The 66,494-nt window shown below is 41.0% G+C and overlaps 5 protein-coding genes across 13 annotated transcripts; 2 read left to right on the top strand and 3 right to left on the bottom strand.

The window, feature by feature from the left end:
• The first annotated feature begins 19,229 nt into the window (after positions 1–19,229).
• Positions 19,230–29,837, top strand: SGF29 (SAGA complex associated factor 29). 7 transcript variants are annotated; one of them, XM_074306561.1, is made up of 10 exons: positions 19,230–19,359; positions 21,788–21,883; positions 23,097–23,172; positions 23,265–23,337; positions 26,062–26,126; positions 27,467–27,596; positions 27,828–27,974; positions 28,306–28,341; positions 28,520–28,682; positions 29,590–29,837. In XM_074306561.1, the coding sequence occupies exons 2-10, from the start codon at positions 21,809–21,811 to the stop codon at positions 29,704–29,706; spliced, it is 882 nt and encodes a 293-aa protein (XP_074162662.1). In that variant the 5' UTR covers positions 19,230–19,359; positions 21,788–21,808; the 3' UTR covers positions 29,707–29,837. The 7 variants fall into 7 exon arrangements, with proteins under 7 accessions (XP_074162662.1, XP_074162832.1, XP_074162578.1 ...); XM_074306731.1 differs by having other exon boundaries at positions 19,232–19,363; XM_074306477.1 differs by lacking the exon at positions 19,230–19,359 and adding an exon at positions 19,366–19,489.
• Positions 29,838–30,793: 956 nt separating this feature from the next.
• Positions 30,794–39,408, bottom strand: LOC141564433 (sulfotransferase 1A1-like). 3 transcript variants are annotated; one of them, XM_074307037.1, is made up of 9 exons: positions 39,274–39,408; positions 34,448–34,597; positions 33,581–33,729; positions 33,243–33,368; positions 32,910–33,007; positions 32,522–32,648; positions 32,329–32,423; positions 31,293–31,473; positions 30,794–30,995 (listed from the first exon to the last, which is right to left on the bottom strand). In XM_074307037.1, exons 3-9 carry the CDS (start codon positions 33,726–33,728, stop codon positions 30,883–30,885), a joined length of 888 nt encoding a protein of 295 aa, XP_074163138.1. In that variant the 5' UTR covers position 33,729; positions 34,448–34,597; positions 39,274–39,408; the 3' UTR covers positions 30,794–30,882. The 3 variants fall into 3 exon arrangements, with proteins under 3 accessions (XP_074163138.1, XP_074163051.1, XP_074163216.1); XM_074306950.1 differs by lacking the exon at positions 34,448–34,597 and having other exon boundaries at positions 39,274–39,388; XM_074307115.1 differs by lacking the exons at positions 33,581–33,729; positions 34,448–34,597 and having other exon boundaries at positions 39,274–39,373.
• Positions 39,409–46,059: 6,651 nt separating this feature from the next.
• On the bottom strand, positions 46,060–48,660 carry SLX1A (SLX1 homolog A, structure-specific endonuclease subunit). The gene is made up of 6 exons (XM_074306032.1): positions 48,220–48,660; positions 48,023–48,074; positions 47,579–47,893; positions 47,347–47,474; positions 47,155–47,245; positions 46,060–47,073 (listed from the first exon to the last, which is right to left on the bottom strand). The coding sequence occupies exons 1-6, from the start codon at positions 48,414–48,416 to the stop codon at positions 47,044–47,046; spliced, it is 813 nt and encodes a 270-aa protein (XP_074162133.1). The 5' UTR covers positions 48,417–48,660; the 3' UTR covers positions 46,060–47,043.
• Positions 48,661–48,889: 229 nt separating this feature from the next.
• Positions 48,890–50,686, top strand: BOLA2B (bolA family member 2B). Its single transcript, XM_074306167.1, has 3 exons — positions 48,890–49,021; positions 49,155–49,252; positions 49,332–50,686. The coding sequence occupies exons 1-3, from the start codon at positions 48,959–48,961 to the stop codon at positions 49,429–49,431; spliced, it is 261 nt and encodes an 86-aa protein (XP_074162268.1). The 5' UTR covers positions 48,890–48,958; the 3' UTR covers positions 49,432–50,686.
• Positions 50,687–53,272: 2,586 nt separating this feature from the next.
• CORO1A (coronin 1A) lies at positions 53,273–60,702 on the bottom strand. The gene is made up of 11 exons (XM_074305892.1): positions 60,545–60,702; positions 58,379–58,577; positions 56,372–56,494; positions 56,027–56,156; positions 55,748–55,932; positions 55,473–55,592; positions 54,950–55,054; positions 54,696–54,841; positions 54,545–54,602; positions 53,836–54,051; positions 53,273–53,546 (listed from the first exon to the last, which is right to left on the bottom strand). The coding sequence occupies exons 2-11, from the start codon at positions 58,574–58,576 to the stop codon at positions 53,442–53,444; spliced, it is 1,386 nt and encodes a 461-aa protein (XP_074161993.1). The 5' UTR covers position 58,577; positions 60,545–60,702; the 3' UTR covers positions 53,273–53,441.
• Between the last annotated feature and the right edge of the window lie 5,792 nt (positions 60,703–66,494).

Here is a 66,494-nt window from a genome sequence, read left to right as displayed (position 1 = left end):
AGAAATCTTCTATGTGCTTTGATGGCTACCCTACTGCCATCACTTCTCCCCACCTCTGAATCCCCTATAGTCTTTGTACTACACCTACTCTAATATTTTCTTTGCTGTTATTTTATTTATGGGAGTCACATCTTCCCAATTAAATCTGAGATCCTAGAAATCTGGAACTATATCTTATATAAATATTTGGTGGGTGATAGGGCTAGGATTGATGATAAGGTTATAGGGAAATGAAGTTTTGACTCTAGAGGGAGGGAGGGAATAAGCATTTATTAAAGGCCTATAATGGGCCAGGCAGTTTACAAATCTTATCTCTTTACAATCACTCCAGGAGGTTATTATTATCCTCATTTTACAATTCAGGAAACAGAGGAAGAGGAAGACAAGTCCCACAACTAATAAATGTCTGAGGCTTCAGATTTGAACTCTGATGTTTCTAGCTATAACCTCTTCACCACCTGCTTGCTTATCACCTACTGCAGAGGGACTGGGGATGTTGGAGGAGGAGTCCTTTGTCTTTGATGGGAGTGAGCATTCTTCATTGATTTCTAGGCCCTTGCAAAAATCCCCTGAACCTTGATCCTTGATGGGAGCCTTCCCCCCTCCACCTTTGCAGAGACAATATTAGGTAGTGGACAGACCACTTTCTTCGAAGAAGTCACTTAATCTCTTTAGTGCTTTCATTTGTAAAAATGGGGATAATATCTATAAGATCAACTTTCTAGAGTTTTCTGTGACATTCAAAAAAGATAATGAAAGCAAACTTTGTAAACCTTAAAGTTTTCTAAAAACAAACAAACAAAAAAGGCAACTATGACCATTGACTTCAGATTTATTGGGGGAAAAGAGGTGAGTATTGTGATATAAAACAAAGAGCACTGGGCTAATTTGTCACTAATTCACTCTGACTTTGGACAAATCATATTACCTTTCTAAATACAGATTTTAAGTATCTGGAGAATGAAATTAATAATAATAGCTTAGTTGAATGTGTTAAGCAATAATAACATACTTTAAGAGTGCTTTAGGGATCTCAAATATTTTCATTGTCCCCAATAAAACTGTGCTTTGTTTAATGTTTTGCTGGTTTCAGTGCAGGGAGCAGGGCCAAGAAAAAGAGACAAGCCAAACTTGGATGTTCCCAGGAACATAACAAGAGATAAAATTCCTAAAATTGAATCTGGTCCAGGTGGACTCAGAGCTTCGATCTGAAGCCTTGAGTTAAATCAACAAAAATATTCCTAGCAGCACTATTTGTATGGGCAAAAATCTGGAAACAAACTAGTTATACCAAAATAAGGAAGTGAATGAATAAATCTGGGTATGATGAAATTCTTTTGTGTCACAAGAAATATAAGGTGAGTCAGAGTGAAAAAAAAAACTAAGAAAATATGCATGCTGACTATAAACATGTTGCTAAAGACAAAAATAACAGCAACAAATCATATTAAATATGTAGAAAAAATCAGATGATATTATTTCCCTTCACATCTCATATGTTCTGGCCAAATTGGACTCCTAAGTATTCCACTAAACTTGATATTCAGTGTTTTCCTGAGTTGTACTTTATCTCTTGCATATATAATACATAGAAATAATTTCCCATACCTGGAAGGTATTGAGTCCTAACTTTCCCATTTCAGAATCCTTGATTCAACTGAACTGATGGACTTGGCTCTTTTCAACAATGAAGTGATTCAGGCCAATTCCAATAGACTTGAGAGAAAGTCATTAGCACCCAAAGATATGGGGAATGAATGTGGATCACAACATAGTATTTTCACTTTTTTATTGTTTTTGTTTGCTTGGGTTTTTTTCTTTCTATTTTTTCCCTTTTTTACCTGATTTTTCTTATGCAGCATGACAAATGTGGAAATATGTTTAGAAGAACTGCACATGTTTAACCTATGTTGAATTGGATTACTTGCTGTCTAGGGGAAGGGGGCGGGGGGAAAGGAAGGAGAAAAATATGGAACACAAGGTTTTGCAAGAGTGAATGTTGAAAAACTATCTTTCCATGTATTTTGAAGATTATAAGTTATTAATTTTTTGTTAAAGATTCAACTTAGTTGTTATCTCCCTGTGAAGGAATGGAAGAAATGGGGGCTTAAATGAGGAAGATCTGTGTTCAAATCCCCCCTTAGATACCTAGTAGTTGTGTGATCTTGGACAAGTCATTTAAATCTATCTGCCTTAATTTCCTCAAAGGTAAAATAAGAATGATAATATCACCTATCTCTACCTTCCAGAGTTATTCTGAAGATTAAATGAAATAATATTAGTAAAGTAACTATACATAGTAAATACTTCATAAATGTTTATTTCCTTGCCTCCTTCCTCTGGAAATCCTTCCCTAAGTTTCTTAGGTCATAGGCTCACAGGGTCATTGATTTAAAAATAGAAAGAATTTTTACAGATGAGAAAACTGAGGTCTAAAATGTCCAAGTTCACTCAAATTTTCCTAGATTATTTTGTATTTCCATCCCTGTCCTTCCTTTCTATTCAATTATATACAGTACAAAGAAAGCTCTTTGAGGGCAGGTAATTTGATTTTTATCTTTGTTTCTTCAATGCCTTGAACAAAGCCTTGCAAATTGGAGGTGTTTAGTAAGTGTGGGTTGAAGCTAATTGAATTTTATCTGTCCATGGCTCTCTTTTCCCCCTGCCATTAAGCCTTAGAGGTCCTTAGAGGACTACTGCCAAAACCTCCTCAAGGTCCTCACAGCTCTACTCTCTACTTCATTTCCAAAAGGCTCTTCATGCTGTTGTCATACTAACCTTTTTTTATGCATACCTGATCATTTCATTCCTTCATTTTGAAGTCTTCTTTGGCTCCCCACTTTTACTGAACAAAATTAAAACTTCTTTGCTAGACCCTTAAAGTGCTCCATAATCTGGTTCTATTCTATCTTTCCAGCTTTATCTCCTATTATTCTCCCATGTCCCTCTGTGCTCTCTCTCAACTGGATTACAAGGATGTTCTCTGTCCTTCATTTTTCTCCCTGGAAGGTCTTCTTCCTTTTTGAATTTCTTCCTTTTCTTAAAGCACAATTTGAATGTTATCTTTGCCATGAAGCCTTCCCTGATCCCTTGGGTTGCTAACAAATTTCCCTCTGGGCCATATATAGCTTTTTGTTTTGCAACTCTCTATTATGTTTATCACATAATATTGTGTACTATAATTATTTCTGTGGCTGTCTTAACCCCTTCTTGAACTAGATAGGCTCCACAAATGCAGGAATTGTGTCTTATCCAAGTTTTGTATATCCCCTAGTGCTCTGCATCATTTTCAATATCTTGAGAGTCTATGATTTCATTGGTGTGGGGGCTTCCTTCACAAATCTTAGGGTAAAAGACTTTAGAAAGTTTCTGCAGTTGAAAAATTCAACCTGGAGGACAATCTAATGATGAAGTCCTGAACATAGAAAGGGCTCAATAAATATTTGTTGAATTAATAATTCTGCCAGAATTAATATTCCACTGGCATAGCATTTAGGACAGAGAATGATATTGGAATAGAAAATTGACTGTTTTATGGGTTAACCGGCATTTGGGAATTGGTCTGGGAAGATAATCACATTGTTTCTGTGAAAAAAATACAAAATTGCCAGCTGACCCACAAGTGAACTTTTGGAACACAACATTCCTAAACTGGGAACAGGCCGTACAAGTAAAGCCTTGGTAGTCAAGTGGGAGTTAAAGGACGTGACCAGATGAAGATGAAGGAAGCTTCAACATGCTTGGCTGTATGTCTCTGTAGATGAAGGAAATTGGGTAAATTTCTGCTCCTGGGGAATGTGTAGAAAATTTCTGGAGGGAGTGTTTCTGTTTCTTGGCAACAGTGGAGGCAGAAACCAAGTAAGTAAACAAAAATCAATCAGGAAATAAAAGTTGGAAATCCAAGTAAGATGGGCAGGCTATCGGTGTTCAGAGAGTCAACAAACTAGAGGTCTACCCTCAAAGCTTCTTCTAGGCCAGCTAAGGAGGCTGGGCCAGTAATCTTTGTTCAGAAAGTCAATAAACAAGAGGTCTACAATCAAGGTCTCTGATTGCAGGGCTCTCCATCCTTATCTCAACCTTACCTATTTACTTTTGAAAACCAACACCTTTCTAGATTGAGCATCTGTACTTATCAAACATTGACTCTCTGATGAAATGGCTTTCTCCCCATTCACCCATGCCCTACTTAGTTCCCCAAGCTAATGGTTCCATTCCCTTCCAAAAACCTTCTTTGACTATCTCTCTCCCTCCCCTAGAATCTTGTAGTATTTATTCTCCCTTCATTCCTCCTGGAATGGACAGTCTTCTATCTTCTTTTTTTAATATATTCAGTCTAGTCCCCTCACTGTGGTTCTCTGTGCTCTAAGGTAGGCTTTCAATTTTTTATTTCCTCAATGCCCAGAAGACTGTCCTATATACAGCAAGTGTTCAATAAATGTTGCTGGTGATTTTTGGGCTTTATAGGAATAGCACACTAGGTAACCAATAAGTCAGGCAAAATGTCAGTATTTAGGAGAGCTCCATGAACTAAAAAACAGGTAAACAAGAAAGAGAACAGATGTAATATATCAGGACCAAAGAATAGAGAGGTCAGAACAGATGCAGTATCAAGAAGAACAGAGAGGGCAGAGAACAGATTCAGTATGAGAACCAAGGAACAGAGAGGGCAGAGAACAGATGCAGTATCAGAACCAAAGAATAGAGAGGGCAGAGAACAGCTAGGTGGTCTCCAGAACAGATCAGTAGACTTAGATTGAGGAAAAATTGAATCCAGATTCAGACATTTACTAGCTTTGTGACCCTGGACAAGTAATATAAAACCTGTCTAAGTTTCCTCATCTGTAAAATGGGTATAATAATAGCACCTATCTTGATTATTATTAGGATAAAATAAGATAATGTTTGTAAACTGTTTTGAGAACCTTAAAGCACTCTAAAAATGCAGTTATCATTATATAATATAATAATAGTATTATATAATGAATGAACATCCCGGGATTGAAAAACTCTGTGGTCTTTGGAATGTGCTTTTGTCTTTCACATAGTATAATCCAGAAATGGATGGACAAATAGTCCATGGGCCACACTAGACCCACAACTCTCCTAGATTAAAATGTATTTCTTACATGATTTTAGTGTGTTAATGTATTAATAAAAAATGTATAAACACTTGTGGTTTTTTAAGTTACTATGGTACCATGGGGATTCTTATGTACAGTTTAATAACCCCTATATTTGTTGAATCACTGGTATCATCCTGCTTGAAACAGCCTTGCTTCTCGCCCTATAATTTCCTGGCCAGCAAAAGAATTGAACGGTATAGTTAATGTAACAGAAGTTATTATAATACTCCATTCTGAGACAAGTATTTAAAGAGACAATCATTGTGCTTTATGATAAAGCTGTGAGAGACATTAGAAGCCTTCAAAAAGAAATGAGGTGTTAGGGTGGATGGAATGAGAAATCTGAATCCCACCTTGATACTTGTTAGCTTGTGTCTCCTCTAGCCTTTCATCTATAAAATGAAGGGATTAGATTCAATGACCTTTAAAGTCCTTTTAAGCTGTAAATCTAGAGTCTTACAATAAAGGTAGATTTTCATTAATTAATTTATTTACAGACAATCAGGATAAAGTGATATGTCCATGATTACACAGAATTTGTACACAGCTAGTAAAAGATTGGGTAGTATTGAAATTCCAATCTCTGTACTCCAGGGCCCATTCTCTATCCACTGTGGCCACCTAGTTACCCCAAGGTATTATTTGGCTTTAAAGAAGTAGCACAGTAGTTAGTCCATAAGTCAGGCAAAATGAGAGCATGATCTCAGAGATCTAAGAAAATGGACAAAGAAGGCAGCAGAACAGATATCCAGTTTCAGGACCCAGGACAAGTATTGCTCATTATTATAACTAATATACTATGTAGCTCTATGTTAAGTGCCTATGTCCTGTGAAAGTGGGGGTGCTTGAATGAGAAAGGCAATTCTAGGTATGAGATGGGGATTCTAAAGTCATCCTATTTTTTAATATTTTTGAGTGACTTTTATATGGTATCCTAGTTTAAATGCCAAACATTGCCAAGGCCACCATTTTGGGTTGAGGGAAAGAGAAGGAAAGAATTCATATACCTCCTTATTAATTTTATCTCATTTGATCCTCACAACAACCCTGTCCTGATCTTACCCCCATTTTACAGTTGAGGAAACTGAAGTAAAGAGAGGTTGTGAGTTGTCCAAAGTCTCATAGCTAATAAATGTCTGTGGCCAGATCTGAATTCAGGTCTTTCTGACCTGACCCAAAGTCTATACACTGAGATGTTTAGCTTCTATTTTGATAGAAGAGAGATGTAGAAGGAGAGAGAGAGATAGAGAAATAAATACACAGAGACAGACAGAGACAAAGAGACAGAGTGAGAGACAGAGAGATGGAGGGAGGGAAGGAGAGAGGGAAGGAAGGGGAGAGACAGAGAGAGAGATGAAAGAAGGGAGGGAGGGAGGGAAAGGGGCAAGGAAAGACAGAGAGAGAAACAGAGATAGAGGAGGAGGAGGAGGAGGAGGAGGAGGAGGAGGAGGAGGAGGAGGAGGAGGAGGAGAAGAAGAAGAAGAAGAAGAAGGAGAAGAAAAAGAAGAAGAAGAAGAAGAAGAAGAAGAAGAAGAAGAAGAAGAAGAAGAAGAAGAAAAAGAAGAAGAAGAAGAAGAAGAAGAAGAAGAAGAAGAAGAAGAAGAAGAAGAAGAAGAAGAAGAAGAAGAAGAAGAAGAAGAAGAAGAAGAAGAAGAAGAAGAAGAAGAAGAAGAAGAAGAAGAAGAAGAAGAAGAAGAAGAAGAAGAAGAAGAAGAAGAAGAAGAAAGAGGAGGAGGAGGAGGCAGGGAGGGAGGGAGACAGAGTCAGAGAAAGGGGAAGAGAGAGACACACACACACAAAAAGACAGAGAGAAAGAGATAGAGAAAGACAGAGAAACAAAGACACAGAGAGAGACAGAGACATAAAAAGAGAGAGACAGAGAACCAGAGACAAGAGAGAAACAGAGACAGAGAGAGAGCTGAAAACCCAGGGTGTATGTCTATAAAGGGGAAAGTCCCTGAACAAGGCAAGGTGGAAAATTAGTCTGGAGGGTTATGAGCCTCAGCTCATATTTGAAGTGAGTGTGACTGGCATGGGTGATGAGGTCTAGATAAGGTATATCTAAATAAAATTAGGATTAATTGAGGTCTAGTGGCAGGTTTGGGGTACAGGAAGTCAAATAGAGCTCCCCTGCAACCCCTTTGAATTTGGCGCAAGGATACAGAGTTAAATGAAGTCTAGTGGCAGTGCAGAGTCCCTGGTAAAGGAATTTACAGATCAGAAAACCTAGATTGATAAAAAAAAAAAAAAAAAAAAAAAAAAAAAAAAAAAAAAAAAAAAAAAAAAAGGTTTATTATAGGGTTTGGAAGTAAAGTTAAAGTCTGGTTAGTAAAAGGTATTAGATAGAGGAAGAAATACACCATAAGTGGCAGACAGAGAGTCTGTGATGCAAAGCAAGGTGCTTGCATATTTCGACCCTCTGCAAAGAGATGATTCCAGCTTGGCTCTTTTATTTGGTTAAAGGGGCCTATGGGTGAAGTCCCAAGTTGATTGCTCTCTGAACCCAGTGAGGGCCAGAACCTTCCAGGTGGGGGTTGGGAAACCTGAGCAGATACAAAAGAGTGCTTTTGACTAGATCTTGTAAATCAAAGGTCAGTCATGGGGGTTGAGAATCAGAAAGGAATCTTAAAGGGGCTACCTCCAGCATCATGGGAACTTCCTCAAAAGGAGGTTACAAGGAAGGGTTCAGTTGGAGGGAAAGACCATAATGATGGAAGAGTAGTTAGGAAGGCACTCTCTTCTCCAGACTCAGAGGAGACCACATGGCGTGTGTATCATGCTGAGTGGACAAATCAGATCCTGAACTCTCTCACTGGATAATTAATATCGTGATACACTTCCTTTCTGGAAGGCAGCCTGGGAGTTAATGCAGGCTACTGTTACTACTACAGTGCCCCAAGTGTCACATAGTATAGACACAAAGTAGCACATTCTGCTCTCACGAATATGGCAAACAAGCATAGTAAGAGTTAACTGTTGATAGATAAACGAGCTATCTCATTCCAATGGTTCAAGATCATAGTAATTAAAAGGGAGCTCTGGCAATCTTGGGGGTAGGGAGTAAAGCCAGTTAAAGAAAGAATAAAAATTCATTAATCAGAAGGGTACAATTCAGTATGTAGCTGGGAGCAGAAACAATGGAACTGAAGGGAGTGTGGGGGCATCTTGCTTATTCTTGTGCTGGTTGCTGTGATTGTTAGTCCTTCCTCCTGGAAGAGATATTACAAAGGTGATGTCTTGGCTCACTCATGAATTGGCCTGAAGTGAGGCAGAGCTGCATAAAGTCATCAGCCTGTTATCTTCTCCAGAGTCTAGGAGCAAGATGGAAGTCAAGAAAATTAAAGTCTTTCTGAGGCAATGCCCGTATTTATGAGGCAGAAACCTGGGATGTGGGAATAGACTGTATTTGGGTAACCAAAATAAATTGTATAGAATAAGCTAGACCAAGCTGAATTCCAATTGTTTATGTATCACAGGAAGCTAACTTGTGTAGAGCTTATGGCTCACACTATAACAAGGTCATTTTATTGTATTTGAAGCAATTGCCTGAAAATAGTCATCCATGGCTGGGGGTGTGTACAGCTAATTTGGAGGCCAGTCTCTGAGTAGAGGCAACTAAATCTGAGAAATAGAGCCCTGGCTATGAGATGTGACCATCAAAGTGGAGAGGCTTCTGGCCACGTTTGATGGCTTGGAGAGCTAAAGACATGGCATGATTCAGCTATGGTAGCGCCCATCTTTTAAATAGTAGAACCTTCCCCAATTCCTCTTATTTCTAGTGCCTTCTTTCTGTTAATTATTTCCTATTTCTTCTATATATAGCTTACCTCATATATTTGTATATTTCTCCTACATTCGATTATTAATTACTTAAGGGAAAGGACTATCTTTTGCTTCTTTTAGCATCTCTAACATTTACCATAGTGCCTGGAACATAACAGATGCTTAGTAAATGTTGGTTAATTCATTGTTCTCTGGATCATTCTAGAGTATTCTTTCCTATCATTGCTCTAGAATTGATGAAGAGAGTGTTTCTCTTATTTTTATTTTTTTAATTTTAATAGTTTTTATTTACCAGATATATGCATGGGCAACTTCACAACACTGACAATTGCCAAACTTCTTGTTCCAATTTTTCCCCTCCTTCCCCTCCTTCCAGATGGCAGGTTGACCAATACATGTTAAATATGTTAGAGTATAAGTTAAATACAATATCTGTATACATGTCCAAACAGTTGTTTTGCTGTACACAAAGAATCGGACTTTGAAATAGTGTACAATTAACTTGTGAAGGAAATCCAAAATGCAGGTGGACAAAAATAGAGGGATTGGGAATTCTATGTAGTGGTTCATAGTCATCTCCCAGAGTTTTTTCACTGGGTGTAGCTGGTTCAGTTCACTACTGCTCTATTGGAACTGATTTTGTTCATCTCATTGTTGGAGAGGGCCACGTCCATCAGAATTGATCATCATATAGTATTGTTGTTGAAGTATATAATGACCTCCTGGTCCTGCTCATTTTACTCAGCATCAATTCATGCAAGTCTCTCCAGGCCTTTCTGAAATCATCCTGCTGGTCATTTCTTACAGAACAATAATATTCCATAATATTCATATACCGAGAGTGTTTCTTTTAAAACACCCCAAATTAACTCCTCAGATATAAGTTCTTTCTTTAAAAAACAGAACAAAATATTTTATCTTTTGGACTGGACCTAATTTTATTTGTAGAGGGAACTCTCGGTAAGAAAATTCCTTCTACCAATGCAGGTTGGCACTGGCTGGGAAACTTAAAGTCTTAGGGAGTTTCTTGGAGCACTGAGAAATAAAGAGACTTGCCTAGAATCATGTGGCCAGTTAATGTATATGGATGGGGGGCAGGGAAGAGGAGAGAATTTTAACCCAGGTTTTCCTGAGGTTTTCTGAGGGTTGGCTCTTTAACCCAAATATTCCACTACCATTCTCATATTGATGTAGTTTATGATATGGAGTTTGGTGCCAAATGGTATTGTTCGAGAACCAAAATGTTGTGGGTGATGTAGAAACCAGATGATGGCAGGCACCAAAAGTTGGGGTTCAGTCATGTGAAGATTACACAATGGCCATTCTCTTTGGCAAAAGGTAGATTTATTTAGGGGAAGGAGTTAGAAAAATGAAGGGTTACAATAGACACTGGGAATAGTAAATATGAAATAGAGTGGGAGAACATATGCAAGACAAGTTCCTCAGTGGAACTCACAATTACTCAGTAGAAAGAGAGTAACCCATAAGGTTGGGGAATGTCCTTAGCTGGCAGGCTAAGTCCTGAAAAGGTAGGATCTTTTTTTTTTTTTTTTTCCTGAGGCAATTGGGATTAAGTGACCTGCCTAGGGTCACACAGCTAGGAAGTGTTAAGTATCTGAGGTCAGATTTTGACAAGGGGACCCCAAAACTCTAAAGCTTCTTGAAGGAGAGATTCTCCTTGAACTCTGCCTCTGTGGGACCCCGCCCCAGGAAACCAAGATAAAGTGTATTAGTATGCATGGGAGACTTGAAATCTACCCCCCTAAACATACACACACATTTACATCCAGACTCTTCTCTTTGATTCTTTATTGTAACCACTTTCTTTTGATAGATTCAGGTAGATTCTCTCTTTCCCCCTACTCTTTTCAGCTCATCCACTCCTACCATCTGTTCCTCTTCATTTCTTCTGCAAGTGCTAAAGGAACTCACTTGCTGGGCCCCTCCAAACTCCAGCCAGTTGGGGAAGGGGCATTTCTTGAGAGAAGGCGTTCAGAGAAGATTTAAGATCCTATCTCTCTTGCCCTGTCTTCGAAGCCCTAGGTCCATAGCCGTGATCCTGGTATCAATACTCTGGCCCAGCCTGAAAGGAAAAGAGATCTTTAGAAGTTGGGACCAGTGGATCTAAACTTCTCAGCTTTAGGGGATCTCTTTCTTAGGACTCCAGGATTGTTTCCTGGATTTTAAGGGTCGTGCTTCCCAGCTGGTTCTGAGAGTTAGAATTGGATGTCATCCTTTTGCAAGTTTATCAGCAAGTATCATTAAATTGGTAGAGCTCTATATGGGGATTCTGGGTTCCCTTACCTCAAGGTTCTAGGCTCAGGGCCTGGCACCCCGTTTCTTTTGCTCTGTGTTCTGAAGTTTGATCAGCAGCTTCCTCTCATGGCCTCCTGGGCTGGGTCGGTTAGTATGGTTGGCGGCTTCTCTCTTACTCCGACCCTTGCCACTCCCTCTTCCTGAAATAGAAGGCAGTAATTCTAAGAATAAGGTACTCAGAGAGTATGGTGGGTGGAAGGCACTTAGTGGCCATGGTTGTGAGAAAGATAGAGACATGATGGGGCCATGGCAATAACACTAGATGAGAGGCAGAAGACCTGAGTCTTATTTCTAGGTCTCTTCTTAATCTGCTGTGTAAATCTGGGCAAATCTGGGCAAATCATTTAATTCTTCCCAGCCCCTCTGTAAAACTCAGAGGGTAGATTAGATAATTAGATAATTTCTTAACAAATACTTATTAAGCACTTACTATGTGCAAAGCATTGCATTATATACTGCAGAACCAAAGGAAAAAAAGAAAAGTCCTTGCTAAAAGCAAGCTCTCTAAAGCTCTCTAAAAGAGAGCTCATATTCTAATGGGAAACAACACATACACAGATAAATTAATGCAAGGCAGTTTGAAGAGGATAAAAGATTAAAAAAACTGGAGGGTAAAGGAGGTTTCAAAAACAAGGTAGCAACTGAGCTGACTCAGTTATAAGGAAATAAGGATTCTGAGAGGCTGAGATAAGGAGACTAGAGAGATTCCATAGGGTTGTTTGTGGGACTGGCTGGGACCTAGGAATAAAATTAAATGGATTAAGGGTGGGGTAGGTTATCAAGTGTTGGTTAGGTTCCAGAGATTCAAAGCTGAGTCTGGGCAGGGATCTAAAATGAGGAGGTATCTAAAGGAAGGAAGGTGGGGTCATATCTCTCACCCAGATAAGAATCGGTAAAGTTGTAAATGTCATATTCGTCCAAACAAAGTGGCTCCTCGTCTTCCAAGGTCAGGGACTGGAATGGTGGAGAAGCAAATGGAGTTGCTGCCATTAGGACTGGAGAATTCTATTCCTTCAGGGATGAATCTTTCTGAATTCTTGCTCCTGAATTTCTCTCTGTGTATGTCTCTCAGCTTTGCTTCTCCCTGGGACAGCTCCTCCCTAATTTATAGGGTTGGGTTGCCTGTGTACACAATCCACGTTGGCTCTGTCTGATGCAATCTGGCCCCATCCCAGAACCTCTGAATCCAGTATAAACAGAAATGGAATCACAACAGGAAAAACGTTCTGTCTTGTGACTCCTATCCCCACCAGCAGCTGTAACTTTTCCTTCTTTCATACAACTCAGGTTCCCTCCCATATGGATATTTTCCCATGGGCTAACTCTTATTTCAGGATTCTGGGGTCTTTGCGAAGAGAACAGGAAAAGGGAGAAGAGGAGAAGGAGAAAGAAGGGGGAAGGGGGAAAGGAGGAGGACAAATAACCTAAGGCTGGGTAGAGTTCAGTGCCCAGATTTTACTTTATTCAAACAAGCTTGTTATGGATTGGTGATCCAGGAAAGTGCAAAGGAAAAAAAGACAATAAAATCTTGACCCTTAGCTTTGATAAGCCAAATACAGATAAAGATCTGTTAGGTCATGTTAGACATTCATATAGCAAACATCTTTTGAGAACTATCATGTGTAAGTCTTTGTGTCAGGCACTGAAGGAGATCCAAAGATAAGCTAGATATCATCCCAGCATTCAAGGAGAAGAACAGAATATCCCGACTCTACTAACTTATTAGCTGTGATCTTGAGCAAATTCTTTATCTCCAAGTTCCCTCATCTGTTTAAAAAAAGGGGGTGAGAGGGGTAACAATTTACAAAATACTTTATACCAGAAATGTAGATAAAAAAAAAATTAGGTGGATTACCCACTAGTGGGGGAAGTCAGAACAAGTCTTTAGGGGAATAACTATAAGGTAGAATATGACCGGAGTTATAAGAGACTACACACACAGTATTCTGGATATGAATAGGAGGGACAGCAATTAGAGGAAGCCCTGAGAGGGGGTGGAATAGTCTGGTAGATGGAGATCAGAGAAGGACAGAGGATATTCAAACAAAAATAAAAGCATAAGGACAAGTATGGTAGAGATGATTCCAGAGGACCAGTGATGAAGAGTGCTGCCCAATTCCTGAGAGAGATGTGATAGTCTCAGATACAAGTTTGTTTGAACAATGAGTGACAGTGGAAGTGGCAATAAATGGCATATAGCTACATGAGAATCAGCTAGAATGGCGTGTTGGTTCTTGAAGCCAAGCATGGACAAATGCAATTAGGGAAAGATTTGTATCCAGCCTCCTCATTTGTGTCTGCACTCCCTCCATTCATAAAGACCTTAACACATCCAAGTGTCTTTACTGTGTGTGAATAGTATCTATGTCTTCTCATAAATTCTCCACAAAAGACCTTCCCAATGTAACGATGTATACCTCCACCTTTTAGGGATACCTATTGCAAGTTCTTACAGAGAGCGAGGCTCAAGGGAGGAGGTTATGTAACTTATCCAAGTTCACACAGCCTATGGAGTTTTTAAAATGTTATGGATATCAATGGTTTCCAAGTGTTTGTTGCCCTTTCTCAGTACATAACTGAATTACTTACTTTTACAGTTTTACATGTCATATATGACTGCTACTTCTTGAATGCAAATTATAATTAATATTGCAGTCTATTGACCCTCTTGCTTTATCTTTCTATTGAAATTTGGATCATCTATAATTCTAAATTTAAAAAAAAATTAGGCATAGTTTACTTGATTCTTTTGCCCTTATATATTTATGAGGTAGGTAAGCAACTGCTTGGTTTCTTGGGCACTCCATTATCTGTCCTTACAAGATGATCATTGAATTCCTTATAGGGAGACTTAGTAAAAACAATCTTTTATGGGCCAGAAATTAGCTAGATAAGGGTTTAAGAGATAGCATGAAAGGTAACTTTAGTAAAGAGGTCTAGAGTAGCCATATATCGTTTAACAAAAGTATAGCAACCATCAGTTCTGATCCTCAGCAGGGATGTTTAGGCATAGAAACTGAGAATCCCCTCAGAGAAGGGACAAGGTACACCAGAACTGATGTAGCATGGTCAATGACATCAGTGAATATATATGAGGTGGGGGGGATATAGGGAGGTGTCAGTCTTGTTTCTTCTACATCTCATGAGGCCACATCTCACGAAATCAATGGCCAGTGTGCCTAGAATAATGGCACAATACATGTAAGGACCTTCCTTGGGACACTTGACACTGAACCAAGTTGGTGACAAAATTCTTGAACATCCTTCAGAGATGATCTCTAGGATCCAAGACTTCTTCATGGGAAAACAAAAACAAAAACCTAGATAAATCTTCTCTTAGGAAAATCTTTTGGTTTTCCTGTCCCTGACTGAATAGTCTGGTGTGGGGACCTTGTCTTGAGCCCCAAAACCTCAGCTCAGCCCAGCCTTGCTCACAGACCTGACTCTGCTCTTGACCTCAGTTCATTTTCTGAAGCCCCTCTGGAAGCTGCCTTGGATTCTAGCTTCAAGAATAAGGAGATCATTATACACTTCAACAACAATACTGTATGAGGATGTATTCTGATGGAAGTGGATATCTTTGACAGAGAAGATCTAATTCAGGTCCAGCTGATCAATGACAGAATCAGCTACATCCAGAGAAGGAACACTGGGTGAAGTGGATTACTCGTATGCTGTAGACTGCTGTGAGTATAGTAGCAATCAGGGTAGTTTGTAGTGCTCAGGTATTTACTTGTGATGTATTTATAGCTTCAATGATTGAGTCTTTGGAGTAGAAGCCCGCTAAAAAAGGTGTGCCTATTAGGGCAAGGCTACCTAAAAAGTGTGAACTGTTTGCATTTTTGTTTTTCTTCCCAGGTTATTTTTACCTTCTGAATCCAGTTCTTCCTGTGCAACAACAACAAAAAAATTCGGTTCTGCACACATATTGTATCTAGGATATACTATAAGATATTTAACATGTATGAGACTGCTTGCCATCTAGGGGAGGAGGTGGAGGGAAGGAGGGAAAAATTTCAGAACAGAAGTGAGTGTAAGGGATAAAGTTGTAAAAAATTATCCATGCATATGTACTGTTAAAAAAAAGTTATAATTATAAAATTAATAAAAAAAGAAAAAGCTTTATTAAAAAAAAAAAAAAGATTCTGAGTGTTACCCCCCTTCTCCTGTCACACCATCATACTCTTTGGTAGTTCTAGGAGTAGAAAACAACTTTGTTTTTTCATAGGTCATCATGTTTCATGATTTTTGGCCACATAGTATTAACAGGGAGAATATTAGCATTAATTTCAGCATAAATAAATTTGTAACCTTTGAAAATTTTATGTAGTTTCACATATTCAACACAGCTCTACTCTCCTATCCCATTCTGAGCCTAGTATTACTGTCCATAGCAGGGTTGCTGCACAGCAGAGAGAGCACTGGATCTGGACTTCAGACAACCTGAATTCAAATCAGTCTTCAAAGTGTGACCTTATGCAAGTCACTTAATTGTGTACCTCAGTATCTTTGCCTCAATTTCCTCAGCTATACAATTGGAGTCATAATAGTACCTATCTTGCAGGGTTGGTGCAACTTAGCACAGTCTCTGACACAGTAGCACTATATAAATGTGATTCCTTTCCTTTCCTTTTCCCCTTCTGTAGTACCAATGTATGGATCAACTCAATAACTCATGGACTAGTCCATCTGAATGTCACCAATCAACAAGCAATTAGCTTTTAAATACTTACTAGGTGCTGAGTATTGTACCAGGAATACAAATATTAAAAAGTGATATATTATCTGCCCCCACAGAACTTAAATTTTACTCTCATAACCTCAGAAATAAGAGGGAGCATTAACAGTAGTTGGGAAGTTGGCCTTGGAGCTGGGATTGCCCAGACTCAAGTCTTTCTGGCACATAATTGATACGGAGCTCCTGAGGAAGTCATTTAACCTCTCAATATTCTGGACAACTTTATACTCCTATAAGTTGTAGAGAAAATGAAGTCCTAAATTGGTAGAGAAAGTTCCTCAATGAATCCTCAATAAACTATAGGTTTATCCCCAATAAAACCATAGGTCTAGTCTCTATTCCTCATCTGGGTATTGTGCAGTTTTCACTTATTTGGTTTCACATGGGTAAAGATCTGCATCTCTGAGCATAGGGATCTTCTCTCCCTTATTCCCACACCACAACAACAGGAATGAAAAGTTAGTGGCAGGTTGTCTAGCAAAGTGTGAGAAGACTGGAAAGATGGAATACCAAGGGAAACTGGAAAAAGAACGATCTTGAATTCATTCTATCTCTCAAGCAACGTTGTAACTGTGAAGAATGGTCTGCTTATGGATAATCATCTTTGAAATTCTGTTTATTCCATTTTGTTATTTTCATGAAGAATACCCATTATTATGTGTGAAGATTATTCTCAAAAAGACTCAACCTAAGTGAAAAGCCCCTAATATCTTCCCATCATCTTTTCTGACATTAATGATGTTTGTCATTTTTACAAACTTTTCCTCTTAGAGCATTTGACCTGGTGTCAGGATTCAATTCTTGCTTCAGTGTATAATCCTGGGCAAGTCACTTCTCTGTCTGCCTCAAGTTTCCTCATGTATAAAGTGAGAAGTAGGTATTTTTATTACTCCTATTTCATAAATGAGGAAATATTTTTATTACCCCTAAGGCTGTTTTAAAAATAAAATGAAGTACTTGTAAACTGCTTTGCAAACCTTAAAGCACTATATAACTGCTAGTTGTGGTAGGGGTGATGATGATGATGATGATGATGATGATGAGGTTGAATAACAATGCCTTTAAAATTGTCTTGTTTCCAGTAGAGATTGCTCATTTGGTTAAATCTTCAAATATCTGAAGAGTTATATGGAAGAGGAATTAGATATTCTCCTTGGCTTCGGAGAATAAAACTTGCACAAAGAACGTAAGTTACAGGGACAAAGTAACTTGTAACAGCTAGAATTGCCCAACAATAAAATAGGCTTCCTAGGGAGGTAATGAGCTCCTTGCCATTTAAAGTATTCCAGCACAAGTTTGGTCCCAAAGAAGATATGAGAAGACACCTTCCACTTTCCCTTATTTTGCAAAAATGGGGGAATCTGTGGGTTTAGAACATTGAATATATTGTCATATTTTTTAAGATTTATTGACTGGTTTTGTTCCTTTTTCCTCATTTTTAATTTTTTCAACTAAAAAAATTACTTGTTATAAGAGATGGCTATCTGGGAGAGGGAGAAGAATAAGAACATTTTAAGTGATGTAAAAACAAAATTACCAATAAAATTTTGTTTTAAAATGTTTAAGCAGATGCTAAATAACAATTATCATTTTTATAACTAGCTTTATAATAAATGTTATCTAGTTTTTATCTTCACAAGGACCCAGGGAGATAGATACTATTACAGCACCTATTCCCAGATAAGGAAATTGGGGCAGAAAAAGGTAAAGTGACTTACCCACACAATAAATGTTTGAAGTAGGATTTGAAGTCATGTCTTTTCCATTGCAAGTACAATGCTCTAGTTGCATTAGCAATTAGGAACGGGTAGTGGGATTCCATTAGGAAGGTCTGATACGCAAGAGAAGGGTTTGAAAGGTAAGAATTTCCAAGAAACCCAGAGTAGTTTCTCTGAGGAGGGGGCTTAGTTACCATAAAAGCACCCAAGCAGCACCATGGAACCCCCTGGTCTGAGGAGCTTGCCTGACATTTAGAGGACAAGGGTTGTCTCCTCCAAAGACAGGTAACCCTTTAATCACTGGTTGGAACTAACAAGCTTCTGCTAGGGCCTCCGACCTGGAATACACCTGGCGGAGCCGGCCACAGCATCTCTCCACATTCACCGGCCCAGACAGAAACCAAGGCCCGCCGGGACCACTCGATCGGTGGTATTTGAAATTCAGGTTCCGCCCTGTGTCTTGATACTGTTTTACAAGCATTCTCAGAAACATTAACAAACTTTGTTTTCTAGAGGGTTCCTAGTTGGGCCAGGACTCAATGCAGCGTCTTTTGAATCTTCAGCATTCTACTTCTCCCTCCCACTTAGAAAATGTGAACCTCGTGAAGAGCAAGCCGGTTACTATTAAGAGACTAACCGGATACAGTTCTAGCGCCACAAAAGAGCTGGGGGGAGGGGATGGGGGGGAGGGGGTCACCTACTTGCTTATCAAATTAAATAGGACAATTTCTAAATCCCCTTCAGCTCTTAACCATCTGTCACTCCTCTCCTTCTCCATCTCCCTCAGTCACTACCTCGTCACTATTTTCCAAGAAGTGGGACTTCTGACTGAGTCCGGGTGCCTGCCTCTTGGAGAAGAGAACAAATCTGGCCCCGGGCACTCCCGGCTCTGTGACCCCGGCCCGAGTCCCAAGGCGCCCTTTCTTATTTTTGCTGCATTGGCCCAGTTTGGGCTGTTGCCACCCCGCAGAGTGATTCCCCAGATTGGACACCTCCGTCTTTCCTTTCCTTTCCTCGCCAGACTAATTTTTCTAAAACCCCTCCTTTCTCATCATTCCCACCGCTTCCGTCCAGATCCGGGCGGTGAGCCTCGGAAAAGGGTGCTTCAGACCGGACACTCCCACCCTGCCTTTCTCCTCCCTCGGCCGGCCTGCTTCTCCTGAACTACCCCTTTCCGCATGACATTTCCTGCGTGAGTCCCGCGCTTTTTAACTGTTTGCCTCAGTTTCCTCACTGACAGAAAACGAGCAGGAAAAGGAAATGGCAAACCAGTCCTGTATCTTTACAAAAAATCCCCAAACGGGCGACCGAAAAACAGCAACGACAAGGAGAAAAACGTAAGCTCCTAACTCTGTAATACAAATAATTCTTTACTAAAGAACAAAGAATCTAGAAGAATGCAAACTGGGAGGGTATTAACAAAAAAACCCAAAAACTACATTTCCCAACAAAGAGCACGGCAGGGAACGCGTAAAGATTCGAGTCCCGGATCCCTTTTCGCAGTTATTTTGGAGAGAAAGACTACATTTCCCGGCAGGCCGTATAGGTGCGCACACGCAAGCGCACTAACATTCCCTAGCCCGGGAACGAGGATGAGAAAAGTTCAGGGGGGGTGTTGCAGTTGCCGTCGCTGCGGTCTTCATCGCCTCCGTCACAGTTGGCTCGTTTTGGCTCGTCCTCGGTAGGTAGGTTTAGGTAGCAGCTATGGGCCTTAAGCGGACCAGGGGAGCAGGGGAGCGGGGAGCGGCAACATCTTACCCGTTGTGCTCCCCCCATCCCGGGCCAGGCTGTGGTGCCCCAAGATACTAAAAGTACGCATGCGCACACTGCGGAGCTCGGGGAAGAGGGGTACGGAGGTGGAGAGGTCACGCGTCCGCCGCGGAGGGTTCTTTGTTCGCCGAGCGAACCACGTGGGGAGGCGGCCTTTAGAAGCACGTGGGAAGGGGTGGGGGCAAAGTATTTAGAAGCACGTGCGTTGCTGCGAGGAGGAGGAGGAGAGGCGCCTGATGAGGAACACATCATGGCTTCGACGGGTATTTCTTCCGAGAGCAATTGTAGTGATAGTAGCGGATGTTTAGAAAGCCCCTTAGAGCATTCCTTATTTCAGCGTCATGAGGTCTGTAGTGCGGGCTAACACCTCCGTTTCACAGATAACCGTAACTCATAAGCTTTGCGGGCCGCCTCGGAGTTTTGCAAAATTCTTTTTCCACAGCCACGTTGGGAGGGAGGTAGTGCAAGAGTCCTCCCGTTAAGTGGAGGAGGAACCGGCTCCCCCCGGCATCATCACGACTTGCCCAAGCCCGGGCGGATAGTAATAGGCGAGCTGGCCCTGGTTCTCGTCTCCCAACGCGCCCGTTCTCGTTTTTGCTGCAGTTGCCCAGTTTGGGCTGCCGTCACCGCACAGAGTGACTCCCCAGATTGGACACCTCCGCCTTTCCTTTTCCTCACCAGACTGATTTTACTAAAATACCTCCTTGTGTCTGGAAGCCTCTTGCGTGACCTCCTTTTTGGTTGGAATTAAAGACATTAATTACTGGAATTAAAGTAAAGGTACTAGTTAAAGTCTGAGTTCCAATGGAGATGAAGGCACTGTGGAGAGAGAGGTTAAAGGTCATAGGCTTATGTCACCCACCGTCAACCTCTTCGTTTTCTGGATATGAAAACAGGGACAGAAAAGTGAAGGGGGAAGGGTCCAGGATCATTCAGATCGTAAAATAATAAGGAACAGATGTGGGATTAGAAACAATATTCTGATTTCCATGTTGCAAAAAAGGGAGTAAAATGAGAAAAAGTCCCTTGGGGAGTTATGAGGGATAGAATTTAGAAGTGCAGCTGATTTCCCTGCCTTCAGCATTTCCCCCTTCCCTATGCATCTTTTTGTTAGTAGATTCGGGACATTGACGTTGGAGGCAGAGGTCTGAGTATAAATAGAACTCTTTTATCCACTACTTAAATAACTTTGGGTAAAAGTGACTTCCCATTTCTGGGAAGTTTTCTTCCATCTGAAGTGAGGTTGGCTTACGGTTTTCTGAAGTCCTTTCTTGCTGTAAGACTAGGCCCTACAAAAGTGGAGCTCTTCACATTATCCAGGGCCCCTCCTATCAGTTGCTTTGCTGTGTCTTTTCAGACTTATCTGCCATTGCTTCTTAAAAAGCCCTTCTGCTTTACTACACCTATCTTAATTAACAGTTTCTGCACATGCCATGCTATTGCTGGTCTCATGCAGTTTTTTCTTGGAAGTTCCCCTCTTCTTTTAACAGACCAAATCCTATATTCTCTCTCTCTTTTTATTTTTTTTTCCTGAGGCTGGGGTTAAGTGACTTGCCCAGGGTCACACAGCTAGGAAGTGTTAAGTGTCTGAGAACAGATTTGAACTCCGGTCCTCCAGAATTCGCGCTGGTGTTCTATCCACTGCGCCACCTAGCTGCCTCCAAATCTTTTTTAAGGCCTCCACTAATATATATATATATATATATATATATATATATATATATATATATATATATATATATATATATATATATATATATATATATATATATATATATTTTTTTTTTTTTTTTTTTTTTACAAAACTCACTTTCAACTTTGTTTTTCTGTTGTATTTCTGTTATTTTGTAGTTTGAGATATAAACTTTGCTAATTCAGTCATCGACAACTGATAATTATTTTTTGCTCTTAATATTAGTTTCATAGAATTTAGAGTTGTAAGAACTTTTTTGAGATCATTTAGTTTGGTGGATAAAGTGACTGATTCCTGGGAACAAGAAAAGAAATTTGCTTAAGGGCACAAAGCTAGTGAAGGGCATAACTAGACTCCAAGCAATAGTTTTCTGATTCCAAATCCATTTGATTCCAAATCATCTCTCAGACCTAGCTTCCCTTCTTAATAAAATATAAGTGTAGGGAGTGCAAGGACCAAATCATCTTGTTAAAATACCCTTGTTGATGCAGTGCCATGCTTGTAGGGAGAGACTTTTTAAATTGTTGCTGAATTAATTAAATTTAGTGATTGCCACAATGTTGCTGGTCCTTTAGCTTTAGGATGCTCTCCTCCCAGAGGCTTTTTGACCATTCTTTTCTTTTATTTCATTACTTTTGTTTCATAGAAAACAGTATTTACCACAGCCATGGCATTGGTGTCAGCAGACTCCAGAATAGCTGAACTACTGACAGAGCTCCATCAACTGATTAAGCAAACTCAGGTAATACCTTCCTCTCAGAAAAAGGGATGACCTTGGTACAATTCTGAGGGTGACTAAAAAAAGAGAATTGTAAGAGTGGTACCATAGGCTACCCTGACTATAGTTGTGAAAACAATATTGGAATGAAACAGCATTAGAGGTGGCAAGTGCAATAGGAACAATATTGCAAGTGCCGATTCCTTGAAGAGGAGAGAACAGAAAGTTCAGAGATGGGGGAGAAGACCAAGGAGTTAGTTGCATAGGAAGGGTAGGAGAGTGGTAGGTCAGAGGATTAGGAGACTAAAGGACTAGAGGATAGAGGCCATAGGACAATGAATAGCTAAAATTGCAACCAAATTGGCTATAATAACTGTTTTTGTGAGATGTTGATTAATGTAACATTGTATTGGCTATACATGGGGAGAAGTAGATATTCATATCAGAGAAGTGAGATATATTTAGGGATTTTTTTATAGTTTTATTGATTCCCCCCCCCCCCCCCCCGCATTGTACCATTTTAAAGTTAAACAAACACATATGGTGTGTTGTGTGTGTGTGTAGGGGAAACTAGGTATGTATAATACTACTACACTTAATATGCCTATTTATGTATCTTAATATCTGGGGTTATATAAAAATTTCTCTGGCAAAAAGAGGGTTGAGTAGGAAAAGTTTAAGAAGCTCCTATTTAGGACATTATTTATTTATTTTATATTCTTTGCTTTCAAAGAGTTTGTTTAATCAAGCAAGACAACATGTACCTATGTAACTGTTTCCAGAAAACAAAAAAGATGGTTTAGGAAGATGTAAGGTTAGGGGCATATGGGATCAGGAAAGGCTTTGTGTCGAAAGTATTGAGTGAACTGCAGTTTTTGAACATAAAGAGGAATTCGGTGAAGCAATGATGAGGAAAAGAGGATTTCAGGCTCAGGGATAATTGGGGGAGAAGAGGCAGAGCACAGCCAGTGAAGAACAAAGAAAGCCAGTTAGCTTCGTTGAGTAATGAAAGGCTGGGACCAGGCCATGGAGGGACTTAAAAGCCGAATAAGAGGAAAGTTGATCCCAAAGAAAATAGGGAGCCAGTGGACATAATTGTTGGCAGTTTTTGTGCAGGAACTTTTAGAAGAAAATTTTGGGTGGAGACAGTAAAGGGAAGTGCCCAGGGAGGCACTGAGCTGGTTTGGCAGGACAACCTTCTCTTCCTCATCTTCCTTTTCTCTCCATATCTGTGCAGGAAGAACGCTCCCGAAGTGAACATAACCTGATCAATATCCAGAAGACACATGAGAGAATGCAGACAGAAAACAAAAGTGAGGCAGGGAGAGAGATTGGGGGGGTGCTGTGGGAATTAGCCTGACCTGTTGAGGGAGCTTTGTTTGTTAATGTATGTGTTCATCTGCAGTCTCCCCTTATTACCGGACAAAGCTTCGAGGTCTCTATACCACAGCCAAGGCAGATGCAGAAGCGGAGTGCAAGTGAGTGTGTAGGATTCTTTTTCCTCTTCCTAGTCTCACACATGACAACAAAGATGTGGCATCTTCATATAATTTATATAATTATATAATTTATATATACTTACATAAATATGTAAATGTAGAATATATATACATATATATATATATATATATATATATATATATATATATATATATATGACATCATTAAAGATGTCATTCACATCCAAAGCCTTGTGATAGAAGCATTATTTCTGCTCTCACTGTGGCCCAAACTCTCCTATATCCCATTGTCGCCATTTCTCATTCCACTTTTGAAGCTGCTTTGTTATGTTGGTCTTCATCTCTTGTTCATAAGTTCCCTGTCAGGGTGTTTGTTTTTGGTTTTTCTTGTCTTTTTTTAAATTTGCCTCTAGTTCCTCATAGTTGCCACTTGAATGTGTTAGAATTGGTCAGACTTTTCTGAAAGAGCAAAGTCTGTTCCTCTGACAAAATAAAGAGGAAACCTCACATTTTGGTATTGCTGGCCTTATGAGCTCTTATTTCTGAAGCATGTTTCAGGGAGGTTTTTAAGTCTAGACAACAGTTTACTGATTGTGTGTAATTAAATCATTACAAACTTGTTTGAGGAAATAAAAGTAGGGCAACTGTTTTTCTTTTCTCTACTGAAGTGGGGAAAAAATGTCTTACTTTGGGCATATAAGCTAACCCCTCCTCTGCCAAGTAGCAGAAAACTGCCCTCTTAGTTTCTGGATCTGGCTTTTGTTGCTTCTGAGTTCGAAAGGTTAAGGCATACCCAAGAGGCTGGTAAAGGCTGGCCCAGGACCCTCTCTTAGCTGAGAGAATGGAGAAGAGAGGTCTGGAGTCATGACTAGACAGATGTTTTCAAAGCTTTTTCATCTTCAACCCAGTTCTGCCCTCAAAAACTGTGCCCCTTCTGTAAAAGGTATATCTCTAGAAAGGTGCAAGGGGGAGCATCTGGAAATATGAGTTAATTTTTCATCATTCTAGTAAAAAAAGAATTAAAATGTTGAATATGAGATTTGAGAGAGACTTTAGGGGTCACTTAGTGGGTCCAGGGGTTCTTAACTTTCTTTGTGTCATGGACCCCCTTTGCCAATCTGAATCCTGGGGGGATTGCCTTTTCAGAATGACATTTTTAAATAAATAAAATAAAATAGAGATAAGGATTATTAAATAAAGTGTGTAATTACATTGAAATAGAAAACTATTTTTAAAAACTGGTTCATTTATAAGAAACATTGAAGCCCATTAAGGGAACAGACATAGATATCTATAATCCAAAGCAAGTAACTGCAATTTAAAATTAAATAGATTTTAATTAATTAAATCTATTAAAAAGACCTTAAACTCCTATTCCAGTATAGGATTTTTTCCCCCTCACCAAGTTATAAGCTTCCTATTTATCCTTATAACATGTCTGGTAGGGAGAGAAATGGGAAGGATTTTTGTCTAAAGGTACACATTATCATAACCATCAAAATAAAACATTTTTTTGAAAGATTTTAGAACTCTGATCAATGATAAACCTAAAGAATGAAGATGAAGCATACCATTCACTTTCTGAACAGGTGATGAACTTGAAATTAAGAAAAATAAACATATTTTTGGACATGGCTAAAGTGGCAATTTATTTTTTTGCCAGACTATATAGGTATTGAGGGTATATGGTGTTTTTTTGTTTGGTTTTTTTTTTTTTGGTTTTGTTTTTTGTTTTGTTTTGTTTTTAATTGTTCTCCATTTAAGAAGTGGATTGGTTTCTGGAAGGACCAATTAATAAATTACTGGTTACTTGGGAGAAGAAGAGAGTATAAGATTTAAAGTTAGAAGATGTGGGTTTAAATCCTGTCTCTTTCTTAGCTATGTGACTGTGACTGTCATTTATTCTAAGTGTTTTTTAAATTTTCAAGATGATACCTGCATTGGTTGTTATAAGGAAAATGAATTAGAAAGCACTATATAGACATGAGCATTAGCATCTTCATCTGTAAATTGTAGGTAGGATTAGATTAGATAACTTCTCTGGAATCCCTTCCAGGTTTGGATTTATGAATCTTGAGTTATTCTCATTTAAAGTTGAGAAGATTTAGATTGAAAGTAGTTTATAATTTTGAAAAATAAGAGGCTAATACTATTGAATTGATCAATTGAAGCTCATAATTTTAGTAAAGATTCCATCCTCAATAATGCATGAATTATGCATCCAATTTTTACTATACTTATCCCACTGAGTGAATGAGACACATTAGAGAAAATCAAAACTTCATTATCTTAAAGAGAACAGTGAGTTATTTTCAGTTTCAAATTGTCTTAGAATAGAATTGACAGTTTTTATAGACAGAAAACAATGAAATATAGCTTTTCTAGAAAAGCAGTAGTAGGTATATTAAAATCCTCATGGAGATTCCTGGTTTGTAAATTGTGAATTTGTTTATGGCCTCAAGGCCAAGTGGCTAGTAGTATTAATTTCAAATCTAGAAAGGCTAACTCATTTCATGAGTAGCCTATGGCAACCTGAAGAGATGACGTTTTGGCCTCTGTTGAACCAAAAAAGGTATCAGAAAACCCCATCTTTCTTTCCCCTAAAAGCTTCCTTTACTTTTTCTAAGATATTTAATTGCCTAGTGTGGTGGCAGCTCCTTCCATGGGCTCTGGAAGCACTCAGTTCTAGTGGCCTGCCCCTCGTGGGTTAGTTTTTATTTCTCCTCTGGTTTTCTTCTGTAGTATACTGCGCAGAGCTCTGGATAAGATTGCTGAGATCAAGACTTTGCTGGAAGAAAGGCGAATTGGTGAGTTAGAGGAGCCTTGCTCTGTGCAGTGGGGAGGAGAGGCACATTGGAGGATGGGTTTGCTTGAAAGGAGGGTTTCTGCGGTTTTCACTTTTGGAAGGTTGACTATAGTGCTTTTCTCAGATTTTTCTGGTGTTTATTCACTACCTCTTGTAAATTCTTCATATTTTGCTTACCATATTTTTTGGAGACAACTAAAGATTTTCTCCCCATTTTGTGTAGTTAGTGATGTTAGGATAATGCTTATTAAAGCTTTTATTTTGTATAAGGGCTGTCTTTCAGACATTTTTAAAAACAAGAACTGTGAGATTTTAAAAGCAGTGTTGAGCCAGTCCCCCCGTTTGTGTCCCCTCAGTGATGCTTCTTTTAAGGTTGTTTAAAATTTCTTCAAAGTACATAGATTTTGAGCATATTTGGGTAGATACCATCCATATATTTTAAGCATTTTGTATTTAATTTAAATTTTTTTTATTTTCAAAACATATGCATGGATACTTTTTCAACATTGACCCTTGCAAAATCTTGTATTCCAAATTTCCCCCTTTTCCTCCCACTCCCTCCCCTAGATGACAAATAATCTGATAAATATGTACAATTCTTCTATACATATTTTTACAATTATCGTGATACACAAGAAAAATCAGATCAAAAAGGAAAAAAAATGAAAAAACAAAATACAAGCAAACAACAAAAAAGGATGAAAATGCTCTGTTGTGATCCACACTCAGCTCCCACAGTCTTCTCTCTGGGTGCATATGATTCTCTTCATCACAAGATCTTTGGAACTGGCCTTGAATTATTTCATTGTTGAAAAGAAGCCTCAGTGATGCTTCTGATGGAGATTTGAAGAGATGTCTTGGCTGGATTTCCTATTGGTGTTTTTAATCTTATGCAATTACAGGATTATATATTATAACTCATGTTGAGTTTATTTCCAGCTTACTGATAGGTCCCTGAATTTTCTATTTAATGATTTGAATTCAATGGGCCAAGCATTTATTAAATGCCTATTTTGTATGCCAGGCATTGTGCTATAGGATAGACACACAAGGAGCTTTAATTTGATTTCAGGGCATGGAAAGAGAAAAGGACAATGTTTGGGATCCTCAGAGTTAGGGTTAGAATACCAAAGGAATGTCCTCTTCCTATTCCCATGTTTTTCCTTCATTGTGAGTATGAAAGTCTTTGGGATTAGGGGCTAATGGTTAATACTAGAGAAAGAATTAAACAAAAGCATAGTCATGGTTTGGTGGATAACATATGGCAGAGGGGTGAGATGGAAAGACTAAATTTTTTGGCCATGTAGTGTGAGAAGGTTTCACTTCTTTTCTCCTCCACAGCGGCTAAAATTGCAGGATTATACAATGATTCAGAACCTCCACGGAAAACCATGCGCCGAGGGGTATTGATGACGCTATTGCAACAGTCAGCTATGACATTGCCTCTGTGGATTGGAAAACCTGGAGACAAGTAAGTGTGGGAGTCCTGGGGAAAGGAAATTGGGCAGGATTCGACTAGCCAAAGATAGTTTGAGGTCTTGGAGAACGTAGGAAATTGAGGATGAAAGTGGAGGTCAGTGGTGGGTACAGTTGTGTGGCTTTTGCTGGAGGATCCCAAAATAGATCTCCAGGAAGGGTTTTAGGGCTTTGGAGCTGGGTAGAAGTGAGGCAGGAACTGGTAACAAGGTTTTTCATCCCCTAGGCCTCCACCCCTGTGCGGGGCTATTCCAGCTTCAGGGGACTACGTAGCTAAACCAGGTGATAAGGTGGCTGCTCGAGTGAAAGCTGTGGATGGGGATGAGCAGTGGATTCTGGCTGAAGTGGTCAGCTACAGTCATGCTACCAACAAGTGAGTAAGAATGTTTTATCCTGTTTGAGAATTTTTATTTTTTTTTATTTTTTATTTTTTTTTGCTAAGGCAATTGGGGTTAAGTGACTTGCCCCAAGGTGTTACATAGCCAGGAAGTGTTAAAGAGTCTGAGGTCATATTTGAACTCAGGTCCTCCTGACTTCAGGGCTGTAAAATTGTTTTTTCACTTTTCCTTTACTTTCTTGGGTTCTCTTATTATTAGCCTCTTCAACTCAGAAAATGTATCTGCCTTATTACTTTCACGGTCATCCTGAGTTTTCTGGAAAAATCACTAAGTCAGATATTCTTTTTTTTTTCCCCCCCCTTTTAGATATGAGGTGGATGACATTGATGAGGAAGGCAAAGAGTAAGTACTCTTCTAAAGGGATGATTACAGAGGAGTCAGGAGCAAGGTCGGGTGTGGGATCAAGGCAGAAACCAATTTGTGGGTTCTAGAAAAATGAAAGTAAAGAAAATCCTTCCTGAGAAATAGTTCTTATGTATTTTCAGGGCAGAGGGTCATACTTAGTCTTTTTCCCTACTAGGAGACACACCTTGAGCCGAAGACGTATCATCCCACTCCCACAATGGAAGGCCAATCCTGAGACAGACCCTGAAGCTTTATTCCAGAAGGATCAGCTTGTGCTGGCATTGTACCCCCAAACCACCTGCTTCTACCGGGCTTTGATTCACACTCCTCCACAACGGGTAAGGAATGGTAACCTGGGAGAACTTTTCAATATATACTCAATATATTCAATATATACTTTTAGTATAACAGATTAAAGTTTACCCAGTTGGTTCCTAAGATTAGGATTTCTGAAAGGGTAGAAGAATGGGGGAGAACCTTCATGTGGTGGTGGTTTTTATTTTGCCTTGTCCGATTATCAATTATAAAGTTCTTACTTATATTAAGTCCAAATCTGTGTTCTTGAAACTCTTATTAATCATAGTTCTGCTTGCTCGAACTATGTGGAACAGGTGTACTTTCAAGCAAGATATTGGGCTTTTAGGATATTTGAAGACCGTTCTATCTTTGTTTTCCCTTCCTTACCCACCTCTCCTTTGTCTTTTCTTCATTTTAATGTTCCTAACTCCTTAAATCCTTACTCACGTTATGAGATTTTAAGCCCCATCTCCATCATGGTTATTCTCCACTGGCCATTTAGCTGAGTGAAGTTAAAATTCTCAGACCTGAACAGACTGCTCTAGATGTGAGCTGACATACACAATGGAATCCATTTCTCATTCCTGCTCCCATCACATACTTTTCCTTCCATTACTTTCCATTTCACCTTAAGACAAAACAAAATGAAACTAGCAGGAGAGAGACAACCAGGACTTACCACATGTCATATGTTGCTAAAATCTGAGGGATACAAAAAAAGTAAAACCTTCCCTGTTTTTTGGCAAGATAAAGATTAGATATTAGCAGGTTTTTGTTTATAGGGAAGTGTGAAATGACTTAAAAAAAAAAAAAGCAACTCTTGAGTTTTCTATGAAAGTGTTTTTCCAGGATGTGCTAGCTTCACATATACCTAAAGTTTCGGCAACAAGGTTTAGTTACTGTCAGCTTTAGGCTTTCTGAATCTTAACTTAGTTTCTTTCTCTCTAGCCCCAGGAAGACTATTCTGTCCTGTTTGAAGATACCTCCTATGCAGATGGTTATTCTCCTCCCCTCAATGTGGCCCAGAGGTATGTTGTGGCCTGCAAGGAACCTAAGAAGAAGTGAGGTTCGGTTTGACTGAATCACGGACTTTTTAACCTTGCCTCTGTTCACCTGACTCTTCGGCCATGCCCCTTGAAGGGGGGAATTAATGTATCCTTCTCTGCAGACTAATAAATATACAGCCCTGTCCCCTACATCATGTGTTTCCAGGGCCTGATTTTCTTAGACTTTAACCCCCTCCCCAAGTGAACTGGGAGTTTAGGGTGCTATGTGTACTATCCTTTGGTTCTTTTTCTTTTCTTTTCTCAATGCTATTTTATCTTTTCAGATGCACATAAAGATAGTTTTTAACATTTGTTTTTGTAAGACTTGTTTTTGAAATTTCTCTAAAACAGCAATCTGATATAGGTTAAATATGTGCAATCCTTTTAAACAAATTTCCATATTTATCATGTTGTGCAAGAAAAATCAGACCAAAAGGGAAAAAAACCATGAGGAAGAAAAAAAAAACAAAAAAAGTCAAATACTGTGCTTAGATCCATATTCTGCCTCTCCTAGTTCTAGCATGCTCTTGATGCAATTGGCAATTCCAATAGATTTGCGATGGAAAATGCTTTCAACTGCTGCATTGTGGAAAAGAGCCAAGTTCATCACAGTTGATTATCACAATCTTGTTATTGTCTACAATATGTTTTGATTCTGCCTGCTTCACTCAGCATCAGTTCATGTCTTTCTAGGGTTTTCTGAAATCAGTCTGTTCTTACATTCATGCACCATAATTTATGCCCAGTTGGGCAATGGGCATCCTCTCAATTTCCTTGTCACCACAAAGAGCTGCTACAAACGTTTTTGCACATGTGACTTTTTTCCCTTTTTATGATCTCTTGGAGATACAGGCCCAGGCCCCAATAGTGGAACTGCTAAATCAAAGGGTGTCTAGACACAGTTCGATAGCTCTTTGGGTGTAGTTCCAAATTGTTCTTCAGAAGGGTTTATTTTTTGATTCTAAAGGTGAATAAATTGCATTTTTTTGGTCATTATTATTTTAATGGGAAAAATGTTTTTTACTGAGACTTTGTTTATAATAGCTAAGCATATAATAAAGCTTTTATAACATTTTTTTTTCCTACTAGAATTATAGGGGAGCTAGTTTTGCTTGCCAAAACATTTATTAGACCAGAAAAACTGGGGGTTGATAAAAAAAAGTATGGGTTGGTGACCCTCTCTTCCTGTTGCCATTCAGAGCTTATTTTGAAAGTGAAGATCTGAGCCACCCATCTTGTTTTTATAGTCTGCATCAAACCTCTCATTCTGGGCTACAGTGAAGGAATTCTTCCAGTCTCCAACAATACCTAAGGAAGAACAGAATAAGAAATGGCAAACCATGATTGAAGGCTATTTTCTTCACCTTTAGATTTTATACACATTCAGTTTGACTTCAGTGATAGAGGAGCAATGGAAATATATCTGTCCCAAGCTGCTTAGCTATAGAATCTTTCCTCTGGTCCTCCCACCCTATATTTTTAATCACTTTTCTGGCTGTTAGCTATATCCCAAGAATTCAGGCTTCTCCTAGAACCCTCTTTGATTCCATTTTTCTACTCTTAGCAAATTTCACTTCTTCAACCCGTCCTTTTCACAGAGCTTACCCTTCCTCATGAAGGGAGAGATAGAGTGGTCCATGATTTCAGAAGAGATGGTGCTGTAGTTGGTCATGGGGTTCTCCTTCATCTTCTTGAACGATGTATGTTGGACTATACTATCTATGACATCCTCTGGCAGTGGCCGTCCCATAAATTCTGTGATCTTCTGAATTTCCTTCTTGGGATCCTAGTGAATGGTGACAGTTGAAAGAGAACTTGAGTTTGGAGGGTTTGGTAAACCCAGGTAGGGGAAATCATAGGATTTTAACTAGAGTAGGAATGGACTCTACAGGCTGACTCAGACTATTCTTTTTATTTTACAAATGGGGAAACAGAGTAAGGGAAATAACTTCCTACATCACACAAGTAGGTAAGCATCAGAGATAAGGTTTGAACACAATTCTTTCTCAGGAGCTTGTAATTTGGGGTTTATAGATATTCAAGATCTGTGGATACAGTTGGGATCCATGAACTTGGCTAGGGAAAAAATTGCATCTTTATTTCCACTAATCCCTAACAGAACTTGAGCATTTCTCTTTCAGTTGTCCAAAAACATTCTATAAGAAGTTGTCAGGTTTCACTAGGTTGCACAAGTGGAGGGAAGAAAAAAAATTGTAGCTTTTTTATTACCTAATTATTCTGATGAAATACTAGGACATTGGACTGTTCCTCTCAGCAATTCATATTGATTAACATCAGTGTTCAGTGAGCCAGTTTCAACATTAGTTCTAGATTTGAGCCTTAACAAATTCTGACCTTTGGTTAAAAAGGCTTTTAGAGTTGAAAATTATCAGAATGGAATTTCTGGTGAGACTGAAGATGTAAATTTTGGATTGGGCTCCCAGGGCACAGGGGGTATGGCAGTGTGAGAAGTGCATCAAACTTCTCTTGTGCCCAGCCTGAGCTCCTATACCTGCAGTTTGATTGTCTGTAAAGATGTGGGGAAACAAGGATAGGAGATTGTGGGCCCAGGTTTCCTGGTGAGAAATATTTTTCTTACACGTTGAAAGGGAATGGAAGATGTTACTTAGAAAAGTCTTGCCTTCTTCACATCCTCAAAGAAGAGGTAGAGAACTGGATGCCGCTTGCTTAGCTCCCACCATTCCACCACATGCTGGTACCAAGAGCCGTATGATACTGATAAGAGGAAGAAAAAATACTAAATCTGGCCCTGTTCTGCTCCGCTGTACCCCATTCTTTTAAGGACTTTGACTCCCTGCTAAGTCACCCCTTACCTTGACCACTCATAAACTTCTCCAGGAAGTCCTCCCAGGTCCCAGGGTCAGGGTGTATCTTTGCCATCTTGTAGAAGTTATAGTAGGAGACTACTACATCCTTGGCATTTCTTGCCACATAGATGACCTGGAGTAGGGATGAGAAGAAGTAGGAATTTGTTCCTTCTGGCATTTCCTGTTGGTCCCAGTTATTAAACTAAATGGGTTGATAATCATATCCTTTCTTCTTCCCCCCCAACTCTGAAATAGTATAGAAGTGTCTCTAGTTGGTATGTATAATTTTCTTCAATGCCCATTTCATCCTTCTGTCTCTGATGGAAGGAGTCTCATAATAGTTGAACTTTCTGGCCCCCGACTCTCTCTTTGCCTTGCATCTTTACCTACTTACCTTGATTTTCTGATCCAGGAAACTCTGGGGGATCAGGGACAGGGGTAGGTGGGTCTTGATTAGTCGTGGTGCAGGTGTGGTTTTTAGTGTCTCTAAGCCTAAGGCAGAAAATGGGTGGAGTTGGCAGAGGCAGTTAGGAACATCATTTCTCAAAGTCTTTGGTGACAGTCAGTAGTACAAGCAGTAGGCATCTTTCCATTTGTCTTGCCGCTTTTCCACCTCCCTACCTCCTAGTACATCTTCTGTTTTTCCAACTTCTTTAGGTTCCCATCCCTTAATTTTTCTAGCTTCTTTAGCCCTTCTTGCCTTCTGCCCTGCTAGCAGCTCAGTTACCTGAGGGGACTCCTGGGACACTGAATTCAAGAAATGGCACTCGGAGGTAGATTGGAGTCTTTTTGCTTTTTTCCTGGTAACCCCCCTGCTGGATCATGTCTGTGATCTCACTCAACCAGGTTGTTCCTGTGATAAGAATACAAAGTAAAGAGGAATTGAAGTTTTTGGAAGTATCCAGAAGCAAGGGAGTAGACCTGAATTTTAGAGAGGTCACAAAACTGGGGGGCTAACGACCCCTAGATTCCAAATAGTGCCCTGCTATTGAGAGCTAAGAAGGAAGGGAGCAGGAAGCTGTGGAAGAAGGGGTACTAGAGTTAAGCTTGATGGGGTTTGCTCACCGGACTTGGGGTAGGTGCTGATGAGAATATCATCAGGCCTGGCCTGAAAATCATTCAGCAGTTCAAGAGCTTCCGCAAAGTACTTGATTAATGGAATACCCTTCACGGACACTAGGGGTGGCCGGGTGACATCTTGGGTCAGTTCCATCCTATAAGGCAAATAATAGAATTGGGGAGCTGTCTTTTATCTCTGTCCCTGGAGCCTCCTTTCCATGGACTTATTCCTTTTCTGTGCTACTTTTCTTCCCCCTTCTGCCTTTTTCACTGAGCATATTTCTCTGTCATAGTTATGTGGGAGAATGGACTTTAGTAATATCCAGTCCAACCCATTCTTCACAGGAATTCCCTGAGCACCCTACAAATAGTGACTGAATCTCCATTTTTAAAACTTGTAGGAGGATTGGCACACAGCCTCTGCTCCCCATAGAGCTAAGAAGGAAGGGAGCAGGAAGCTGTGGAAGAAGGGGTACTAGAGTTAAGCTTGATGGGGTTTGCTCACCGGACTTGGGGTAGGTGCTGATGAGAATATCATCAGGCCTGGCCTGAAAATCATTCAGCAGTTCAAGAGCTTCCGCAAAGTACTTGATTAATGGAATACCCTTCACGGACACTAGGGGTGGCTTCTATTCTGCTTCTATGAAGGTCATATTGTTTAGGCATTTTCCTGCATTAAGCCTGAACTTGTCTTTGAAACTTCTGCCTTGCAGGATCCTGGATCTGGCAACTGGGACCAAGTAGACCAATTCTGTGAACATCCCTTCAGATGTTTAAAAAATAACCCATTGTGTCCCGAGTCAGTCAGCATTGACTAAGCACCTACTCTGCTCATTATTGGGCATACAAAAAGAAACACAAGGTAGTCCCTACCCTCAGAGAGCTTATAGTTTAACAGGGGGACAATGAAGCTAGATAGCCCAGTGGATAGAGTGCTGGGCCTGGACTCAGTTCAAATCTGGCCTCGGGCACAAGGTGATTCTGGGCAGATCCCAATTCCGTTTGCCACTGTTTTTTTCTCACCTGTAAAATGAGTTGGAGAATCTTTAATTAAATTAATTCTGTTAAAGAATGTTAACAGAAAACACCAAATGGAAAAAAAAAAAAATTAAAGAACATTTCCTCCCACACCCTTCCATGGGGACACAAAGAGTCAAAAGTGACTTGAAAGAACTAAATAGGGAAGTCAATAGGTGGAGTAAAGGAAAGAAGGCATTTCAGGGAGTGGGGGTTACCAAAGAAACTGTGAAAGACTGTGGAACAGCCAGAGGCTGTGGGTCAAAGAGGGTGTCAGTAGGATGGCTGGGAAGGAAGGAGGAGGGGGCTTTGAATGCCAAGCAGAGCATTTGGTTTCTGATCTTGGGGGCAATAGAAAGCCACTGGAGGTTCATGGGTTGACTTGACCAGATGTCTGCTTTAGAACTTTAGTGGATGAGTGGTAGAAGCTGTTGCAGGGCTGGTGCCTGAAGTGATAAGGGTCCATGGAGCTAGTGCTGGGAAGGCAGGAGAGGACATTTTCCAGAGATGTTGGGCAAAGGTGAAATCCACAGGTCTTGGCAATATGTTGGATGTATGGGATGATAAATAGTGAAGATTCCAGGATGATTCCGGGATTATAAGCCCAAAGGGCTGAGAAAAATTATCTTGCCCTCTGTGGTAATAGGGAAGGGGGCAGAGCCATGGAGAAAGAGCTTTGGGGGAAAGGCAATGAGTTGAAATTTGGACATGTTTAAGATATCTACAGGATATCTTGTGTGAGTTGCAGAGAGATTGGAGCTAGAAAGGGAGATTCTTCTACATAGAGAAACTGAGGAGGTCACCAAGTGAAGGTAGTATAGAGAGGGAAGGGAAGAGGGCCCAAGTCAGAGCCTCTGAGTGACACCTATCATTAGAAGGTGTTGGGAGGAGGAGGAAACATTTCCAACCCCTTCTATCCACACATTAAGGCATGGATTTAAAAGTCCCACTAGGACAACCGTCTTGGGTTTTCTCCTCCGGGTGATTTTCAGCTTACCAGTTTCCTTACACTGTGGCAAGAGAAACTGAAATCAGTCTATACCAGGGTGAATAAATATATTAAGATTCTTATTCCTGGAAGCAATGCCTCTCAATAAAGGTTAAAATTGAATTGGCTCTTTTGACTGCATCACAGTAGTGAATCACTTAGTTAAAATCCCTGAACCTTTTCAGAAACTACCATCTAACCATGCTTCCCATATTTTCTGCTTGTAAAGTTGATTTCTCGAATTCAAGTGTAAGACTTTACATTTACCGCTGTTCATTTGATAGATTCTGTTCTCTCACTAATCTTCAATCTGTCTGTTTCTCTGCTGCCTCCAAACATGAACATATTTCCCCTATCCTTTAAAAATCCTCCCTTGATCCACTCCTCCACATCTTTATCAAGTCATGCACACTAATTGTGGGCATTTCCTAAAGCTCTGTTCTCTTTATTCTTTATACTCTCACTTAGTGACCTCACCAGCTCCCATATGTTCAGTTATCGCCAATGTTCAAATGTTTCTCTATAGAGACTTAGTCTTTTTCCTAAACTCCAGTCATGCATTACCAGCTGCCTCTGGGCATCTGTCTTATAGATACCTCAAACTCAACATGTGTAAAACAGAACTCATTCATCCCTCCCCTACAAAATCTTCCCCAACTTTCCTATGGCTTCTGAGGTCACCACCATCAACGCAGCTCCAACCTCTGGATTGCCTGTACTTATACTTACCCCACACAGCCAATCTGTTGCCAAGTGCTTTAGTTCTGACCCTTACATTTCTTTTTATGTTTCTGCACATCTACTAGCCTCTAGCAGTCTTCTTCACTTCATATTAATTCCATTATTTTAATTTTAAATGGCTTTACAACCTGACTCCTTCCTACCTTTCCAGTTTTTGACTTTCTCTTTCCTTCCCTTCCCCCCCCCCCACTTTACACTTTTAACAACTCTGGCCTTTTTGCTATTCTTGGAAGATATGCTTGGCCTCCATACCTTTTCAGCAGCTGTCTTCAGACCGGGAGACCTGGAAAAGTCTCCCCTGTTCATTTCTGGCTCCTGCCTTCAAGACCCACTTGGCTCAAATCCTAATTTCTACAGGAAGAGGAGACCTTTCCAAGGCTCTGCCACTGCTAGTACCTTCCCATTTGAGGGGATCCTACAGCTATACTGTGTAGACCTTGTGGGCATACAATTTTTTTGCACGTGGCCCTTCCTCAAAGGCAAGTATGGATTTTTGCTTTCTTTTATATGTTCAGCATATATTTAGTACAGTACGTGGCACATAGTAAGTGCTTAATAAATACTTGTGGAGTCACTGACTGGGTTCTGATGCTATTATCTAATGTCTTAACTGTCCCTTCCATTTTGGGATCATTTGTAAATTTGATGGGATGCTCTATACTCTTATGTGTGTCATTTATAAAAAAAAAATTGAATGTTAAAAGCCAAGTTGACTTTGATTCATTAGTCTACTCATTCAGCGAATTCTCAACTGAGCCAATTGTATTATGTCATCCCACATTTTGTCTATTGTCAAATGCATTGCTAGAATCTAGGTAAATTAGATCTATGGCAGTCCCATGATCATCTAGTTCAGGAATCTTTTGAAAAAAAGGAAAAAAATACTTTTTTTGACTTGACCTATCTTTAATAGAGTCATTCTAACTTCAGTTTTTACTAGACTTTCTCAGCTCTTTAGTAAAGCTTTCTAAAATGTTCTCAAGAATCGAAATTTCATGCTCTAAAGTTTGCAGGCTGTTTTTTTTTTTTTTTTTTTTTTTTTTTAAGTAGGGACAATGTGCCCCCCCCCTTTTTTTTTTAGCCCTCCATCGATCTATTTCTTCTCCCAGTATAGCTTTAAAAAACAAAGCCTATCAGCTATTTTTTTGTTGTTAACCTTAGCTTCATCCCTTAATGGCCTCAACTTTAGCAGCCTGGTTTTTAGAAGGCACCGTTTTTACAAGATTGTGCCAGATTCTTACATTCATCCTATTAACAGTGCAGTCTTTTCAGATAACTAGAATTCTTTCCATTTGTATTTCTAAATTTTCATTTTTGAGAATTTCTTATGCCTTTTGGACAGAGTATATTTATCCTTCCTCCAGACCCTCTAAAACCTGCTTTCTGAATATTGAGGGCACTTGTCAGACCATGTCTGGCTTTCCTCCCTTTATCACAGATCTTGAAAGAGAGGGCCAACTTTATCTTTAAGGTTTTCATCATTTCCTACCAATAACCAGATCTGGTTTTTGTGAGAATCCTTTAGAGAAAGCAAGATAGTTTTTCGCCCTTCTCTTGGAGGATGAAAGCAAATCAGAAAGTTTCCAACTCCAGCAGATGTCTGGACAGTTAATCGTCTCCCACGACTGCCTAACATGCCTCAGTGCCAGGCTTGCCATCTGTTTTCCATGTTTCCTCTCCATGTCCAATGGGTCTCTAAACTATATATACTCCAATGACAAATTCACCTCTGTTTCTCCATTTGTTGATCTTCATCTGATGTTCTCCATCATCCACTCTCCTTCTGATTCCTGGATTTCTTCATATGATATAACTAACACATAGATGATGCTTTAAAGTTTGCACTAAGCTTATTTCATTAAAATGACTTGTTTTGATCATAACAACTCCTCTATGAAATGGTGCTATTTTTAATCCCCATTTTACAAATGAGGAAATCTAAGCTGGGAGAGAACTTGCTGGGGATTGTGTCAAAGTCAGAATTAAGCTCAGATCTTCCTAACTCTTAACTTCCTAATTCTAGTGATTTAATCACCATGCCAGTGATTTAAAATCCCACCACAGACACACCAATTTTTCTTGCTCTATTTTTACTGAATAAGGTGCACCATCCAGAACCACCTTCCTGTCAGATTCCATCACAAGTCTGCGATACCTGTGAAGTTGAATTTGTCCGAGGATCTCTAGTTCATTTTGATATTTTAGCTTTGTCTTCTGTAAATTTCTGGGTGTCTCAAATGCTGTTCTTGTTTCACTTTCACTCTCGGTGGTATCTGTGATCAATCTCCTCATTTCTAGAGCCTTTCTTCCCATTCTCAGTCCCTCCTAAGATTCCTCCAGCCTTGCCTTTGCTGTAGTTGCTTTTGGATTTGTTCCCAGATATGCTTAATTCCATTAAATCCTACTCTTCATCTCTACCCAGATGTCTACTGGAATCAGCTCAAACTAGAGTTCATTTTCTAGTATGAGCATTTGCAGCTTAGAAATTGGCAAATCAAGGCTTGATTTTATTGTTCAGACTTGGAGAAAATGTTAATCATAATGCATACCAAACTTTACAATGTGACATGCCGCATTTTTCCCCCCTTAAGAGCCAGTTGATAGATGTTTACCAGCTTGCCTCCTCTTACGGTCAACCCATTAAGCAACATCCTTTCAGGTTCAAAGTTTAGTGGTACTGTACTTAATCCAAAATTGAGTCAGCAACACAGCAAAACAAAACAACAAAATGGAGTAAGTAATAAACTTGGGAGTTGGTGGGAAAGTAACAGGAGAAATAACCCCAAGGTTAGCAGACCCAAAGGCAGGAGCACACTGTGGTAAGAGCAGAAGGTGGAGAGAAAGTATAAAGTAGGGAAGAGGAACCTGGAAAGTGTTGAAGGGTGTTGTAGGGAAGGAAGAGAAGGGGGGTAGATCCCTCCCTCCCTGTCGAAGTCCTGCAGTCTCTACTAACCTGAGTTTTCCAGGATCTTGAGATGTGTTTGCTAAGTGATCAGTGTCTAGGAGAGAAGACAGGAGAGGGATTCTGGCAAAGAGACTTGTATGGATTTAGTATGGGCGGGGTAGAAATAACTAAAGGGGCTGGTACTTGGATTTAGTTGAAAGAAAAGAAGGAAGGGAGGGAGGGAGGGGCAAGAGGAAGGTGGAGAATATGGCCCACATGTTTTTTTTAATAACTTAAGTGGATAGAACCTAAAAGGCACTAAACTAGTGCAGTGAGGAGTGAGAAGAGATGGCAGGATGCCATGATTCTGAATTCCTGATGAATCAACAGCTTTAAAATTCATGCTGCTTTTGTTACCCGAACATTTTGAGGTTAACGAAAGCATTTCAAATCCCCTTGTACAAACATTGCCCTTCCTCCCACTGCTTCTCTTCCGAGTATTATCTAGTTTAGAGCTGGGCTTGCAGTTAAGATCTAAGCCCAGATTATTTCTCACTACAATGCTTGCTCTGAGGGACCAGAAGGAAGACTTTGAAACTTTCTGAGCCTTTTTAGCTGGAAAATAAAATGGGGATAGTCATTATACTATCTACCTTACGATGTTTTGAGGACTATGCACAATGAACTGATTTCTATAATCAGAAGTGATTTTTTTTTTTTTCCCTCTCCAGCCTTGCAAAATAGCACTCTATCTCTGATGGATTTTGTTTGGGTATTGTGCCCAATTACAAGCTTTCGGAGAACAATGAACAAGTCTTAACTTCATAATAATAATAGCAAGTCAGTTTTTACAACATTTTTTACATCCATTTTCATCTGATCTGAGATAGGCATGGTAGTCTTTTGGCCTGGACCTATGGGATAGGGTTAGGAACCAGATTTTTTATTTCATTTATTTGTATAGGGAATTTCCTTTACCTAGCATGACATTCTTTTGTTTTTAATTCCATTTTATGTTCTGAATTTTCTCCCTCTTTAAGTTCTCCTCCCTAACACATTGAAAAGTCAAGAAAAATTAAACCTACTACAGATGTCTATCGTCAAACAAAAAACAAATTTCCACATTATTGCCCAAAAGAAAAAAAAAAAAAAACATAGCATGAAATTTTGCTTAGAAATATCAAACTGACTAAACTTAGAAGACACATAGGACTACTGAATATTAGAGCTGGAAGGTAGCACAGAGTCTTGGACTAATCGTTTTTCAGATGAAGAAACTGAAGCCCAAAGACAGAGGAGAAAGTACATTGTCTAAGATTATGGTGGGATCAAGATATTGGACAGTAGAGGAGAAATACATTTAGAAAGCTGGTCTTTGTGAATTGGGAGTCACTGAAGATATTTATATTTTATTTAACATTTTACTTCCCAGTTATATTTAAAATATATGTATTTTTTACATTTCTTATTAACATTTTTGAGTTCTATGTTCTGTACCTTCTCCCTCTCTACAATTAAGAAATCACATTGTGAAGTTATGCAAAACATTTCCATTAAAGTCATGTTATAGAAAAAAAAAACAAAACATAACTTTCCCAAACTAATGAAAATAAAAACCTTCAAGAAAAATAAAGTTTAAAAATAGAGAATGCTACAAGTTGTATTCAGATACAATTAATTTCTTCTCTGGGAATGGATAGAATTTTTCAGAATAAGTCCTTCAAAGTAGTTGTGGATAATTGTACTGCTGAGAATGGCAGAGTCATTCACAGCTGGTTATTCCAGAATATTGCTGTTACTTTACTTGAGTTTGTGGAGGACTTTCCAAGTTTTGTTTTTTTTTTCTCCTAAGAGCATTCTGCTTATCACTTCTCATAGCACAATGATATTCCATCACAAGCATATACCAAAGTTTGAGCCATTCCCCAAGTGATGCACACCCCCTGAATTTTTTTTTTTGTCCATAGAAATACTACGAATATTTTTTATTATAACTTTTTATTGACAGAACATATGCATGGATTTTTTACAACATTATCCCTTGCCCTCACTTCTGACTTTTTCCTCCCTTCCCTCCACCCCCTCTCCTACATGGCAAACAGTCAACTTATACATGTTAAATATGTTATAGTATATCCTAGATACAATATATGTGTGCAGAACTGAACAGTTCTCTTGTTGCACAGGAAGAATTGGATTCAGAAGGTAAAAATAACCTGAGAAGAAAAATAAAAATGCAAGTAGTCCACAGAGAACTACTATGAATATTTTTTATACATACGAATCATTTTCCTTTTTTTTTTTTTATCTTGGTATTCATGCCTAGTAGTGGGCAAAGGTCAAAGGATATGCCTTTGGGCACAGATCATATCTTTTACTCATTTATCACTTGGGGCATGGCTATTATTTTTTTTATAAATTTGACTCAGTTCCCACTGTGTTTGAGAAATGAGGCCTTATCAGAGAAGCTTGCTTCAAAATTCCTTTTACAATTACTATTACTAATTGTATTTTTTTAATTTTATAATTATAAATTTTTTTTGACAGTATATATGCATGAGTAATTTTTTTTTAATTTTTTTTATTATATATATATATATTTTATAATATTATCCCTTGTATTCATTTTTCCAAATTACCCCCCCTCCCTTATTCCCTCCCCCCGACGACAGGCAATACCATACATTTTACATGTGTTACAATATAGTCTAAGTACAAGTAATTTTTTTTTATAACATTATCCCTTGTATTCATTTTTCCAAATTTTCCCCTCCCTCCCTCCCCTAGATAACAGGCAATCCCATACATTTTACATGTGTTACAGTATAATCTAGATACAATATGTGTGTAAATCCACTAATTGTATTTTCTCCCATTTATTCTCTCTCCAAAAATGTTTTGCTACTGACCATTCCCTCCCCCAATATGTCCTTTCTTTTATCACCCCCCCCTTTCCATATCCCATTCCCCTCCTATTTTCCTGCAGGGTAGGATAGATTTCTATACCCATATTAAGTATGTATGATATTTCTTCTCTGAGCCAATTCTGATGAGAGTAAAATTCACTCCTTCCCTCTTTCTTCCCCTCCACTGTAAAAGCTTTTTCTTGCCTCTTTTTTTCCCTTTTTTTATGGCAGATAAATTACACTATAATTCTTTCTTTCCCTTTCTCCCAGTACATTTCTCTCTTATCCCTTAATTTCATAAACACATCTGTGCTCTCTGTCTATATGTACTCCTCCTAACTGGCATCATAATGAGAAAATTAATATGAGTTAAAAGTATCATCCTCCCATATAGAAATGTAAACAGATAAACTTTATTAAGTCCATTATTCTATCACTTTCCTGATTGCCTCTTTATACTTTTCCAGAGTCCTATATTTGAAAATCAAATTTTCCATTCAGCTCTGGTCTTTTACCACAAATGCTTGAAAATCTCCTGTTTTACTGAATGATCACTTTTTCCTCTGACAGATTATACTCACTTTTGCTAGGTAGGTGATTTTTGGTTGTAATCCTAGTTCCATTGCTCTTCAGAATATCACATTCCAAACCCTTTGGTCCTTTAATGTAGAAGTTGCTAAATCTTTTGTTATCTTGTCTGTGGTTCCACCATACAATTATTTCTTTCTGGATGCTTGTAATATTTTCTCCTTGACTTGAGAGCTCTGGAATTTTTCTGTAATATTCCTGGGAATTTTCATTTTGGGATTCGTTCCATTTTTATTTTACATTCTGTTTCTAGAATATGTTTTCCTCAATGATTTCTTTCCCCCCCCCCCTTTTTAAAGCTTTTTACTTTCAAAACATATGCATAGTTTTCAACATTCACCATTGCAAAACCTTCTGGTCCAATTTTTTTTCTCCCTCCTACCCTTTCCCTTAGACAGCAAAAGTAATCCAATGTATGTTAAAGATGAACGATTCTTCTATGCATATTTCCACGATTATCATGTTGCAAAAGAAAAATCAGATCAAAAAGGAAATAACAAAAAACAAGCAAACCGCCCCCCTAAAATGAAAATACTATGTTGTGATCCACACTCAGTCCCCACAGTTCTCTCTGTGGGTATAGGTGGCTCTCTCCATCACAACACCATTGGAACTGGCCTGAACCACCTCACTGTTAAAAAGAGCCACGTCCATCAGAATTGATCATCATATAATCTTGTTGCTGTGTACAATGTTCTTTTGGTTATACTCACTTCACTTAGCATCAATTTCTTCAGGCTTTTCTGAAATCATCCTGCTGATCCTTGATACTTTTTTGAAAGATGATGTTTGGGCTCTTTTTTTTTGGTCACAGATTTCAAGTAGACAAATAATTTTAAAATTATCTCTTCTGCATTCTTCAGGTCAATTGTTTTTCCAATGAGATACTTCACATTTTTTCTTTTCTTTTTGGTTTTGCTTTATTGTATCTTGATGTCTCATAAAGTCATTGGCTTCTATTTGCTTAATTCTAATTTCTAAGAAATTATTTTCCTCAGTGAAATTGGGAAAATTCTTTCCTAAATGCCCAATTTTGTCTTTTAAAACATTCTTCTCATTAGCTTTTTGTATTTCCTTTTGCACCACTCTCAAATTTTCCTTCAATTTGTCCTGTCTTTCTCAGTTGATTTCCAAACTTTTTTGATGATCTGCACCCAATTCTTATTTTTCTTGGAGGCTTTGGATGTAGGAGTTTTGACTTTATCTTCTGAACGTGTTTTGATAATCCTTGTCACCACAGTAATTTTCAGTGATCAGAAACCTTTTCTGTTGTCTGCTCATTTTTCTAGCTTGGCTTTTTTTTTTTTTTTTTTTTTTTTTTAACTGTTAAAGGTCTCTGTTTGGGGGCAGCTAGGTGGCACAGTGGATAGAGCACCAGCCCTGAATTCAGGAGGACCCAAGTTCAAATCTGATCTCAGACACTTAACACTTCCTAGATGTGTGACCCTGGGCAAGTCACAATCCCAGCCTCAGAAAAAGAAAAAAATAAAATAAAATAAAGGACTCTATTTCCAAAGTGGAGAGTGAACTATCCCAAGCTTCAGTAGTTTTGTGCAGCTGCTTTCAGAAATCCTTCTAGGAATCGACCCTAAGCACTTTTTTCTGCCCTGGAGCTGTCAGGAGGGTCTCTGTCTCACTGTAGCTATAAAATCTAGTGTGCTAAAGCAACAGTCCTGCTTTGCTGACCCTAGGGCCAGGATTGGGCTTGCTTTCTGCTGGCCTCCCCACGGGACTCCCACCCTGTTGCCACAGACCCTCTCAGCAGAACTTCTAAGTCTTTCCTAATGTTCCAGCTGAGAGGTCCAGAAGCCCCCAGCACCATTGCTGATTCAGAGGTCCCACCTTGCTGATGTTGAGGCAGGGGCTCTGCTGGCTAGGCCTGTATTGGACTCTCACTCCAATGTCACAGACTTTCTGCTGACCTAAATTGCCTTCAGCGGGATAATATTGTTCTTTTTTTTTTTCTCGCTGTTGTGTTGTTCAGTCATTATTTAAAATAATTTGGAGGTGTTAGGCAAGTTCCTGCTTTTATTTTGCTATCTTCCATTGAAGATATTTGAACAGTGAAATAACTATTTGCTTAAGGAAAAGGGTATTAATCTATTCCCTCTGGCTACCCTTTTCCTGGTAATTTTCCAAACCAGAATATCCCTTTGTGGCCATCACTCCCCTATATATATGTTGTCTATACCTATTAAAATGTAAATTTCTTGAGATCAGAGATTCTTTTTTAATTTGTATTTCCAATGCTTGGCATATAGCCCTAGGTAAATGATTTCATTCATTTATTAGTCCAACTACGGACAGGATGAATAGGGTGGGGAAGAGATGGAGTCAGGAGTGCCTCTAGGAATGTGACATGAGCTAAAGGGATCTACTGTCTTCCAGCTGTGCATCTTTTGTTTTGCTTGGTTTTATCTTGTAAATAAGGTATTAGGCCATGAGAATTTAGACTGGGGTAGTGACAGGTGGAAATTGAGAACTAGAGAAGACTGTGAGAAGGGATTATTGGAGAAGGATGGAAAAGGCTTATTTGGCAAGGCTATCATGTATCTTAGGATTCAGGATAAAGATGTCAAATATGACCCCAAGATTTCGAAGCCTTGGAGTGACTAAAATGGACAGATGGGAATTGGGAAAGTGAGTTAAAGATGTTTTGCCTTGGTGGAAATGTGAAGGCACCTCTCTCATACCTGTATCCCCATTCTCTAGCAATATTGATTGAGCATAATGTTTCTATGTTGAACAACTGGGAAAAAGTATGAATAGTTCTCCTGTGAGAATTAAAGGTTAATAATCCACACAGGGACATTACTGATTGGAAAAGATCCACTGTTGGAAAGAAGTTAGAAGTAAAAGCAGAAAACACCGACATATGGAGACACAATTAAGGTCTTCATTTCTGAAAACCAGAACAGAAGCACATATAAGAGAAGGCTTCAAGATCAAACCAGTCAGTCTTGTTGCCATGTTATGAGTGTTAGTGGCCCTTTCTGCTGCTGGGAACAAATCACTCTTGCAAATGAATATTATAAGTTTGTATGCATAACATACTTTATATAAATCTCATAAAATAGTAGAATTGAGTGCTATTAAATTGGATTTTTTCTTCTATCATTTTGTATGTTTGATTTTGCTAGTAGGGCTCAATGCTACATTATTTGAATGCCAAACAATAATAATGTTCACTGTTGTTTTCAGTGTGCTTATGGGTTAGTTTTTAAAAATAAATTCTGGTAAACAACTTTTCTTATTTATTCAGAAATTTTTAGTATATATAACAATGAATAATTATGAAAAATACTAAAAATATTTTTAAAAAAATTAATCAGTTTGTTGTTTTAAGTGAACAAACAACATGTCAGTTTGTAATAAGCCATGCATTTATTATCTTTTTTTATAAAAAAAACCTGAAACTTTTAGTGTAACAAAGAAAATGATTATTATTATGACTACTCATTATTATTTAAAAACATGTAAATAAAATTCTTAAAATACAGAATAACATGATTTTGTGAATCACAGTTTCTCATTTCCAAATCCTGAAGATTAACATCCATCAGGAATCTGGTAACACTATTAAAAGTACATCAATTAATAAAAAAGCACTTTGTTTAAGTGCTTATTGTGTGCTAAACTCTGCTACTGTGCTGGGACTACAAATAGAAAATTGAGACAATCCCTGCTTCAAGAAACTTATATAACTGGGGAAGACAACATAAGAATTTGGAGTCAGATCTTACTTTAACACACCAGCTCTTTCCTTCCCCTCTCCTCACTTCTCTCCAACTCCTATCTTTTTGATTCTTCTCTCCCCAATTCTCACAAGTAGCTGTGCATTCTCCCTTTGGTCCATAGTACTAAGGGAATTAAGTCGAAGTTGAGGTCAGGAATATAGGATTCTAAGAGCACGGGGACCTATTATCAGGTGTCTGTAGCAGCTCAATTTGTTCTACTAGGATAATTTCCTACCTATAGGCAGGGAAAGCCTTTGTCAGCTTCCTTCCCTTCTACTATTGTTTTCATCTTCTCCAAGCTAAATCCCATGTGTAAAAAAGCCACATTTGTTCTTTCTGTGACCCCATTCTTTTTTCCCCTAAAGTAACCTAGTATTTAACTCAGTTTTCTTATTGTAAGAATTTACATTAACAATCCTATTGCACTGGTATAGTATAGTTGGTAATTTTTGAAGTTAAAGTTTGAATCCAGTCTTTTTAAATTCCAAATCTAGCCTTTCCGCTATGTATTAAAAACGATTAAAAATTCCCCCAAGCCTGCTGGAGGTAGAAAATAAAATTACATATCTGGGAAGCTTAAATCCTTTAAGACAGAAAAAGATGACCCCTTAAGTCTTCAATTCGTCGGTCCAGTGTGTCTGTGGAGATAAATGGGAAGGTCAGAGTTGGGCCAGGAGGAGAAAAGAGAATTAATGTGGACCACAAAACACACTTCTCACCTCTTCAAGATCAGATTCTACCTCCAGCAGGTCACTAGGGTATGCCTGGTGTAGACGGATCAGGTCTCCCCACAGCAAAGTGTTCTTACAGCTACACAAAGAAAGACATGGGCCAAAAGGAGAAATTTAGTGGAAAAGAAACACAAACCGTTTTCTTCCTCAACTCCCAGAGCTTCCTGGCCACCCACTCACCCTGGACAGCGGCCTTTAAGGGGCAGAAGCTGTTGAGGCTCCTCTTGAAGGAATTCTTCAGCAAGGCAAATTACATGAGCATTCAATAGACAGTTGGGGTGAGGACAGCAAAGGGGTCCACCCTTGTCCTGAGGGAGAAAGGTGGAGATAATGTAAGGGAAACATTCCTTTATTGCTCTCCTACCACTAGAGAGCTTCCCCCTGGTCATATCCAGAGAAGACTGCTGATCACCTGAATGGGCTTTTGGCAGAGAAGGCAGAGCACCTCGGCTGCTTCTGCGCCCACTCCTCTCCTTTCCCTCTGGGGGCCGCTTGCTTGCCAAGGCCCGAAAGCAAGAGGCATGTGCTGGGGCGGGGGAGGGCTGAGCTCCTGCTGGAAGTCCTGCCGCAGCCAGCGCAAGGTGAGGGCCAGCCGATTCCAGGGGGCCACCTGCAGCATCTGGGCCAGGACCCGGAGGTGGAACACAAAGGCCCCCTCCTTTCTGCTTTTGCCACTTACGTGAGTCAGCCGTCGGGAGGCCGCGGGGTGCTGCCAAGCCCACTCAAACTGAAGGGGGATAGTGGAGGGCAGGGTGTCACGGGCACAAAGCGAGGGCTTCCATTCCCCTTCCTTCTCCCCGGCCTTCACCCTCCCTTCCCCACCACCTCTTCGCCCCGCTCCGGCTGGAGCCCTTACCCTAAGGGCGGCCACGTCGGAAGGAAAGCCATGGACGATGAGCACCATTTCCCTGCAGAAACCAGGGAAGTCAGGGACACTGTGTGTGGAGCAGCGCTACAAGTGCCCGAAGGTGGCTTTCCCCGACCCAGCTCCCACGTCCCACAGCGGCTGGGAGGCGTGGCGTCCTCCCAGCCCCGCCCCCTGGCCTCGGTTACCATGGTCCCCGGCCGCTGGTCCTCCACGCCCCGCCCTTCTTGCGGCCGGCGTTGTGCTGCTGGACTCGCCGAGAAGGGTTTACAGTGAAGCCCACGTAGACGCGGCCTCGATATTTGGGGTTCAGGCAGTAGAGGAGGTAGACCCCGAAGAATGGCTGCGGCTTCTTCGCCTCCCGAGAAGCTTCCGCGGGCCCCATGGCTCCCTGCAGGAAGGGGGAAGGACCAGCGGCGTTCCGGAGTGGAGAAATAGTATCACCGCGTGGTGCTTGAAGCTTCGGACCCAGACGGGTACTTTGTTTATGGGGGCCGGCACATGCCTAAGGCACGGGGCAGAGGAACCCCCACAGACTATGATCGTGATGTGAAAAAACAGGGCCAGAGAATACAGGCGGGGGGAGGGAGAGGGTGGCTTTTCTCAAAGGTCCACCTCCAGGAAAGGTCAGTACCGGAACTTCCGGTGTGCCAGACGCAGGCTCCGATTGGCTGATGATGATGGCGGGATGGCGGGTCCGAGGTGGGGTGTAATAGGAGGGCGGAAATGACGAACACGAAACTGGGGCGACATGAAAGGCTTTTTAAGGGCGGAAATTACCGGTGCGGGACTGAGCAGACAAAGCGTGAAGGAAAACTTAAGGGCGGAAGTTGTTCGTTGGAAGGCATCTCCCGGAAGTGGCGACAGTGTGGGCGGAAGAGGCCCCGGCTTAGGGTCCTGGGACCGGCCTGGGACTCGACGGCCGAGATGGAGCTGAGTGCTGAGTCTCTCCGGGAGAAGCTTCTGCGGGAGTTGGAAGCGGACCACGTGGTAAGTGCGGGGCGAGGCCGGGGGAGCGGGCCCGCGTAGCTGGAGGCTTGGGGTGGTGGGAGTGGAGCACCGGGGCCCGAGGGAGGAATACCCTTTTAATCCTCCCCCCCCCCCCCCCCCCCCCCCCCCGCAGGAGGTGGAGGACACGACTCCCTCCCGCTGCGCCTCTAGTTTCCGAGTTCTAGTGGTCTCCTCCAAGTTCCAGGGAAAGCCGCTGCTGCAGAGACACAGGTGAGTGTGAGCAGCCTTTCTCTCCCTTCCCCCCATTCCCCGGCGCAAAGACCCCTGACCTCACCTTCTCTTCCCTCAGGCTGGTGAACTCGTGCCTGGCGGAAGAGCTGCCCCACATCCACGCGTTCGAGCAGAAGACCCTGACCCCGGAGCAGTGGGACAAGGAGCGGCAGAAGTGAGGCGCTGAGCAGGGCGGGAGACTTCCACCCCCACTGAAGCCATTAAACCTTTGGTCTGTGGCTCGGCCCTATGTTCCCTGCAAGCGTTCATGCGTCTGCGTCCCTCTGTGGCTTGCTGCGGGTGGAGGCCTGGCTGGTGGCCCTTCCCTCTCCGAGCCTCTCAGGTGTGAGGAGAGTGCCGGGCCTCCACGGAGGGGCCCCGGGGCCTGTGATTCTGTGAGTCTAAGGCCAGGCGCAAGGTTAGCCCCTTCTCGGGGGTCCCAGCCAAGGGCCGCCGGGGGAGCGTGTTTCGGGGCTTTCCACGTTGCTACTGAGGAGTCATCTATGTTCCCCTGCCGAGCACTGGGCAGGGAATTCCCCCCTGCCCAGCTCCTTATTGGTTGATTTCCTCAAGTTTGAGTTCCTAAGAGGTGCATGGAGAAATAACCCCTCACCGGGGTTTCCCAGCTGTCTAGGAGGCAGAAGACTCTCAAGGGAAGTTCCTTTTACTCCTGAAGTCACACGGTTGGTTTCTTATTGTGGTGACATTTCTGAGAACTAAGGGCCTGGAAATTTCTCCTTTTGATCCTGGAGAGATGGAGGGAGGAGGCTTTTTTATGCAGTGACTTTGAATTGTGCATAACATGTGAAAATGGAAAGCTTTATTTAAAGAGGAAGTCAACCTAGCGAGAGGGAATAATTTGGGGGGGGCGGATAAGAAGGGTGCATCATGAATCAGGTTAATAGAACCATGAAGAGCACAGTGGACAGAGCATCAGTCCTGAAGTCAGGAGGACCTGAGTTCAAATTTGACCTCAGACACTTAATGCTACCTAACTGTGACCCTGGGCAAGTCATTTAACCCCATTTGCCTCAGGGGAAAAAATAGAGCCATGAAGAGAACCCAGGTGGTCTGACTCTGCACAGACTTTCCTTTGCCCCCAATACTGCCATCTGAAAAAGAAGTTCCTGCTAAGTTCTACTTATCCAGGTATCATCCTACTATTCCATGGGCACCTTCTTAGGTGCTAAAGCATTCCCAGGCCCACAAGTTTCATTCGCATATGATAGGAAAAAGTGTTCCCCAAAAATACTCCAGTCATGTCAATAACAAGCAGGCTTGTCTTTCCGCGCCCCCCCAAGAGAAAGTAGATTACTTTGCTGTGTTGGTTTAGTTTTGTTATACTGCTTTTTTCTCTTCCTCTCCCCTCCCTAACTTTTTTTAATCTTTGGAAACAAAAGTAATGTAAAAATAAAAGATAATAGTTAAAACTAAGATTGAAAAGAAAAGATTTTCTGAATGATCCGGGGACAAGGAAAGCTCCTGATTGAACCAGCAAGCAGTGTGGTACAGGGCACTGTTGTTCGAGTCAGAAAGACCTGGCTTCCTGGGCAGATCATTTGACCTCCCCTTACCCTCAGTGACCTCATCTGTAAAATGGGGTTGATAGTACCTTGGAAAAGTGGTTGTGAGGATCAAATGAAGTAATATATAAAACATTTTGTAACTTAAAAAAGTTTTATAAGTGTTAACTGTTATTACCACTTGGGTTTTTTAAACAGTTTTTGGATATAGCGATCCACTACCCCTGCTCTTTCTAGAAGACTTCTGACAGCTGGAAAAGAATATGCTGTGTATCACCAAGTTTAGAAATAGATTGGGGGGGGGCCAGGAGGAAGGTACTTTAGAGGTTATCTAGTGCATTATATAGAGAAGGAAACTCAAGGCATGATGAAAGTGTGGTGAACTCTCTGAAGTCACATGCTGATGTAGCACCGGACTTCACACTCAAGTTCTCTTGATTTCAGAGCCTCTGTGCTTTCTCCAGGGGCCCCATGTTATTGCCAACTGATTGATGGTAATAGGAATAGAACAAACTAAGTATTTAGTTGCTCTGTGCCAGGTCCTGGGAACAGCTGTGGTATGAGCTGATCCATTCTTCTTGAGATTTGTGATGAGTCCCTAACAGGACTCTTAGTATGTTACCTTATGACAAAAGTTTTCAAATACCCAGTGTTTATTGAATGTAAGACTAATTGTTTGATAGTCAGCCCAGACCCCAACATATTATTTTTCAAGTCAGTCCTTTTGGGAGGTAATACATGTTCTTAGCCTGCTAAAATGTCAGAAAGATTGAAGTCCTCTAATCCAAATGTCATTTTATAAGCAATGTTTCTCAAAATCGTGTGTGTGTGACATAAGCCATTCACCTTGATTTTGATTCCTGGAGAAATTCTAAAATTCATTATTATAGGGATAGCTAGTAAATATCTATAAAAGAAAACTTATCACAAGGAGCCAGCATGGCTCGGCCATGCCAGACTAACCTTATTTCCTATTTTGTCAAGCTTACTAGACTGATAGTTCACAGAAATGCTGTGAACAATTTACGTAAGTCTTTAACAAAGCATTTTAAAAGTCTCCCATGAGACATCTTATGGACAAGATGTAGAAAAATGGGCTAGTCAATAGCAGAAGTTCAACTTGCATGGTGAAGGCTCTTGAATCCATGCTCTGAGAATCGGTTGAAGGAAATTAAGATAACCTGCTTGAGAAAAAGGTGGGTGTTGGAGAGAGGGGGACAGGAGATGAGGATGGGTAGCTGTCTTCAAGTATTTGAAATAGTGTTAAGGAAGTCTTATCAGATTTGTTTGTAGTCCTAGAGGCCTCAATTGAAGAGAGGTATATTTAGGCTTGAGGTCAGAACAAATTTCTTAACATTTGGGGCTATTCAGAAGTGGAATGGGCTGCCTTAGGAGGCAGTGCTTCCCTTCTAGAGTTCTTCACACAAAGAAAAGACTAGGTGGTCATTTGCCAGTTTGTGTTAGAGAGCAGATTCCTGTCTGGTAGGGGCTATACTAGATGAGCTTAACACCCCTTCAAACCTTTGAGATTCTGTGATCTCTCAGAAAACTGCTGTGATTTTTATACTCCACAGTATTTTATTTATTGTGGCTTTTCATTTCTAACCAAAAATAGAATTCCTTCAACCTCCTGCCCACCTTCCTTGTTCATGAGCTATGACTCTGAATGACTCAGGACTTCCCAGAAATGAACCCACCTTCAGAACCTAAGATTTACCTCCACTGAAAAGAGCCACAAGAATATTCTTGGGCCTAAAGGCAGTTCTCAAGAAGAATTTTCATAAATGCCTTGTGCAGTAGTGTTATTAGAATAGGGATATGACCTCTTAGAGTGACCACTTTGAAAGTCACTGAAGTCAGAAAAAGGGGTATTTGTTAACCAGAGAGCTGGAGGTGGGTGCTATATAGAATCAGGGAATGGGTAAAGGAGGTTAGTTTTACATCAGCCCTCTAATGGATTGATCCTGATTGCATGGTGTAGCTGAAAAGTTTTGAGTTTTAAGAATCAAGACACCTGGCTTCTATCCTGTCTCTGCTACTAAGTGACCATAATTTATATGCTATCCCTCTGATTTTTATCTGTTCCATCTCTAAAATAAGGAATTGGGCCAGATTTTATTTCAGGCCTATGGTTCTCCTTATGACACTTTAAGACTACACAATTATTTAAAAGGTCATTAAACATTGCTTTCCTTCTTGAAATAGTCATATGTGACTTGGGCAGAGACTTATGGGAAGGATTGGGGTGAAACTTTAATTTCTGGCTTGCCCAGTAGTTGACTTGTATACTCAAAACTTTAAGGTATGGGTGCTGAAATCTAATCTGCTTTTTAAGCTGTGAAAGTTGAATGTTGGCTTTTGTGTTTTGACCATGCCCACAGTCTCCCCATCTTATTTTGCAAAGATGCCCAACATTTTCCAATGTTGAGACATCCCAACTTCCATCTAGAGAGCCACAGAGATCTTTGAAGGGCTTGAGTTAGTAGAGTCTAGGAGGTACCAGAAAATAAAACCATTTTATTTTTCTTTGCTTGCAAGATCCACTCCTTCCTGTAAGATGTGGGGATATGGAATGGGGGTGGAAGGGCATCCTCATGGGCTTAATTCAACCAGTGACTTCTGCTCATGAGGCAGGGCCCAGTCAGATCTCAGGTACTGGGGCCAAGCTACTTCCCTGCGATTTTCTCCTCCAGCTCATCCAGACGCTTCTGCTGCTCCTGCACTGTGGCCCGTAATTGTCGCAGTTCCTCCTCTAGTCGAGACATAGCCTCCTGGGAAGAGAGGCAGTCTGGAGTTCAGATGCTGGGTCTTGATTCTTCCCTCTTCCTCCTCCCTCCCACAATATGCTCTCCATCACCCTCATCCCTTAACTCCTTCTTGTGTTCCACTCCCCTCCCCTCCCTAAGGGCTGACCTCTTATCTTCTTCCCTGGCCTATCTAACATAGATGCTGCCTTGTTTTATTTGTTCACTGTCTACCCTACCTATTCCCTGTTCCTCTAGCTGGGGATGTGTACCTGAACTCTTCTCCATCCCTTCCCCTGTGGAAAGCCCCTATTACCGTGCTAGGGGCTGCACTGGACTCCGTGGTGCCACGCTTGCGTCCACTGTCCAGCCCCCTGTTGACTCTCAGCTCCCGGCTCTTAGGGGGCACGTAGCCATCCTTAAGGGACACAAGTAGGGGCCCTGCATCCTTGCCCCCTAGCCACTCTTCTGCTGTGAGCGCAGGATCTGGTCCAGCCGTGGGTGGGTACAGGTCCTCTTGGAAAAGGTCTGACTGTGGGAGTAAGGTACAGGTTAATAGGGTCAAAGTAGTATATCTCACACAGGGTTGCCTCCTATTTTGGCTCTTGAGGTTAGAGTCTAAAGCTCATTCCTGCTATCTTGTGTATAAAATCACTTATATATTCTGGCTAGAAAACTCAAAGATACCTTCCCACCCTCACTTCTCTTCCTGTCCCAACAAGCTTCCTCAGAAATTATTTTCCCAGACCCTAATCTATGACATCCCATTTTCTCTTTTTTTCTTTTTTGGCTGAGATTAAGTGACTTGTTCCGGGTCACACAGGAAATATTAAATGTCTGAGGTCAGATTTGAACTCAGGTCCTTCTGACTTCAGGGCTGGTGCTCTATCCACTGTGCCACCTAGCTGCCCCAACACCCTGTTTTCTAGTTGTATAAAGGCTGGTCCCCCAGGGACTGAGATTCCAAAGAACAAAGAAGGAAGATGTAGTTAGGTAAAGGTGTATGGGAAGGGGTGGAAACTTACCTTCCTAGGTACAGTCATAGCAATGGGCTCACACTTCCGTTCATGTAACTTGTAGAATCTGTAGGGGTATATTTTTGGTGAACAAAACTGTTTAGTGTTCAGAGCTGGCTGGGTAAAGAAGATGTTATCAAGCCAAGGGATGGTCCCTTACCTGGCAATCTCACATTTATTAACCTCCAGACCTCGCTTGGGCATGTAACCCATCCCTCGCTGGGATTCCTTAGAACTGAACATGGACAAGTAATGCAGGAAAGGAGCCTCTGCTGTAATCTCAAAATAACGTATGGAGCTGTCCCCCTAGGAGTAGGAGCAGGGAGTTAAGTATCCAGATAAATGCCACATTCCCATCCCCCCATTCCCCAGCCCAGTCCTCAGACAACCCCATCCTTGACCCAATCTAACCACCTTGCCACAAAGGTAGACGATATTGGTGTCGGGGTCAAAGAAAGGAAGTAGGACCCCACTGCTTGTGTCCAGTTCTTGCAGGGACAGAGGTTCCTCAAGCTTCTTCTGCGGGAACAAGAATGTAGGAGGTGGCTCAGTCCTCAGCCCTGTTGTGGTCAGTCCCCAAGGGGACCTTTCCCCTGATTATCAAGAGTCTCTCTCCATCTGTCCCCTACAAGGGGCTCCTGGAGTATAAGAACTGAAGATGAGAGGTCAAATAGTGCCTTCATTTTCCCAAAAACAAAGCTGAAGCCCATAGGAAATGAAGTGACATGACACACGAAATCATTATTAGTGTTGGATCTAGAAACCAGCTCTCTGGGTGCCTCTTCCCAGGCTCTGATCACCAGCCTAGGCTTTCCCAGTCAGAAGGTTCTTCCTAGTGTCTAACCTCAATTCTCTTTGTTTTGTCCTTGTTGCTCCCCACCCTCCAAGATGTACTCTCACACTTTCCCCCAATGTTTGCCCAAAGTGATTCACTTACCATGTCCCACAAAGCCACCTGTCTTTCACTCATTCGGCTAAAGCCTGTTGTGAGGATCTTCCCATCTGCTACAAACACAGCCCGAACGGGCCGAGTCCCTTCGTGAGGACGCTCTTTCTCCTGAGGGGGTATATGTGAGGTGGAATGAGTCAGTCTTGCTTTACCCAAAGAAGAAAATCCTCCCCATGGAGACAGGGTCCTTGCTCAATATAGGGATGTTTTCAGTGGGTGGAGGGGAGCATAAGGAGAGCCTTAAACCAACCCATGTTACTCACAGCTATAACTGTGCCCTTTCGGGGGTCAATGATCCGAACTCGCTTGTCCCGGCAGGAGGTGCAGAGCAGTGACCCGTCATGGTTCCAGTCCACACTGTAGATGGTGTCTGGGTGTATATCTGGGCCCAGGGTCAGCACAGCAGATCCAGTTCCCACATCCCACACTAGGATCACATTGTCACAACCTGTGGGGAAAAAGCAAAGGGGTGAGAGAACCTGGAGGGTGCCCTCCACCCCACATTCTGTGTTCCCCTGTCACCAGACCCACCCACCTCATACCTGCACTGAGCAGCACATTTTGGGCAGTCGGGTGCCAGGCCACGATGCCCACTCGCTTGGTGTGCCCCTCTAGTGTGACCACTGGCTCCCGGAGAGGCAGAGTCAGGCCTCCATCAGGGATTTCCCACACCTAAGAGGACAGAGAAGGAATCTGACTTGCTCTGACTCCCCCCTCCCTTGGCACCAGCTCCCTTTGTCCTGCCTTCCCCTCTTAAGAATGACCTGCGCAAATTTGCCTGCTCCGTTCCACCTGTATTATTCCCATCTGGGTCTCATGTTTTTGACTGACTCCCTCGGTTCCCAGCTCCGCCCCTCTGCCTCCCTTTATACCTCCCCCCAACTCACCATGACCATGCAATCCTCAGAACCGCTGGCAATGACGTTGTCATTGTGGGGACACCAGGCAATGTCTAAGACAGGAGCTGTGTGACCACAGACAGTGGGCACATTCTTGTCTACTCGGCCAGTCTGAGAGAGAGAGGGCAGAGAGATGATCAAGGCTCCCTGCAACTGACCAACCTGGAGCCCAGCTTCGAACCTATATGCCATATAATCCCTCCTATGCAGTGTGTCCTCCATATTTCCCTTCCTCCCACATCTGGGATTGAAGAAAAGAAAAAAAATGGAAAGTAATCCAAAGTACCAAAAAGGTATGTTGTATTCCTTGGGCAGGAAAGCACAGCAATGGTGGAAGAAACAAAGCTGTGTCTGTATATTCATGAGAGAACAGGAAAAATTTCCTTTAGATGAGGTGGGTGGGAGTAAAACCTGTCTTGTTACCCTGCTGACCATATTACTTTGTAAAAGGAAGCTAACCGCATGGGTTGGTGGATAATGGTGGGAGGGAATGTCCAGAAAAGAAGGGAATCATGAAGATTGTTGAAATATTGCTGGACTAAGTATGATTCAGGAAATTGAGGACCCAGTTCTGCCACTCAACAGATGTATGTTCCCTCTGTTTCTTCATCTATCAAATGGATGAATTAGATGATTTTTAAGGTAATTTCCAGTTTTGACTTTTTAGAATTCCCCCTAGTTTCTTCTATCCCACCATATTTTTGAGGTCTATTGAAGGTGAGGAAAGGTCTTCCATACTCTCCAAGCCTAGAAGAGTTGGTGGGGGTGTGGGAGGGAGGATAATCTTCTAGTGCAGGGGTCCTCAAACTACGGCCCGAGGGCCAGATGTGGCCCACCGGGTTATAGCAAAATCAGACTGGAAGTTTGACTCAAACTCGCGTTAGCAATGCACACTTCCGGCACTGGGCTGAGGTGGTGGAGACAGTGTGAGGTGCTCTAACAGTCTGAGGGACAATGAATTGGCCCCTTATTTAAAAAGTTTGAGGACCACTGTTCTAGCGTATCTTTTCCCCTGAAGATTGAAGATCAGGGGCTTCTCAGTTTAATTTGCTGGGGAAATTTAAGAAGGGAAGCTAGACTATGGGGAAGGCGAAGAGTCTGGCTGGGACCTTGAAGCTAGAGTAATTGGGCTGGTTGGAGAAACACTCTGGAAAGTGAGGGGCAAATGGCTATCAGAGAAGGAAAAGGATTAAGGTGTTTGAACCCCAAACTTGTATCCTCTAGCTTAAAGCAAAGATATAAGAGGTTTGGAAACATGTCCTTTCTTCCAGGGGCTGCAGGCTGAGCAGGGTTTCCGGTGTGGAGAGTTGGGTGGGGGAGGCCAGGGGCTGAGCTCTTAGCACCCAAAACCACTTCCTCTTCTGTTTGTCTCGATCGGCCCATTTAAGGTAACAACCTCAGACTTCAGACTACCCCCATCCCCCCTGTCCAAGTTGCAGAAGCTGGGCTGAAGAGGGAGGCTGGGGCGTCAAACCAGGAGAGCAATCCTCTTAAGCTATTCCCCTCCTATTGCCCCTTCCTACCCTCCACTAGGTCCCTATGGGAGCCTGTGAGGCAGGAGAAGGACGCTGACCCACAGATTATGAGGTGGCGAGGGGGATATAAGGTTTCTTGTTTCTGGCCCCTTGACCTTATTTCTTAAGGTATTCTGTACTGGCCCTTTAACTTTTCTCTAATCTATGTGATGTCCCTAAAGAGAGGTCAAGTCATCTGAACAAGTGGAAGAAAATGGAAAAACCGAATTAGGAGATTGAGTCTAGATCAACTAATAAACTCATTTTAGAGAAGTCAGGTCTTCTCTTTGGACTTTGTCTTTTCTAAGCCAGGTGGACTCTTGAAGGCCTAAAACTACAGGATTCTAAAACCTGGAGTTAGGGTCATTTCCTTACTACTTGGGGACTTCATGGGGCCAAGGGTGTCTTTACTCTTTTTAACTCTTTTCTCATAGAAGGTTTATCCTTCTGGTTTCTCCCATCTCCCAGGACCCATCATCACCTTGGTCAAGGGTAGCACCAGAAAGGCTCCACCTCCACTGGCTTCACAGATCAAGGCCATAAACTTGGGGTTGACAGCACAGAATCCACTGTCCCAAGTGGTCTGGGAGACTCTAACATCCTCATAACACTGGTCAGCCTTGGCTGGTTGCCCAAATACATGTCGGAACTTGCTGCTTCGGACCACTTGTCGGCTCATCCTGGGGGTGGACATAAGAAAAGAAACTCAAAGGAAGTCCTGTCAGCTTCCCACCTTTTCCCAGCTCCTGTCGCAGAAAATGAATTAAAAGAGCAACCTCCTAACTGATTTCTGGTTCCATCTTTCTTCTTCCAAACCATGCTCCCACTTCAGTTCTGAATTCCCTATAGTCATGGCATTGATTCTGTTACCTCCCCTTTATTACTACCTTTATTCAGAAACCAACAATTCCCTCGAGTACTGAATCAAGTCCAAATTCATTGTCCTGATATTTAAAGCCTTCCATGAGCTTTTATTTCCCATGACTTTCCTATATACATTCCACACTGCAGAAACCCTGGGCTATGTTATGCCCATGCGTACTAGTGCTGTCCCTTTGCCTGAGATTTCCATGCTCCATCTGCACACATGGACACAGTGATTTCTCCTTCCTCAACTCCTACGGCATGTTGCTGTCTGTGCTACTTGACTGGCATTTATGTATCATCTGGCATTTGTTATCTTTTCGTGTCTTATTTTCCTAACGACTAGCATGCATGAAGCAAAAATAGTTTCATATTCCTGCATCTTTCCATCCCTCAGCACCTAGTACAAAACTCCCTGCACAAACATAGATGATCTGTGGACTGGAGTGAACAGCCATTGCCAGGGAATAGTGGGGATACCCTTTGCAAGTCCTCTTCCCTTCCCAGCAGACAGGTTTCTAGACATGGTCTCCTTTGTGTTGCTATGCCCTTCTCCTGGTCCCCTAGAGACTAGAGGCTCAGAGGATGCTGGTATCTCCCCATGAGGCCATGAAGGCTAGACATGAAGGAGAGGCCAAGCTGCATTTATAGCTGACACTTGTTTTTGACCCTCCCACGCTGTGATAGGTTCCTCCATCTCTGGATCAGACAAGGTTCAGCATCAGCAAAAGCTGAGAACTCCCCCAGAGCCTGGTGCTCCAACCATCCCCCTCATCCACCAAATCCTTATACCACCTGCTCAGTCTAGAGGGAACATAGAGGCTTCTCTCCTTAAAGCCCACGTGCCCCATGATGCTAGATCTCCACCCCTCAATGGTCCTGCTCTTGCTCCTCCATCCTCTTCCTGAGATGCCTTGCTTTAGAAAATTAGGCCCCACTGGGAGGGAAGTTGAGAATTCTAGGCCTGAGCTAGAAGAACCAGAGTACATGCTGGGTTGTAGGCAGCGGGGGCAACAGGTTGTGTGCCCCTCTAAGAGTAGGGGAGCTGTGGGTGGAAGGGCACAAAGCCTGCCGCTGCCAGGGATCTTGACCCCTTTCCCACCTATCCCCCTGATTCATAGGGCAGAGGACCCTAATTGTCTGTCTCTGGCTTAGGGGAGGCAAGCTCCTGACCTGAACCTGCCTAGATTGATTTGACGGGGTTTTTTTGGTGGGGGCAGGAAGAGCAGGAAGCTGCTGCCCCACCCAGTCCCCCTTCCCACCCCAGGTACCCTGTAGGGCCCAGAAACCACAGAAAGGGGAACTTAAGAGTTTTCTTGTTTTTCTCTGAAACCTCTTCCTGTCTCCCAGTTTGGAGCTTTCCTTCTGCCTTCCAAGCCTCTGCCCAACACCTCCCATGCTCTGGGGCATTTGTTCTCAGGCCTGCTCCCTCGGACTCCTCCAGGGGAGATGTGAGGGGGTGGGGGTGGGGATGGAAGTCAGATTCTCACCCACAAGCTCCTCCCTTCCCATCCCCCCAACTCGACCTCTACAGTGATCCGGGGCTGGCAATGAATGCTGTTAAGACACCCCACCCACACAGATACAGAAATAGTCAGCCCTAGGAGAGGCACACAGATACTTGGGGTGGGGAGCTAACTCTGACATCTCTATCCCCACAGCCTACGTTTCTCCCACACTCAAACCCACACCCACAGGTGGCTGAGAGGAGGGTGGGTTCCCGGAGCCTTCGAGCCTCCCCGGTGCTGCATCCCCCTCTTCTCCCTAAGTCCCTTAAGCTCACCTGAAGCAAACTGAGATGCAAGGAGGCCAGGCCTGATGAGGAAGAAGGAGCTGAAGCCGGAGCCTGGGAGACACCACCCGCCCGGCAAAGGATGCTCCTGTCAAGACAATGAATGAGAAGCAGACGGCTTAGTCCGGCCCCTTTAAGAGCGGCAGCACCCCTTTGGGGAGGGAAAGGGGCAGGGCTATTCGGTGAGACACGCCCACTCCCCTTCCTTTAACTGTCTTTAGGTCTCCCTTCCCCAAGCAAAGTTCACCAGTCTTCTGGTGAGCTCTGGAGAGCGGAGGCAGAAGTGGCGAGCTCTCCCAGGGGCAGGGCTGCGGCTGATAGGGCAGCTCCTTTTTGGTGGGGTTGGTGAGGGATGCTTAGTCCTATTACAAATGATCCTCTGTCCGGGGCTTGAAGGACTTCGAGGGATCCTCTCATTTTACCTTTGGGGAAACTGAGGCTCAGAGATGTTGGCTGACTTATCTAAAGCTTTTGCAAGGACATGAACCAGGATTTGAATTTAGATTCAAGTATTTTGCAAATCCAGGGCTCGTTCTACTTCACCAGTCACGCTGCCTCCCAGTTTCATGTATTTTAATGTCCAGATGCATGGAGCTCTTTTCTCTCTTCTCTTCCTCTCCACGACCCCACATTTGATTCCCTAAACAATAAGTTACCTGTTATTGGTAGTGTCAGGAGTCTCCTAACAGACCTATTCTGTCCCAGATATGAAAAGGAGACTCTTCAAACCCTTTTTTGCTTCCTTTGCAATAGAGTTCTCAAAAATGCCACCACTCTCCTAACCTAGGGTCTTACTAGGTTCTTAAGGTTTTGTATAGTTAAAAGCATTCTGGACTAGTAGTCAAAATACCAAATTTCTAAGTCTTTATTACTGAATTGCCAAGGAATAGAAGACAACTAGTTTCAAACTCACTTTGGAAAGGGATAGATTGGGAATCTTGTATATACTAAATCATTTTTTTCAGTCTCTTATTTTTTATTCTTATTTAAGATTATTTAACTCTTTTTATTTTCTGATAATTTTTATTGAAGTTTTTTATTTTCAAACCATATGCAAAGATAATTTTTCGCTATTGACCCTTGACAAACCTTATGTTCGAATTTCCTCTCTTTTCTGCCACCCCTCCCCTAGATAGCAAGTAATCCAATATGTTAAACATGTATAACTCCCACACATTACCACAGTTATCATACTATACAAGAAATATCAGATCAAAAAGGAAAAAAATGCAAGCAAACAACAAAAGTAGAAATACCATGTTATGATCCACATTCAGTTTCCATAGTCCTCTCTCTGGATGCAGATGGCTTTTTCCATCACGAAACTATTGGAACTGGCCTAAATCTCCTCATTGTTGGAAAGAGCCACATCCATCAGAATTGATCGTCATACAATCCTGTTGTTGCCGTGTACAATGTTCTCTTGGTTCTATTCACTTCACTTAGTATCAATTCATGTAAGTCTCCTAAGGCCTCTCTGAAATCATTCTGCTGATTGTTTCTTATAGAACAATAATATTCTGTAATATTCATATACTATAACTTATGCAGCCGTTCTCTAGCTGATGGGCATCCACTGCAAAAAGGGCTACTACAAACATTTTTGCTTGTGTGAGTACTTTTCCCTTTTTTATGATCTCTTTAAAATACAAGCTTAGGGGAGACAGGGCTGGATCAAAGGATATGCATAGTTTGTTAGCCCTTTGAACATAGTTCCAAATTGCTCTTCAGAATGGTTGCATCAGTTCACAACTCCACCAACAATGTATCAGTGTCCTAGTTTTCCCACATCCCCTCCAACAGTCATCTTTTCCTGTCATCTTAGCCAATTTGAAAGGTGACACACTAAATTCTTAATATTTGTTAACTGATTGAAAAAATATTTTAAGGAGAAAGAAGAGGCTCCTGAACTTTTGAAGAAAGCTGAAACAGTTTTGATTTTTGAGCTTCCAGAGGCCCCAGCTCCCTCTCAGATGTGTTAGACATTTCTGACAAACATTAGAGCTTTTATGCAAAGAGATACTAAAGTTACAATAATACTACCCCTCATTGAGACACTTCATCACTATCAGGAATACAAATCACTCCTGCGGCACTCCACTCCATTTTCTCTAGATCAGTAGTCTCAGAAGAGATTTTTGCTGAAGCCTATCTTTAAGAGTAGGCAGTTCAGTTTCATACTCATATTTATACATTCAACATGATTCTTCTTTATCTGATAATTTCTATGTTAAAACTGGATTAAACTGAAGTGCCTTTCTTCAGTTCTCTTCTTCATTACCTGTCTATAGTGACTGGTGCCTCAGAACAAATACAGAATAGCAGAGACCTGGATGGTCAAATGTTGACAAGAAAAACATGTGGGGATTTTTAAGTTCAATAAATAAATTGTGTGATGTAATTGCTAACTGGGGGCATCTTCACAGTATAAGGCAAGCTCCATGGCAATAGGACTTGTTAGAAGGGACAGTGACACACTTTCTAGAGAAAAGTTACTAAGAATGGGAGAAGTTTAGAAAAAGGAACTAGGAATATTTCATCTGGAAAAGAAAAAAACTTATGGAGAAAACAAAATGGTTATGAAGAGGAATTAGGATATATACACATCATATCCCCCATGTCACTGTAGAGGGCAGAATCAGGTGGAAGAAGTTCATGGGATCATGGGTTTTAGATCTGAAAGGAAACATTAGATATCTCGTCCAACTCCTTCATTTTCATAGATGAGGAAACAGGTCCAAAGAGGGAGTAACCAACACAAGGTCACCTAGGTAGTAAAATAAAAATTCAAACTAAGGTCCTCTTTGGAAAGGCTGATTGGCTTAATGTGAAGGACATCTTTCTTACAATAGAGCTAATCCAAGTTAGAACAAATAGACTATCTCATAAGAGATAATGAGTATCTGGAAGATGAATGGATGTCCATCAATTGGAGAATGGTTGGGTAAATTATGGTATATGAAGGTTATGGAATATTATTGTTCTGTAAGAAATGACCAGCAGGAGGAATACAGAGAGGCTTGGAGAGACTTACATCAACTGATGCTGAGTGAAATGAATAGAACCAGAAGATCGCTGTACACTTCAATGCTGTATGAAGAGGTATTCTGATGGAAGTGGATATCTTCAACATAAAGAAGATCCAACTCACTTCCAGTTGATCAATGATGGACAGAAACAGCTACACCCAGAGAAGGAACACTGGGAAGTGAATGTAAATTGTTAGCACTACTGTCTATCTACCCAGGTTACTTATACCTTCAGAAGCTAATAATTAATGTGCAACAAGAAAATGGTATTTACACACATATATTGTATCTAGGTTATATTGTAACACATGTAAAATTTATGGGATTACCTGCCATCGGGGGGAGGGAGTGAAGGGAGGGAGGGGATAATTTGGAAAAATGAATTAAAAAAAATTAATAAACACATTGATTTTATTTAAAAAAAAAAAAGAGAGATAATGAGTATCTCTTCCCTAGAATTATTCAAGTAGAGGTAAACTACTTGTCAGAGATGCTCAGTAAAAACTTCTTGCACAAGTGGTTGCCCTCTGAGGTTTTTCCAATGACTGAGCATATGATGCTCACAGGGGGAGTCACACAGATTGCTGACATAACAAGGACCACCCCCGAGCCATTGATGGTAATACAGAAGTAGCCCAGTCCTCCTAAATCTAGAACTTTGTACAAGGACCTAATTGACTGTAAAAGGAAACTACATAATGTGATAGAAATAACACTGGGTTAGAGCAGAAGACCTGTGATGTTCCAGTTCTACCATTTACTGCATGGCCTTCCATTCTTTGAGCCTCAATTTCCTCATCTGTAAAGTGAAGCAAATAGATAAATAAGCACAGGCAAAAAAGGAAACAAAACGATCATTCTTTGTTGATGATATGATGCTTTACTTAGATAACTCCAGGGTATCACTTAAAAAATCAATTAAAATAACTTTGGCAAAGTTGCAAGATGGAAGATAAATTGATCTAAATTATGAGCTTTCCTATGCAAGATCGGAAGATAAATTGATCTAAATAATGAACTTTACACACACACACACACACACACACACACACACACACACACACACACACCAGAAACCCATAAAACGAAGCTGGACAGGCAGATTCTATTCAAAATAACCATGGAAGGTATACAATATTTAGAGGTATATATATCAAGATTCACTCAGGAACTATATGAATCTAACTAGAAAACATTTTTTTGCAAAAATACAGATCTAAATAATTTAATTGTTCAGTCTTTTCAGTTGTAACCCCAGTTGAGATATTCTTGGCAAAGATATGGAAATATTTTGCCTTTTCCTTTTTTACTAATTTTATACATGAGGAAACTGAGGCAAACAAGAGTAAATTAGTGTCCAGGGTCACACAACTAATAAGTTTGTCGCTAAATAAGTGACTGGGATTTGAACTCAGGGTTTCCTGATTCCAGGCCTGGTGCTGTTTCCACTGCCGCTACAATAGCATATATGAAACACAATATTTAGGTTCGTAAACCCAAAGACCCCAGCTACTAGGGTAAGAATCTGACAAAAATTGCTAGGAAAATTGGACAGCAGACTTGCAGAAATTAGACCAACACCAGACATGGAGATAAGTTCCAAATAGATGCATGATTTAAATTAAAATTCAATCACAAACTTGAGGAGCAAGGAATACATTATCTTTTGGATTTATGGATAAGGGGAAAGTTTATAATTAAACAAGTGATAAAGATCACACATGATATAAAATAAAAAAAGATTTTGCACTAGCAAATCAAATAGGAAAAATTAGAAGTGAAACAGGTAATGGGGGAGAAAAGAATCTTTGTGACATTTCATTGATAAAGTTATTTCCAGGACATAATGAGGAACTGATTTATTAAGACTAGAAGTCATTTAAATGGTCAAAGGATATGATCAGACAATTTTCTTTTTTTAAATGAGCTTTTTATTTTCAAAATATATGCAAATATAGTTTTCAACATTCATCCTTGCAGAACCTTGTGTTCCAAATTTTTCTCCCTTCCTTCACATCATCCCCTCCCCTAGACAGCAGTGTGCAATTCTACTATACATATTTCCACATTTTTCATGCTGCACAAGAAAAATCAGATCAAAAAGGAAAAAAAATGAGAATGAGGAAAAAAAGCAAGCAAACCACAAAAATGATGAAAGTACTATGTTGTTATCCAGTCAGTCCCTAATGTCCTCTTTCTAGATGCAAATGGTTCTCTCCATCACAAATCTATTGGAATTGACTTGAATAACTTCATTGTTGAAAAGAGCCAAATCTGTAAGAGTTATCATCAGATCACCACACAAACTTGCTGTAGCTGTGTACAATGTTTTCCTGTTTCTGCTCACTTCACTCAGCATCAATCCATGCAAGCCTTTCAAACCTTTTCTGAAATCAGCCTGTTTATCATTTTTATAGCACAATAATATTTAATAACATTCATATAGCATAACTTATTCAGCCAATACTCAACTGATGGGCACCCACTCAATTTCTAGTTCCTTGCCACTACAGAAAGGGCTGCCACAAACATTTTTGCACATCCATGTCCTTTTGTCTTTCTTATGATTTCTTTGGGATATAGACCTAGTCTACTAGTCTACTTAGGGTATGCATAGTTTTGAAAGTCTTTTGGGCATAGTTCCATATTGCTCTCTGGAATGGTTTGATCATAAACAAACAGTTTTCAGATAAATAAATTAGGGCCATTTCTATTCACATGAAAAAATGCTCTAAATTACTGTTGATTAGAGAAAGACAAATTAAGGCAATTCTGAGGTATCATTTCACACACCTCAGATTGAATGAAAAGAAAATGATGAATGTTGATGGAGATGTGGAAAAACTGGAATACTAATGCATTGTTACTGGAGTTGTGAACTGATCCAACCACTGTAGAGTTCAATTTGTAAC

This window comes from Sminthopsis crassicaudata, chromosome 1 (assembly GCF_048593235.1).
Source record: "Sminthopsis crassicaudata isolate SCR6 chromosome 1, ASM4859323v1, whole genome shotgun sequence".
NCBI classification, from domain to species: domain Eukaryota; kingdom Metazoa; phylum Chordata; class Mammalia; order Dasyuromorphia; family Dasyuridae; genus Sminthopsis; species Sminthopsis crassicaudata.
Note: the sequence above shows the minus strand (reverse complement) of the source record. Positions and strands in the feature narration are given on the sequence as shown.

Coding starts and splice junctions, on each gene's coding strand:
- SLX1A (XM_074306032.1), bottom strand. CDS start 48,416: ATGGGGCCCGCGGAAGCTTCTCGGGAGGCGAAGAAGCCGCAGCCATTC. Junction 47,894..48,022: donor CCGACGTGGCCGCCCTTAGG/GTAAGGGCTCCA, acceptor ATCCCCCTTCAG/TTTGAGTGGGCTTGGCAGCA. Junction 47,246..47,346: donor CTTAAAGGCCGCTGTCCAGG/GTGAGTGGGTGG, acceptor TTCTTTGTGTAG/CTGTAAGAACACTTTGCTGT.
- CORO1A (XM_074305892.1), bottom strand. CDS start 58,576: ATGAGCCGACAAGTGGTCCGAAGCAGCAAGTTCCGACATGTATTTGGG. Junction 56,157..56,371: donor CTGAGGATTGCATGGTCATG/GTGAGTTGGGGG, acceptor CTGTCCTCTTAG/GTGTGGGAAATCCCTGATGG. Junction 53,547..53,835: donor CCAGTGCAGCCCCTAGCACG/GTAATAGGGGCT, acceptor CTCTCTTCCCAG/GAGGCTATGTCTCGACTAGA.
- SGF29 (XM_074306295.1), top strand. CDS start 19,699: ATGGCTTCGACGGGTATTTCTTCCGAGAGCAATTGTAGTGATAGTAGC. Junction 21,884..23,096: donor AACTGATTAAGCAAACTCAG/GTAATACCTTCC, acceptor ATATCTGTGCAG/GAAGAACGCTCCCGAAGTGA. Junction 23,173..23,264: donor AATGCAGACAGAAAACAAAA/GTGAGGCAGGGA, acceptor GTTCATCTGCAG/TCTCCCCTTATTACCGGACA.
- BOLA2B (XM_074306167.1), top strand. CDS start 48,959: ATGGAGCTGAGTGCTGAGTCTCTCCGGGAGAAGCTTCTGCGGGAGTTG. Junction 49,022..49,154: donor AGTTGGAAGCGGACCACGTG/GTAAGTGCGGGG, acceptor CCCCCCCCGCAG/GAGGTGGAGGACACGACTCC. Junction 49,253..49,331: donor CCGCTGCTGCAGAGACACAG/GTGAGTGTGAGC, acceptor CTCTTCCCTCAG/GCTGGTGAACTCGTGCCTGG.
- LOC141564433 (XM_074307037.1), bottom strand. CDS start 33,728: ATGGAACTGACCCAAGATGTCACCCGGCCACCCCTAGTGTCCGTGAAG. Junction 32,649..32,909: donor TCCTGGATCAGAAAATCAAG/GTAAGTAGGTAA, acceptor TCCCTACTCCAG/GTCATCTATGTGGCAAGAAA. Junction 32,424..32,521: donor GAAGTTTATGAGTGGTCAAG/GTAAGGGGTGAC, acceptor TCCTCTTATCAG/TATCATACGGCTCTTGGTAC.